The following is a 72,089-nucleotide window of genomic DNA, read 5'->3' as shown; positions in this document are numbered from 1 at the left end:
AGCAAATGGCCTAACCATCTTATAATTGGAATACTCTATTATTTCTAAACGATTTAAAAACTTCATGTTTTAATACTGTACAGTACATCATGATCAGTTCCTCCTTTGATACCTTATAAAACAAATCAATATATATACAAGACACATCTTTGGCTTAGAGCATCACCAAGTTAGACTTACTAAAATTTAGACGATAAAAAAAAACCTGATAGTCCCTTGAATGTATTACAACTTAAGCACCTTCAGAAAACCAAAACGACGTCAAGTGCCAACAAAACACTGATATTTCATAATTTGTAAAATACTTCTGTGAATGCTCCTAATAAAAGCACATTGTATTAGCTAAAAACCTAAAGCCTTTAGCCACAAAAATAAAACATGTATAAGCAAAACAATAATGCAGAGCAGCACATGCAGTGATACTTTTAATAACAAAATATATTAGAACAAACAAATCAAGATCTGACAGTGGAATAAGTTATATAGGCAGTAATACTAAGTTATCACTCTGTCAAAAGACTCAAAGTGTTTGGTTTAAGGTGATGTTATTTGACGTCATTTGCACGTTTGTTGGGCATAACATCTATGTCAGTATGTTGAGTTAAGGGATGAATATTCTATTGGGGATAACTTTTGAATGACTTCTTCGTTAACTGTTTTTAAATGATAGAATTAATATATTTCTTTAAAAAAAAAAAACTTTGAAAATGTCAAGCCGTCAAAATTACTTTATCAGTTCAAAGATACAGGAATCCAGTTAGCCTATAGAACATTACAGTGACTTGACTGTAAGTGTTGCTATCCACCAATTGCAATTCATTCAAAATTTTGACCAAATTGCAATTTGTTTTATTAAACCAAATTGTTCAACTGGTCAGAAATTTGAACCAACTGCTGTAGAAAACCACAGTCAAGACTGAAAGTGCAAGGTGATAAAATAAAACATACTTACAATCCTATAAGACTTTAACTCCACTTTATTGATGGTATTTTTAAATCAGTCTATCAATCTGTATAGTTATATTATAGCCATTACCATACAAAAGGTGAACTGTTTTATTTTTAATTGCTATAAAAATGTCCAAACTAAGCTTTTATATAGTTTTTCTTTCGAAAAGTATTCTATATTCATAAGAATCACACATTATGTGAATAAAAACATTTCATATTCAGTAAAATATTTGTGAAATTGCAATATGTTTGTAGGTTTGTATATAAAATCCTTTTCAAAAGAAAAACTATATAAAAGCTTAGTTTGGACATTTTTATAGCAATTAAAAATAAAAAGGATTTTATATTTATAAGAATCATATATCATTTAAAATAATACATCATATATTCAGTAAAATATGTGTGAAATAACAATATGCTATTGATAAGTTTCCTTGTGGAGATAACCTAAAATACTATTCTTTTGAATAAAGATTTTTTGAAACCAAAAAAGATTAACTCCCCTTCCTACAAACATATTGCAATTTCACAAATATTTTACTGAATATGAAATGTTTTTATTCACATAATGTGTGATTCTTATGAATATAGAATACTTTTCGAAAGAAAAACTATATAAAAGCTTAGTTTGGACAATTTAATAGCAATTAACAATAAAACAGTTCACCTTTAGTATGGTAATGGCTATAATATAACTATACAGATTGATAGACTGATTTAAAAATACCATCAATAAAGTGGAGTTAAAGTCTTATAGGATTGTAAGTATATTTTATTTTATCACCTTGCACTTTCACATTTTGACTGAACAATTTGTTCAATATTCTGACCAGTTGAACAATTTGATTTTATAAAACAAATTGCAATTTGGTCAAAATTTTGAATGAGTTGCAATTGGTGGATAGCAACACTAACAGTCAAGTCACTGTAAATCAGAAATCAGAGTATAGTAAATTCATAAATTATTGCGTGCTTTATTATTGCGATTTTGTCAGTTGAGACTTGAATGTTATTTTAATTTTTACAATTTTGGGAAAAAATCCTGCTTAATTCGTATAAAATATTTTTAAAATGCGAGTTTAAATTATTGCGTTTACAACTTTATCCCAATTTTCCCAATAATAAAAACTTCACAATAATTTCTGAATTTACTGTATAGTATTTTTTTAGATTGTTTCTGGTAATGAAAATGATTTAGATATGGATCAAACATATTCAGGCTCCTGACTTAGGACAGGAACATACATAACATATTATGGTTTATTATAAACAATGACAGTCATGATAGTGTCTTCAAAAGTGAGGTCTATAACTATAAGTTTTTATCAGTTTTATTAACTAACCAGTCAAAATTAAATATTGCCTCTCTCCCTTGTTTATTGTATCATAAAAGACAAATAGATATCATGTGTATAAAGAACTTGGAGAGCTTTATTACATGTATATCATTTCTGCAAAGTTTTGATTACATTTGGCAAAAAAGTTAAAGAGATGATGAAAGTGTAATCTTTGTACCTTATTCAATTGTCAATAATCAAGAAATGTGAACTACCAATATTTTGCCAATCTGTGCAACTGTAAACGTTGAGTTAGACTATAAACCACAGACTAGACTAAATTACATACATCATGTACATGTAATCAATGTAATAATTCAATTTAGTTTCTGGAGAAACATTTTAGAAAATTAAACAATCAGAATCAAAGATTGGCATTTGTAGGTCTGATTTTTATCAGTTTGGAACCTGAGTGAGGATCAATTTTAAAAGACATTATTGCTCTGAAGTTTAAACCAATTGGACAAGTGGTTTCAGGGAAGATAAACGGATGACAACAGACCTATACTCATTGTAATAGCTCTCATATAGTCCAAATGGCAAATTGAAATTAAAATGGCATTGCTAAGTCCAAGATGTGATAGGCTCATGAGTCATTAGCATTTGCCCTGAATATAATAAAACATCCTTTATATTACATTTGTACACTATCAAAATCAATTGATTACTTTTATCAGAGACAATCAAAGCAAGATTAAATTAAACTATTCAACATGTTCAATATCAAACATTTAAAAAAAGGTGCACGTGTCAACACACTAAGGTTCGAAACAAGGGAGCGAACATAATTTTGCAAACAAACCCAGATTCAAATAATTCTGATTTTTAACAGTATCCTAGTGTTATCGGTTCTCGATAGTGTAACAAACTTTTGCTCTGTAAGGCCAGTTCTTCAAATAAATGTGGTCAAAGCTGATTGTGTTAATTAAGTAGATACTTTTATTCATTTCCTATTATCCCCATGATTTTCTTTTGCGTAAATCTAAAAAATCAAAACATCTGTTGTTGTGCTCAATTTTGACATTGTGTGCAACATGTGCAATACATCATCATATGCAGTTCTAGATAGAAATGTGAAAAGTATAGTATGGTAAGCATGTTTGATGTTAATAGAAGATTTAAAATTACGCAAATTGAAGAAAAGTATCAATGAACTATCATTTGTCTCTAGAACCATATTTTTTTTTATGAATTTTAGCCTAGTCGATCATTTAAGGCATCTTTAACAGATATCCTAGGAATTATCACTCAACATTCTCAAGGACAAAAATATGCATTGAATATTTAATCTTTAATAAATTTTAGATAATTTTAAATTATTGAACCAATTCTTATACGTTATAAGATGTTGTCACAGCTGTTATAAATATTTTACTGTCACAGTAACAATATTTAAGGGCATTACTTTTCCGATAATTGAATTGAATTAAATTTCAAAGTTCATAAGATATGGCCCAAACTGCGTTCCATAGATTTTTTTCCATAGCCACGTCACACCACATCTTACAATTATGTATTACGTATGTTGACTTGACCTTCTTTTCGAGCTAAGTTTTGTATACATTTGAAAATGTGCTGAGGATGAAGTTTGGGTTGTTTTGGGAATAAGGAAAAGTAGGTTAAAATCCGAAAATATTATTTTTACTGTTGTAAAATGTCTGAAAACTTGAAATGTTGAAATTAAAGCATGCTTGAAGCTAGTTTTTATTCTGTCCTTGAAATACCGACTAATAGAAAAATTGTGCAATTTCGTGAACTACTTTTATTTTAACCACATGCATTGCTATAGAGAACTGATTACTATTAAAACAGATGACTACACGATACTAGTTGAAAGGCTATTTAAATTTTTGCTGTGACGGTTATTTGGATACTAAATAATTTAAATTATGTTAACTTGGAGCTAGGACGTATATAAGACGTATGTTAGTTATACGTCCTTGCTTGGAGTTGGAGTTTTATTAATATTGATATTGCAAATAATGAGCCAAATTACACTGTGACAGTCTGGTGCATTGCTAATAAAAAATGGTGCGAATGGATCAACTCAACCAACAATAAAATTTACCTCAGCGATCGCATACACTGTGTTTTTGTCGGAGTCTGTGTAAAATAGCTGCTAGTTTTTTGCATGCGGACGTTCTGCTTTCGATTCAGGATGGGTTTTCCCGGAAATTAGTAACTGAAAGATTATATTTTGAAGATATCGAATTGAATAACCTTAAGGCTTTGATGATGCTTTCACAATGTTCTCTATCGTATTAAATACACTCGATTTTTAAAATACCAAAAGAAATAAACTAAAGTGTACGGTACTTATGACAAAACAAGGTAATGCTACAATTTGCTGTCATCTTAACATGGGAAAATTTTATCTTACTTTTATCCATACAAAAAGGGGAATCCCAGGTCACACTATTTGTGGTTCACTTGTGGTCATGTGGGAAGTAAACACATGATTGACTTCTCCTATTTACCTCACCACCGACCAAAGAAAGGATGAATACTTTTGTCGTTTATATTTTGATGTCATGTTGTTTTGTGTCCGTTTATAGTGAGTATGCCTGCAAGATTTATTTGAAAGACTGCATCATCAGCTCTAGCTGTTATTACACAATCACAATTTTTTTTTTATATTTGTAAATATTTATAGGGGGTTTGGGTTGACAAGAGCACACTGAAAATTATAATTTGAATTCTGCACATTTCATCAAACCTATTATCGCAATCAATCAAACGACATAAGTGTCATAATATCATCAATGGGGTTTTAATTTTACAGACCAAATGAGATGAGGGGGGTGGGGGTGCAGGACCTTTTTCGGGATGTCAGTATCGGGTGATTTTACGCTGAGGATTTCAGCATTGATCCTTTTCAGATCGGTGAATTCTTTTTTCAATTACTGTAAATTCAGGATCTCATGATGTTATGTTTTTTATGCCCCGGATTTCGGGATCAGGACCATCCTCTCTAACTACCTCGGGTTTTATTATTTGGTCACCAAATATAGCTCACTCAGGAGAGCATGACTCACTTTTGTGCTCAAATCTGGGACATCTGTATTGCAAGCAGCACTTTAAATGACTGCATGAGCTGAAGAAGTACCTCCTTAGTTCAACTGTTTATGTAACGGTTTATTTTTTCCTCTGTGATATTTTATCCTGGGGATAATTTGTCACAGTAATTTTTTTCCAGACAAGGTACTTCACAGGTAGATTCTTTCCAGAGGAGTGAAAATCTATGTGTTATGCGGATTGTGAAACCTTGTCAAATAGAGTCCCATTAACTACTATGTAAGTTACTTGCAATCAATACCCGACTATAATTATAAAATGTTTCACAAAGGTAGAACAAATTTGCATAATTTATCAATCAAAGGGAGGTAATTATGAGCAATTTATATTTTAAAGATATTAATATAATATATTCCTGAATCTGTTTCATAGTGAAATTTTTCCTTGAATCTTATTTTTAATATATATGTAGGACTCAAATCTATGGTGGGTTCCAAATCTATGGCAGATTCCTAATCTATGGCAAATGTGACGTCATGCCATCCCAAATCTATGGCAGATTTTTTATAATCCTAATCTATGGCAAGTTTTGTAATTTCCTAATCTATGGCGGATTTATGTTCACGGTTTCCAAATCTATTGCAAATAACATGAATAATGAGCAAATGGAAAATAATGCAGTACCTATACGACCAATGATTTGTCTTAAATAAGTGGACATGTACGACAACGGAAGCATGTCTTTAAACATTTGTGAAATAAACATTCAATAATGGTCAACCAAATCGTGATGGTAAAAATAAAACGTAAATGATAAATTCATATACCTTAATACAGACTTCAAGATTGAAATGATGTGCCCCGTAAAAATAAACATTTTCTAATCTTTGCACGGTACCTGTTTAACCCATTCATTAAACCAACTAGTCTAGTAAGTCCCTTAAGAAGGTACTTTTTTTATAAAACAGAAATGATCAGTTTCAATTTTCAAGTAATATTTATTTCTTCGTTAATGCATCTTTTTTTATTATTGAATGACGATTTAAATCAAATTGATATCCGTTTTTTTTTTATCTTTCACTTTATAAACTTTGCCAGTTGTAGACAGTAAAATGTTTTCTATAACTCCTTTCTCTAAAAACTCGATGAAAAAATCGGTGCCGTTGTTCATCGCGGGCTTTGGCCGGAACAGCATATTTCGTCCGCCTTCCGAATACTAGTAATAGGTCACATCTTCCTTGAGACTATCTGCAAATTGTTGTTGAGGAAAATGCCTATATCTGGAATGGTGTTCAAATCTAAGGGTTCCGCCAACGTTTGCGGGGGCGACGATGTAATATGGCGTTATTTAATTGTGACGCAATTCAAAGATCTGCCATAGATTTGAGGAAAACAAAAATCTACCATAGATTTGAGTTGTTTGACGTTTGTAACGTCACATTTGCCATAGATTAGGAATCTGCCATAGATTTGGAACACGCCATAGATTTGAGTCCTACATATATATTCATTTATATAAAAAGATGACTTACAACATGATTTAATAAGAAAGATAACATTTCACAGATAAATACTATCCAGCTGTTGAAATTGCTTTTGTTCCAATATATTGTTATGCTATGATTTATCTGATTTCCATATAATCAACAACTACATCTTTGTCCCCAGACAAAACTATTTATATAGTTAAAAATATCAACATACTCAAATTCTTCCATTACTGTTAATAGTACTAATGCAACTATATTTCGGCGGTTACTTTTTAATTTATATTTGTATTGAGATCTGAAAACAACTCACTTTTACATGTATTTCACTTACCTTATTTAATCATAATATTATTTCACAATTACGATATTTGAAATTACTTCTGGTTTTCTTTTTGTCGAGCCTTCGACTTTAGTCGAAAAAGCGAGACTAAGCGATCCTACATTCCGTCGTCGTCGGCGGCGTCCACAAATATTCACTCTGTGGTTAAAGTTTTTGAAATTTTAATAACTTTCTTAAACTATACTGAATTTCTACCAAACTTGAACAGAAGCTTGTTTATGATCATAAAAAAGTATCCAGAAGTAAATTTTGTAAAAATAGAATTCCATTTTTTCCGTATTTTACTTATAAATGGACTTAGTTTTTCTGCGAGGAAACATTACATTCACTCTGTGGTTAAAGTTTTTAAAATTTTAATAACTTTCATAAACTATCCTTGATTTGTACCAAACTTGGACAGAAGCTTGTTTATGATCATAAGATAGTATCAAGAAGAAAATTTTGTAAAAATAAATTTCCACTTTTCCGTATTTTACTTATAAATGGACTTAGTTTTTTTTGCCAGATACAAGACATTCACTTTGTGGTTTAAGTTTTTAAAATTTTTATAATGTTCTTAAACTATCCTGGATTTCTACCAAACTTAGACAAAAGCTTGTTTCTGATCATAAGATATTATTCAGAAGTAAATTTTGTAAAAAAAAAATTCACTTTTTCCGTATTTTACTTATAAATGGACTTAGTTTTTCTTCCAGTTAACATTACATACAGTCTGCAGTTAAAGTTTATAAAACATTTATTAGATTCATAAACTATCCTGGATTTTTTACCAAACTTGGAAGCTTCTTTCAATCAAAAGACAGTATCGAGAGGGAAATTTTTATTGATGTTTTTCCTCATTTTTGTTGAGTCTGCGATTAACAGCAAACGTAGGCGAGACACTGGGTTCCGTGGAACCCTTATGAATTTTTTATGATTCATGATTATTTTCTTTTTAAAAGAATGATATTTACTGGAATATTTCAGGAAATTTTTTCAATGAAAATTTGTAAAATTATTTTCCAATTTTTTAACATTTTAGCTCTATAAATTCAAATACATTATTATTATTTCATAGTATTTGTATTGTAAAGGTTAAGTTTTTTTTTCTAATAACTTTTCAATAAGTTAACTACCCAGATAGAATTTCACAGCAAAGGAAAAATATCCCAGGGAAATAGTTTCCTCTGGATAAAAAAATAACAACAACTACTGTGACATTTTTTCCTCCGGATCAAATTTCACCCGGATATAATTTTGCTTTACATTTACAGCTGACTAAGTATCTAAGTATTATTATAAGAAGAGAAACTGGCATGTCAAACCCATGACAAAAACTATGAAAAACACTTAGTCCTTAATTGCTATGCATGATGGTACACATGTAGGGCAAGGACAAGTTTCATTTAATTCCATGCTAGAATCATCCCTGAAATCACTTAAAATTCATATATTAAAATTTGCATCTACATGTATGTACTTTTCTACGTTTCATTGCAGGTTCAAGTAACTTTTTTGACATAAAACAAGACTTTGGTTATGTTGATGTACGTGACAAGGCTCACATGTTCTGGTGGTTACAATACACTCAGTCTATGCAGGGATATCAACAAGTTCCTCTTATCATGTGGCTACAGGTATTCTCAAAATATAACAGTATCAGTCTTTTCCCCAGGATAATTAAGAAAAGCATTGATTTGATATTTTTTATTTTTTGTGATTTAACGCCACTTTTAAGCACAGGTTTTGGGCTATTTCATGGCAGCCAGTTTTTATCGGTGGTGGAAGCCGGAGTGCCAGGAGAAAACCACTGATCTTCGATAGGAAAACTGACAATCCTAGTCAATTTAAGATTGGGGTGGATTGGACCCTAAAAGACGGCAGTGTTGACTGGCTATAGTGATCACAGTAGTAACTATTTAGACTCATTGGCTACTGAGAAATGAATTTGCAAATAAAGGTTACATGTACCATAACCATTTAAATTTTCAACATACATAGTAAAGCCATGCATGAAATCAACTATCCATGAATATAAAAAATTTCCTCAATCTACAAAAAATTTAACCTATGAAAATAAATAAATCTGCATTTACATAAAATGCATTTATTGGGCATTTTTCAAATGTATTTGTTCAAATACTGACACAGATAACCAAAAAAAAAACATACTTTCGACAACTTTGAATAATGTTTTGAGTCCAGTTGAAGCCTGCCTCCAGGTGCAGAATTTTCTCGCTGTGTTGAAGACCAATAATGGTCTTGGGTTGTTAACTGCTCTAAATTATTTAGGACTGTTGTCTCTTTTACGCATTCCCTATTTCCATTTTCAATTTTATTCGATAATGTTTTAAAATATTGTTTAACTCTTGATTGTCCTAAGACTACAAAGCTATCAACAAATTAAACAGGCTATCTAAGATATGGCATAAAACAACTAATGACAAGGCTCCTGTGCTACTTATTAGATGACAAATTATCAAATATGTGACTTTTGTATTATCAAAGGGAGGACCTGGAGGATCCAGTACAGGGTTTGGTAACTTTATGGAGTTAGGACCTTTGGATGTGAACATGAACCCCAGAAATACAACTTGGGTAAGTGATGTCTTTATTACATGTATGTGGAGTAAAGGCATATTCATATTGACTGTTTTTAAAACATGTCCATCCACCTGACCATACAGGCATGTTTTACTAATTTAAACCTAGAAATACATTTTCTTAAGCAGTTATTCTTAAATCTGTTGAACTTGGTTCTAAACTTAAATTAGTGATAACAGACAATTTACAAGGACTTGATTATGACAAGCATGTAAAATGCGAAATTATGTTCAGGTAACAGATTTATTTAAAACTATATATAAAGCAATTTTTGAAGATTCTATTGCTTTTATTTTGATATAAGACAACTTAAATCTGGTTAAAATGGACTACAGTGTGATACATACTACACTTTTATATTTGAATTTAGGATTTTGTGACAATGTACTTTCAAGCAGCTTTAAACAAAGACTGATAAGAGCAGAAACATTGTATAAAAAGTGCATGTTATCAAGTCATCAGCTTCAACCCTGTTGTTAGTTAACATTTTTATGCTCTGTCTGGAAACTGTTATTTATTCCTTATGTTTTAGCTCTCTGCTGAAAGCCTGTTGTTTATTACCTATACTTGTTGTTTGTACACAGCTGAAGTTAGCCAGTCTGTTGTATGTTGACAATCCTGTTGGAGCAGGATACAGTTATGTCGATAGTGATGATGCCTTTACTACAGATGTCAATATGATTGCTGCTGACATGATGGTCCTTCTTACCACATTCTTCAACAGTCCTACAGGTAAAAACTTTCAGGTAAGCATCCATTCATCAACAAATATGTATTGATTAAGTTATTTAATTTCTAAACTCTCATTGTTTTTGCAGTGTATGAAGCTAGTACATTGAAAGTTTAATTTTATAATGTTGTAGTTTTGTGGTTTATAAAAAGCTATAGATGACCACTTCTTAATCTCTTAGCATTAGCTGAAAGGTGGAAGTTCAATAAATTCAGAAATTTTATTATTGACAAACAGACCATAATTGGGGCTATTGTAAAAATGGTCTAATGGGAGATAACTCAAAATTAAAAGCATAAAGTTTTAAATATTTTCATTTACCATGTCCACAATGAATACAGTATAAAAAAAATGTTTCGAGAAGTTTTTAAATAACATTATTTCTTTCAAAAGACATGCACTGATATTTGATATTTTTTTAATTTTGTATTTCACATTTGTTTTTCTAGAATGTTCCCTTTTACATATTTTGTGAGTCATATGGAGGCAAAATGACAGCTGCTATCAGTAGATCCTTATATCAGGTTAGTCAAAGATTTTTCTATACTTTAGTTAAGACTTTGACCACTTACCATGCCCCAGACTTTGACCACTTACCATGCCCCATGTGTAGATACATTATTACATTTTCAGTTGATATATCTGTGTTGTGTCAACCATTTATTTCTATGTTTTAGAAATGTATTTACATTATGCAAGGGTTTAAATATTTTATCACAGTGGTACTTGATTTTTAATCCCTCTAGTCATTCAAATACAATTCTGCATCTTCATGTTCCAATCTTGATATTAAATTCTTTGCCAATGAAACAGTTATTTCTTACTATGTTTTTAGTAGAAATGTTGTTAATTTCCTTATAATCATATTTTCAAATCTTTAGGGTGTGAATGAGAAAACAGGAAATAATAAAAGGCACATTTATATATAGGGAAATTTCATAATTACTACATTTTTTAATCTAAAAAGAGATTTCATCCCTTATACATATTTAGCATTAAAGAAAACATAACATTATTTTTTATTTATAACAAATAGAGTTATAGTAATAAAATTGAGAATGGAAATTGGGAATGTAGTAAGCTTATATGCAGAACATTTGTCCTTAATATTTTTAAAGTTTCAATACAATTTTTGAAATTTGACTGCATTAAATGTATATGTTTATATCATTTCTAAAATCTCATTTCGATAAGACTCAAATGTTTGCTCACTGATCTACAATGGCCTTATTAATAATTGACCCATAATAATTTATGAAATAATACTGTAGTTATACAAAACATTACTCATACTCTATTATTTTTAATTGTTCATAATTTATTTTTATTGCAGAATATGAATTCGGGAAAGATAAAGGTGAATTTTAAAGGTTTAGCTCTCGGTGATTCATGGATATCTCCAGTAGATTCAACTGTCAACTGGGCTCCTTATATATTAACTAATGTAAGTTTTGGTTGTAATGGGAATTATTTTAGATATAATTCATTTGCTGCTTGTAGATTCACTGTTGTAAAGTTGATAAGAATTAATTCAAAGGGAGATAACTCAACTTTTTTTTGAAACATTTTCTGCATTAGATTTAAGATCAGCTGAAAAGGCATAACTATAACAGTTTAATTTGTGAACTAATGTGTTGGTTAAATCTGTGGTTAAATAATGAATTTAAATTTAGACTTTTTTCCAATACACAGAAGTAGCTATTAGATTTGGGACCGTCTTGTTATTTGCAGAAAGGTGAGAGTTTTTGCTTGGACTTTAATCTGAAAAGAAAGGCTGCTAGACCAAAAAACTTATTTTCTCGTTATAAGAATTAATCAAATTTAAGCTACTTCAACTTTTTCAGGTATTACTATATTTTATATAATTAACCAAATTTAGGTAACCTCAACATTTTCTTATTCAGGTATTTTCATATTTTTATAACGCTAAGTATACCGTCATGCAATTATTGAAAATAGTATTACAATTATAACTACACACTTAATTGAGTATTTCTTACTACAGTCTATTATAGATGAGAAGGGGTTTTACAAAATAAATGAAGCAACAGTGAAGATGACAAAGATGATCGAGGGAGGAATGTGGAAAGAGGCCACAACACAATGGGGCGTCATACAGGATATCTTAGAGACAGAGAGTAATGGTGTCAACTTCTATAACATGTTAGCCTGGGGAGGATCAGAAGCCGGGCTTAAATCTTCAAATAATCTTAAAGGTGAGCTTTTAGTATTTTATCTTTGAGGGTTTTGACAACTGGGTCCATTTTATGTCTGTTCTGATTGCTCTTCAAATTTTGTAAATCTAGCAGAACTAGAAACAACTGTCATACAAAAAGATAAGCTAGCTATGAAACCAGGTTTAAACCACCACTTTTCTTTTTTGGAAAATGTCTGTTCCTAAGGATTATGCTAGAACTAAATGTTATAAAGTATTCTATAATAACAGTTTTGGGGATAAAGATTGCATAAGATGTTAACAATACCCTGTTTGTCATTGGCTTAAGATTTTGAGATTAAACCCCACTCATGGCAAGATGTGTGTGAATCTGATGTTTATTGATCATGATTACTTGTTTTCCTGCAAAAGTGTTCTTGTTCTTTTTGGGAACTCTGAATTCCTGCATTTATAAAAACTGTCAATGATTTGTTCAAATAGTTACTTCAGGTATGAATATGACACTTTGGAAAAAAAAATTACTGTGAATTTCAAGTCTTCAAAAGAAAGAGGTTGTTTTACTCGAACCCATATGAACAGATACATTAAATGCATTCCCTTTTAAAATAAGTTTTTTTTTATCTGACTTTTCCAGGATCACCCCTTGTATCATTTTATCTTTGGTCACACCAAATATTGCAATGATTTCAGTCTGTGTTTATATTAATATAATGTCTAGTTTTAACTTTTTCAGAAAGAATGATAAATAGAATGATTGGTGCTTTAAGAACAGACAAACTAACAGCACTAATGAATGGGAAAGTAAAAAAGATGTTAAATATACCAGAGAAGGTTGAATGGGGAGGTGAGTTCAATAATATACGTAGAACTGTTGACATTTAATCTGATGGTCTGTATACAGTAAAACCTGCTACAATATAGAAAACAAATTAAGGAGATATGGTATGATTGCCAATGAGACAACTAACCATGCCATATGGTTGGCTATAAAAGGCCCTATCATGAAAAACATGAAGAAATTGTTCAAAAAGTTCACCTATACCTAGCAAAAACCTGGTCTTGTCAGGTCACTCTAGACTTGCATTGATGTAGTAATGTCTATCCATTTTTAACTTCAATTCTAGGGTCTTCTCTTTTAATAAAAGGTCAATTTTCTCTGCCCTTAAGGATGACCTTTATGAACAGGCTTGACTGAAGATGTTTTAAAGGGTGGGTAGAACTATAACACAATTTGAAGTTAAATCTTCAAAAACAGTCATTATTTTGTGGGTTTATTATAGTGTGGTCATCTTTGGTCTGATGTCATAATGCTCAGAAATTTATATTTGAAATTCAGCCATGTAATACAAGTAAACCATAACATTGAGAATGGAAATGGTTAAAATTGGTTATTTAATCTCGTAAAACTTTGTTTTAGCCCAATCATCAAAAGTGTTTATGTACCAAGCAGAAGATTTTATGAAGCCAGTTGTTGATATAGGTAAGAAACTAATAAGGGCTAATTAAATGATTATTTTAATCTTAAAAAAAAATACTTTACATGTATACCTTTTGCAATATTCTTAAATATATACATGATACAGTAGATTTCAGTTATTTGCATAGCCTATTTGTCAGACAAAATTATGCAATTAAGTGGAGTATGCTTATACAATGTATATGCTGGTAGAAAAATGAATACAATAATTTTATGAACCATAAAAATGAAAACCCATTTTAATATTAACTTTCAACATTAAAGAATTGTTTTTCAGATTTATCTGAATTATCTCACAAACCTTTTAAAAAATGTAATGTTGTTATTAATTATGGTGCTAGAAATCAAAGAGTGGATGAGCACCACTAGTAAAAAGCCTGTGGTAGTCCCTATATACACAGCCTGCTGTTGTCCCTGTATTTGTTTACAACTTCAGTTTAAAATATCTTCAAAAAAATTATTATGCCTACCCATTTTAAATGAGCATGACATGAAGAAATTCTTTCTTAATTAGGCAAGACTATCAGTATCAAAATATTGCCTGTCACATTAAAACTATGATCTATAGGAAAGTGGTAAGGAATCAATTAACAATTTCTTATTAAAAGTGTGTATATTTGTGTTACAGTGGACTATTTGATACAGAATACCAGCCTGTCAGTTGTGGTATATACAGGACAATTAGATATAATAGTGGCTACACCAGGTTAGATCAAACGGTTAATGACTTTTGTTTTGTAATCAAAACAAATAAAGTACAGATATATAGAAGAATTGATTAGATGTTGTTCTTTGTGTTTTATTCTTAATATTTTGCATTCCTAACTATAGTTTCTAATTTTTTCATAAAAATATATTCCATAGACCTCTTATTTTGTCCACATGAGAATCAGCCTAGAAACATTTTTTGTTTGTATGAATAAACTTATATTTGAGGTTTGTTTTTCAATCAATGACCAATGTTACTTTTGTTCAGTTTAAAAAAATTATGTTGTGATTTTGATTAAAAAAAATGGTTTTTGATATTTAAAAAATAACATTTTACATATGTTAAAAGTAATGCAGATTCAACAGAAGTCCAAGAAATTGTTGGAAAGTCATTATGACATTGTCTTACCAAAAATATTTTGTAGAAACACTGCAATTTCTTTTTTTCAATCATTATTGAATTTTGTATATTGGTGTGACATAGAGATAATATATAAAAATTGCAATCACATCTATTCAATTATTTATTTATATATTGTGGTTTGTTATAGGTACAGAGAAGTGGATCACACAGCTTGGTATATACAAAGACTATTACAATGCTACAAGACAGCCTCTATATGATCCTTATACAAAACTAACAACAGCATTCTATAAATCTGTTAAAAATTTCTCCGTCTACTGGATACTGGATGCTGGTCACATGGTAAGGTTGCATACTTAGTGAATAGCCTTGTAAAATGTACACAAAGATTGAAATATATGGGTTTAATGGATGGAAATTTACAAAATAAACATTCAATTGCACAACTGAGTCACAAATTAACTACATATTTAATTTTTATAGGCAATTTGTGAATTGTTATAGTGTTGATGTCAGTAAGGTTATTATGATTGGATAGAGATGGGGGAGAAATATCAATGACACATCAACTAAGCAACACAAAAAAGTCCAAAAGACATCTAGGGGTTACTGGCAGGGTCAATATATTTCTATGATGTTCAACTATTGAAAAAGAGAGGCAATAGATGCCTTTACAAAATGTTAAGCACTAGATTTCCCTGAAAACATCCAAGAAAATAATTAAATAAATTAAGATCTGATTTGCTATTTACATTCTTTTTTTAAAGGATAAACAATAAGCATTTAGTAGCTAAAATTAAAGAAAATTCAGACAGGGTATCTCACTTTGGGTTTTAATATGAAAATCTGGTGGGTATAAAATTCTTATTTGATTATTCTACTCACCTCTTTTAAAATCTATTTTCTATTTTGTTTCAGGTACCCATGGATAATGGAAATGCAGCACTAGAAATGGTCAAAAGGATTATAAGCAAATAATGAGACTCTTGCAGAAATATTGCTGAATCTTTTAAACATTCCATTTACTTATTTTCATACGATATTTGTTTCTTGCCTGGTTTATAAATATTGTTAGTTTGCTATGGTTTGATGAATTCCTGTCAGTCCTTGATAAAGATGCATACTATTTCTGAAAATTTGTATCAAATGGAATGCCTAGTTCATAAGAAAAATAGAAATAAAAAATCATCAAGAAAACAAAATTTGAAAATTCATACACCCTTACCAGAGATTGAAACTTTACTCTCCAGCATTTTGAATCCTGATAGCAGGATGTCTAAGGCATTTTCTTTAGAAGACTTAACAAAAATTTGAGATTAGTTATTGTGGAATAAGGAAAAGCTGCATAGTAGACATATGTATCCGATATCAGAATGCAAGTTATTATGATACTTTCCAAGTGGCATTTTTTTTTTTGCATAATTAAAGACCTCACAATAATTTTCTAATTGACAGTATTAAAAGATTTGAACTTTACTTTAATTTCAGTCTTTATTGCTCATGTTGTAAATCAAAAATATGGTTACCGAGTTTCTGTTTGCCTCTTAACTGTTTGCACAATATATCTTCCCTTAAATTAATTGATGTTGAATTAGTCTGTCTATCTAGTTAGGTAAAATTTAAGAATTTGAAATGTATGTTGACTTATGTATTTAATTTTTTAAATTGTATTTATATATGAATAGTTTGTTTAATAAATTTATTGTTATTTTCACTGCTTGGTACTGTTAGAAATTCATGACTGGTACATTATTTGATTATCATACTATCTTGATGTCAAATTAGACATTTACCTCACCAAAGAGCAAAAAGCAGCCAAAGGCCTCCAATGGGTCTTCAACCATTTCTCATATTGGGTTCTTTTTCATACGAGAAAACTTAATTACTCTTAATCAAGAAATCTAAATTCTCATAAGAACAATACATTTTTTTAACATAACTGAATACAACCACTGCTGATGTAACAATGATCCCATTCAACAAATTTGATGGACATCATATTTTTCTGAATATAGACTTGTACTTTTGAAAGTTTCATCAGAAATATCACTACAGTACTTGGTAGCATCAGTAAATGGTTTTACAGCCATGAAAATCTGCTATGAAGCAGGCAGTAAATTAAATGACTTGTAAAATTCACAACTGACATGAGAACTTTTATTATACATTTTGTAGTCTCTGTGAATGGTAAACAGAGCAAGTCTTACACGGCTGAATTGTCCAGGATGTTGAGTTCTACCTTCTGTTCATTTACACAAAACTTCAGACATCTTCTATAGGAGTTACTGTCCTGTAGTCACGATTTTTATCCATTTATTGAATGTTTATAAAAATGAAAATATGTGGTTTGAATGGCAATGAGTCAATTTTCTACAAAAGACCATATGATACAGAAATAAACAACTTTAGGTCACAGAACGACCTTCAACAATGAGTAAAACATTCTGCATAGTCTGCTATAAAATGTCATGAATGACAAATGTAGAACAATGCAAACGAGAAAACTAGCAGCCTGATTTAGGCACAAAATAATGAATAAAAAACATATGATATACAACAACAAACAACAACCACATACCATAATACGTCCTGTAGACGTGCATATAAAATTCAGTTTAAAAGGGCCTAACCAATCAGATTGATATAAAGCAGATTGGTCTTTTTCCAATATTAATATTGACTATTATCTTGAAAACTATAATAGGTAGATAAAAACTATAATTGACAAAAAGTATCAGCAAGACAAGATCTTCAAACAAGTCACATGACCAACTTAATCTGGACTTATTGTTCTTTATTGAAGATTTTTACAGGTTTTTTTTCATTATTGCCTATCATTTTTAAAACTATGATAGATATTGAGAAACTTTGTGTTAATTTGAATATTACAATGAAAAAGCACAAATAATTAGCAAGACAAGTAGATGATTTTGTCAATTGTGTTCATTTTGAGTTATTGCGCTTGAAAGACGATTTTATTTATATTATTTGTGTTTGGGGCAATATATATAGATAAAAAGAATAGGAAAATGATTAGTTAAAAAAAATATAAGAGGTTTTAGTCATGCTGGTTGGATAATGTCCATTGTTGAAGATGCAAATAGAATTACATGTAGATGACGGTTAGGGACACAAACTATAGAGCCTCTTGTTTCTTAAATTTATAATTGAAACATGTTTTTTAATAGGAGTGTTTTACATTGATATATCATGTATTAATAAGAATGCAGATGTATTACTTATATGTTGGTAAAAGGGGGTAAATATTTCATACACTTCTCAACACATGCTGCATTCCTAAAACTCTTTCACTTTGAAATTAAACAACCACAAGTTTTAGAGAAGATTTGACACAGTGGTAAAAGTTGGAGAACCTGAATTGAAGTTTGTTTTATATTTTATTTCATGTTCCTATGGATAATGGAAATACAGCTAAAAAAATGGTAAAAACTTATAAGTCGAACTATACTGACAACACCATGGCTAAAACATAAAACAGACAAACAACAGTACAAAAAACACAACTAAGAAAACTAGAGACTGAGCAACATGAACCCCAAGGTAAGCTGATCCTGCTACACATGTGACATCCATCATGTTGCTCATATTAGTACACACTCGGTAATGGTTCTTACTCTGTAGGTCACGGGATTGCAGTTAGGGGACAACCAATTGATATTCTTCATTTTCACAACTATATTTATGTTATTCGAAAACATACAATTTTTAAATGATTTGTTTATTATAAATAATAAAGTAAAGTCATTATGTACCATTAAATCAGAATTAATTATCATCCTCTGCAGAAAGGAATCTCTTTATATTCCAAACTGCATATACACGTATTGCATACATACATATTATTAAAGTTTGGTTGTAACTAGCCTCTTTTAAAAATATTGGCAAACATAATTGTTTTTTAAAAGGTTTTGGAGCCACTGCAGGCACAAGAAGCCATAGAAAAAATGATGCAAAATCATGCTTTCTGGGTGTTCCGAAGACCCTTTTATAATCTGAAAATGCAAGTTTTGTTTTAATAATTTTTTTGACAATATTTTGGTCTCAAAGCAAAATGTATAAATTCAGTGTAAGACTTAAGTTTCTAGGGACAACATCAAAAGACCAATGTGCATGATAAAGCAAAAATGTAATTCACATAGTTAAGTCTGTGGCTGCTGTTTTTTTAAACTCATGATCAAGTTCATAACAAAATTACTAGATTACAAAAGGAATGCAACACTAACAGAATACAGAAGGGCAATCAATGAACATGAACAAAAGACAAATAAATAAGAAACATTGATCCCGAAAAATCAGGGCTACGTCTGAGGGAAAACAGAACTTGCTTCTTGCAAGGCACTTGCCGTGACAATTTGATATGGAGACAAGCGTTTGGTTTTGAAATTTCCTACATGAGGCATTTGCCTCAATGTAGTTACGACCCTGTAATAAAATAAAAGTGAGGTAAGGTTTCCTGAGACAAGATACCTCAAGATAAATGAAACCAATTTTCAGACATTTCAAGTATATTTAAATAATATTTATACTTTTATTTATATTAAAAAAATTGGGAAGAGTATCTCGATTTTTTTGGGGAAAAAGATGAATTTATGAAGAATCTGGTGCCATCTCATACTTTCCATTAGACCTGCTGAGTTATTTATTTTCAAGACATTGCAAGTCAGGTAATTTATTTTAAAACTACCACAGAACAAACCATTTATTTTTTTGATTATCAAGACCAAGTTATTTATTTTCAAAATCCTCCTCCTGTCACCTATTATCTAGAAGAGGGGAAAATGTGCTGTAGTGGCCTAAGCCCTCGATGAATAAGGACTGACCGTTGTTTTCAGTACCGGATTTTTAAGAAAAGGAGTTAGTAAAGTAAATAATTTACCGTCGTATACAAGGACATATATGCAAGTGTAGGTATACATTTTCTCTTTAACTTATAACATGTAGTTTGCCAGAATGAAGTTCATTCATACAAATTTACAAGGAAATTGTTATCATTGCTCTTGGTTTAAACATGAGACATACAAGAACATCGTTATAACTGATGTACAATTAATCATGAGATTTACAAGGTGGAATAGGATCCCAGTTACGGTAACCAGTCCAGTACCCACGAATGTAGTTCTTAAAAAAAAACTATAACTTTTCTCTAAAATGGTGTAGTGTCATTATTACACAAGTTCTGAAACTGAATGTAGATTTATTTGAAAGGGTAGGCTTTCTAGTTTGAATTTCTGTAAAAAAAATGATTGATTTAAATAAAATCTGGCGTCAGTGCATGGAGTAAATTGTCTAAATTCTAGCCTTTATTCTTCACCGGAAGTAGACTGAGTGACCCTGTTGTCAATCAAAACAAAATTTTGCAACGGAATGCCGGTCATGAGGCACTGAGATTGCACTCAGAAACTTGGAACCTAATGCCTAACATGAAACAGAAGTCCCAAGGTGGCTATCAAAATTATTTAACGAACAGCACCCCATTTATTTACTATGACTTTCAATGCGTTCCAATGGGGCAAATAACTGGGTCCCCGTTCCAGGTACTATCTAACGCTGATTTATGATCTCCAAGATCTCCAAGAATAAACATGTGATATACAAAGAAAGCAGTATCATCACCGTTCTGTGTTTTAACATGAGTTTCACAAGGAAATCCGGTTTATTGATCTATGATTAAAGAAAAGATATATAAGAAACGGATTTAAAATTATTGTTTGAAAATACAATTTCCCTTACCTTTCTCATTTATTTGCAATTACTGACCTATGCTAATCGAGAGGTTTTAAAGATAACTAGCTAATCAAACTTAAAACATGAGTTTAACTCAAAACATCATGTATCTCGGATTCACGTTTGAATATCACATCTAAAAAAGATGGAACATGAGTATCCTAATTGAAATTATTTAATATTTAAACTAAGGGACAACCTGTTGAAGTTGATCTTATATGGTTTGTGATATTTAAAGGTCTATTTTGTTTGGCTTGATTTTTTAAGTGTTCTCGATGTTTAGCAATTCGAAAACAACACATCTATAAAGTATTATTTTTCTTTACAATACAAAACCTTCTTTCAGATATAAGTGTAAGAAACATATTTGTTCTTCATTAGAATGCTTATTTGAGATCGAAATTTGATTGATATTTACAAATAACAATATCTTTAATATCCCTGAACTACGTTGTAAAAAGATGTTTTTTCAATACCAAGACCAGTACTGATCCAAGTTTGTACATGATATTCACACTATCATTCATACTAGGATTATTAATGAGATTTGTTTTAGACATTAAACAAAACAAATTGGCGTCCTCGTTCATCAACTGACAAATGTTAATATTCTTTGCTATTCTTTTTCCAAACGTAACCTTTTCAATTCCACCGGACAATCATCACTGCTTGAGGATTCGTTGATATATAGAGTGTCTTTGAGCATTTTTCTATTTTGATCATCGTATATTTGTTGCCTTCGTTGCTTTTTGTCTTCTTCAGAATTTAACAGTGCACTTTCAGATTTACGTATCCTAATCTGATTTATGTTTTGTATGTATTGTATCCAGTTTCTCAGTTCATCATACATACCGGACATGTCTGGTGGAACCTCTGTTATTGCTTTCAAGACAGTGTCCATTTCTAACATCTCTATATCCTGTATGTAGTGCCAAATCAAAGCTAAACAATGCTTTTTAACGCTCACAACTGAACATTTGTCAAAAGATCCGGATATCGTATCCAGTTCTGTGAGTTTACATTTTTCTGTACACTTACATAACTCAAACAAAGCGGATTTAATGTCTAGTTCTGCCTGCTCAATATTTTCTAAAATCCACTGAACTAGTTTGACATGTCCATGTCTACATGCTTGCTTCATAAGACTCTTCATGTCCATGTTTCTACAACATCCTTCCTCTAGAAAGTACAGTATAAGATCATACCTGTTCTCAGCTATTAAGTCATTAAATACAATGGGAACATTTGATAGTTTATGACGTAACCTTTTAAACAAATAGTCTACAAGCATTCCTTCATTTCTTTTTATTCTACAGATTATTGTCTTATTGTATTTCCTGAATAATAACCTTGTAAATATAGTTGCAAATGATTGATACTTTGAACATGAACTACATGCCTGGCGGAGTGCTTCTTCTATGTCAAGCTGTCCATTATTCTCCTTATGTATATTAAATATATACTTCACGTGATTAATTTTACCTTGTTTACAACAAGCAATCAACAGTTTGTTTGTTGAAACTTTATCATGCGGAAGATTTAGCAGAACCCATGTCATACAATTGTTACTGATACTTTTTGCCTTACACACTGTACTCACTATTATATTTATGTCATTGGAATCATGGTCAAATTGTTTCCAAAAAAGGTCCAAACATGCAATTTGATTATCATAATAAGTTTTGGAGCTCAAAGTATTTGAAGTGCATGCATGTATCATTGCTTGATGCATGTCCAAAGAACTAAAATAATTAGTAAGCAATTTAATTGTTTTAATTTCACTTCTCATACAAGCTGTGTTCAGAATGTTTTGTTTATCAAGTAGGCAAGATATATCGTGTTGAAGAAACCAATTAACACTTGAGATTTGCAAATCATTATTTTAATATCCTCTTTACTTGGACAAATGGGATAATTTTCCAATATATAAACAACTAGATTAAAGATTTCATCTGTTAGTTCCTGCATGAAATATTTATCATGATTCAACAACTTTAAAACACCTGATTTTAGATTCAGAGGGTTTATTTTAAAAGAATTAAGGATCCATTTTACCATGTCACAGCGTTTAAGATCTATAGCTAAATCATTAGCACATGCTAACATCAATAATTTTCCTTCATCAATGTCCGATGATGCTAGACTAAAATTACGAAATACCCACTTTGCTACATCTGTCCTGCAATTTTCACTCGCTGACATTAATAGTTTTATTGCATCTATAGAAACATAGGAACAGTATTTTTCATGAATCCTCATCAATAAGTCAAAGTCTTTTCTTTCATACGCTGTATCTACCATTTCCTCAAATTTTAACTCTTCCTTATTCTCTGTACCCTCCCAAATAATGCTTACTATTTCTAAGATTGTAGTAGAACATTCTACAGTATAATGTTCAGTAACACATTTGAAAACTTCCATTTTATCTAAACTTGCTATATCAGTCTTGGTCATTATATATTCTAATAGGTCTGACTGTTTCCCGATTAAAGCTGACTTTATTATGATGTACACATCCAACATAGTTATATCAATGTTCTGAACAAACCATTCTATAATTTCAAAATATCCAGCATTATATGCATGTTGACATACAGTTTTCAAATCAAACTTTCCATATCCAAATTTTCCAATAATGTTTTTAACTAATTCTAATTTCTCAAATTCCATATGTACGTACCGCATCAGACTGTATACTGAACACTTATTGCATTTCCCCTCTGTTTTCATACATGTTGCAATAAGAGCTGACTGAATGTCTACATTTTGACCCTTTTCCATTAGCAGTGTTGCAAAATACAAATGTGCATTCTTGCATGCCAAAGTCAATATATCTTCATTATTTAGACATAATTGAATGAATGCGTCAAATATATAGTCAGGGACGTGCATTCGCTGTAAAACTAAAATGACAACAGGAATCAAATCTGTCGACGAACTGTCAGTTTTAGAAAGAAGAAACTCAAACAAGTCTTTATCACATGTAAAGTAATCACAAAATTGCTGTTCATCATTTACACCTAGAGATATCTTTAGACAGAAAATTACATCAAAGTTAATACACAATGATGCAAGATACTCTACCGTATCAAGCATCTGTAACTGGCAAGCTGTTCTTAATAAGCATTCAGTATGAACTAATTCTATGTCTACAAATCTATCTATCATCCATTTAAGTTGTTTAAAAGATATCAGTGACCTATCAGATATAATACCATTAGGCTGTGTTCTTTTCTCGAGCCAATAATTTACATGTTCGTTCCTATAAATCATCTCAAAAAATGAATTAACATCAAACGGAGTCCGATTGTACTTTGAAAGTAAGAACTCCAACACAGGTACATTAAATGCTTCATATGCCTTCCATATGCATAATGAAAGAAAAATACATCTAGCATCACTTAAATCATACTGATATTCGTCAAAGATTATTTTAGTCAATCCGATATCAACAAGGTTTATAGTACCTTGATCAAGTAAGACAGGTATCTTGTTTTTTTCTACTAAATGAAATATGGCTTCTACGCTTCTTAGATCTTTTGTTGAACAGCTTTCATACATAGATGAAACCAAAGCAGCTTTCATAAAATCAATGGAGAAATGGTTTTTGCTTGTCTTGATTTCTTGGTCGAATTTCTGCAGTATGTATTTAGACTGTTTTAGGTTCAATAAGATTGCTATGAACATATTTGTTCTCTTCAAGTGTGAAAAACAACTAAACCATGCATTAGATTTGATCATATTTTCAGTATGTTTATTTTTGTAATCTTCTTTTTCTAAAGCATCTAGAAAATACATCAGTAGAATACAATCGTCTTGTAAGCATATTTCTGTATTAATGAAAAAATAAATAAAGAGTTTAGCATCAACTATATTGTTCCATAATTTTGCTTCATATATAGTTACTAATCTAGCAGCCAATAATTCAAAACTGTTAGTTGGAATTCTTAATACAACCTCTCCCTCCTTTTCTTTGTAATCATTGGATTTTACCATTTTCAGGAAAAATGACCAACTGAGTAAAGGTATGATCTTTTTTAAATTTTCGTCATCAATCTGAGCAAAAGATAGGATTACACTCTCTTGAAGTGTTGTATGGTGGAACCTGTATGATCTTTGATTTGGAATATTTACTAAATAACTTCCTAAAAGGTACTTAACTGAATCTGATATATTGCATTTTTTTAATTTAATGGATTTTCCATAGATTGCATCGATAATTTTCACAACTTCGAAAGTATTTGAGCCATCACCAGGGTTAATTCGGTTTTCATTAACCGCTGTGTAGACCATAACTGCATACTGTATCATACATTTCTTGTCAATTTCCCCATTTCGTCTAAGTTCATTAATTTCTTCTAGTATGGCTTCGGTTGGCATAACAAAAAATTTGCTTCCAAGCTGGAAATATTTGTTATTATGTACAAACTGATACACTACAAGTGGAAATCCTTTGACGGGAGTTTCGGTTATAATTTGCCGAACCTCAGCGCAACGTAAGATTGTAACGCCATTACAGTCTGTAAATCCTTCAGCTTCGAGATAATCTGATTTTTTAACTGTTTTCATGTATATAGTTAGAATATCTTGTTTTTCTTCATTGCTAAGTTTATACTTGTCTGAGCTAAGATCAATAAAGTCAAACTTGAATAACCTATGATTTTCAAACACCTCCCGACATTGACGTGTGACTGTATCTCTGATCGTTATAATGAGTTTAATGTTACCTTTACGTACATATGCATGCAATTTGTCCAGAATTGGTGTGTCAGTCTCTCTATCATAAATACAATTTGTTTCACCAAAAATGTCATCAAGTAAAACTATGACTTTATTTTGTCTACTGACCATATTTTCCCATTCCTTTAAGGTGTTTAACTTGATACATTTGTACGAGTTATCCTCCTTACAAAATAGATGAAGAATATGACGACCGATCCGACTTTTCCCCGTACCTGCATGACCAGTCATCAATAAGACTCCGTTCTGTTTTAGCATTAATAATCCATCGCTAACTGCTTTTATGGTTACAAATGTGCCCTCTCTTATATCGTCATCAATAAGGGCGTGTGTGTCATCTGAAACATATTTAACATTTTATATGAATAGAAGTAACAGAGTATTACACAATATATTTTAAGTAACAGAGTATTACACAATATATTTTTAACCATACAATATTCAAAAGTAAAATAATGAAAATACCTAGCTCAAACGAAAATGCAAAACGGAAAGTCTTTTATTCATTGACAAAATTAAAAGCTCAAACACAGTACACGAATAGGAAACAACTGTAATATACCTAATAATTTAGATCAGACATTTCCTTGTGTAGAAAATGGTGTATCAAACTTGGTTGTATACTTAGCAAAACCTCTCACTTGTATGATAGTTATATAAATTCCATTATAGTGATGACAGTGTGCAAACAAAATAAACAGACATAATGTCAAATAGAGTTCCAGCAGTCAACATTGTGTTATATTCTTAATCACTATACAAGCTTACAAAATGTAAACAAAGAATAACAAAATGGCATTTAGCATAAAGCAAAATGAACGACAAAAATATAGCAATGACCCCAGCAATTGCAGAATGCATAAGTACCGAGCTGTAACTGATTTCAGAAAAAAACAAAAGAATTATAACAAGAACCTTCATTCAACAGGATCATATGTATATATTTATCTACGAGGAAGTTGATTCAATTTGTGCAAACTGTATAACTCAAGTTGGAAACATTTGTGTCACTTTAACTTCATATTATCCGTTACTTATAAATATCATGGAGCGATTGTTAGAAGTTGCGCAAGTTTGTCATTTTCTGGTATATCACTGAAATAATTGAGGTTATCGACTTGAAATTTTGGTACAAGGCATTGTTTTTTGTATATTATATTGTGGAAACTGCTAAATTTAGAAGATAATTTCGATTGACGACGGGTGATTTTTTGTTTGAAATTGATAAAATTCGGTTCTAAAAAAATAAGTTCTGGTCACAAGATCTGTACCAGTAAAACAAAGATTTCTTTTCGAAATCCACTTTCGAGTTCATCCATCACCGGAAAAAAACTCGTCAATTATACGCGTCTTTATGACGTCATTTCCCAGATAGAGGGGGTCGCCTGTATCCCTTCACTATTAACGTTCATCAAGCGTCTTTGTGATTGTCATTGTGCAGGATAAACTAGAAATAATGGTTGTTTTGTAGGTTCTTAATGACAATTCCCTAATGACAGTAGTGCTGATTGTCAATTTTGAGAATTCAATTTGCCGAATAATTCGTACAAAATAGAATTATAGTTTTCCAACCACTCGCTCAACATTAAAATTGAAGTGACGACGCCCCTAAACGCACAAATGACGTTCACTAAAACCAAATCTTTTGACGGAAATGCATCGAACTCGAAAGTTGTCTATTGAAACTAAATTGATAACATAAAAGTCATTTATAAGTTCAATGAGTCCTATGACTAACAAATAACTGAGAATATGAGGTCTGTATCCTCACTAATAATTTGAAACTAAAATTGAATAATTACCTTCGATTAATTTCTGTTTACTTTCACCTGGAAATATATACATTAAGTAATACCATGAGCTTTTAATTTAATTTACGACATGTTGTAAAAGTAAGGTTTGTCAATATATATTTTTATAAAGCGATTGCAAAACACTTTTTTAGCAACAACTTCTGTTTCTCTTCCAGGTTATTCTGATTTTCTAAAACGTACCACTAAAAATGTGAGGACCTGAATCACTTGTGCACCATGTCAACTTCCATTTTTGGTTAGATGTTTAACTGGTGATTAAAATACCACGCACATATATGTATTTATTGATATAAAATTGAGAATGGAAATGGGGAATGTGTCAAAGAGACAACAGCCCGACCAAATAAAAAACAACAGCAGAGGGTCACCAACAGGTCTTCAATGTAGCGAGAAATTCCCGCACCCGGAGGCGTCCTTCAGCTGGCCCCTAAACAAATATATACTAGTCCAGTGATAATGAACGCCATACTAATTTCCAAATTGTACACAAGAAACTAAAATTAAAATAATACAAGACTAACAAAGGCCAGAGGCTCCTGACTTGGGACAGGCGCAAAAATGCGGAGAGGTTAAACATGTTTGTGAGATCTCAACCCTCCCCCTATACTTCTAACCAATGTAGAAAAGTAAACGCATAACAATACGCACATTACAATTCAGTTCAAGAGAAGTCCGAGTCTGATGTCAGAAGATGTAACCAGAGAAAATAAACAAAATGACAATAATACATAAATAACAACAGACTACAAGCAGTTAACTGACATGCCAGCTCCAGACTTCAATTAAACTGACTGAAAGATTATGATTTCATCATATGAACATCAGGCACAATCCTTCCCGTTAAATATTTATTCGTCTATAAAATTGATTTAGTGCAGGATGAGATAAGCTTCAAAAGAATCTGTTATTTTCCAAATGTGTCCTTAATAAAGGCACCAGTAGTATACGAACATGTTTTAAGATAGAATCATCATAGATACCTAAATTAAATTTTGTATTTACGACAGACGCGCGTTTTGTCTACAAAAATAATAAAATCTCAAAAATACTGAACTTAGAGGATAATCAATTCGGAAAGTCCATAATCACATGGCAAAATCAAATAACAAAACGCATCAAACACGAATGGACAAGAACTGTCATATTCCTGACTTGGTACAGGCATTTTCAAATGTAGAAATGGTGGAATAACCTGGTTTTATAGCGCTAACCCTCTCAAACGACTCATCACTGAAGCTCTTATCCAAAAAAGTTTAAAAGGCCGATTAAAGTACGAAGTTGAAGAGCATCATTCTAAATACAATGTCGGATAAAAGCTCTACAGAGCTTATGTTGTATTGTTATATGTATAACCGACTTTAAATAAATCTTTTATGCTTATGCTTTATCGAGGACCAAAATTCTTAAAAGTTTTGCCAAATACAGCTAAAGTATTCTATTCATGCTATTCCTGAGGTAGAAAATCTGAGTATTTGAAAAAATCAAAAGTTTTTGTAGACAGTTTATTTATAAATATGACAATATCAATGATAATTCATGCCGGATATAATCTTCAAAAGAATCTGATATTTTCATCATAGATACAAAGATTAAATTTTGTATTTACGACAGACGCGCGTTTCTTCTACAAAAGACTCATCAGTGACGCTCGAATCCAAAAAAGCTAAAAAGGTCAATTAAAGTACGAAGTTGAAGAGCATTGAGGACCAAAATTCCTACACGTTTTGCCAAATACCGATAAGATAATCTATTCATGCTATTCCTGAGGTAGAAAATCTGAGTATTTAAAAAAATCAAAAATTTTGTAAACATTAATTATAAATTTGACCATAATATGAGGCAGGCATTACCTGTAAATGGGGACGAAGTTTGTTTAAATTAATTTCTGTAACTTAAATATTTGTTAAAAAAAGAAACGGACATACCGTAACGTTTCCGATTTTGGTTCTGTTGTTAGGGATTTTACTTGTGACGTTATTTAAGTTATGACGTCATGTTCAATGTAAACAAAGAAACGCAATGCATCATCAGGTAACGTTTATTCATACCAAAGACAAAGAATGATTAAAAATGAAATATATTGGTATTGTGTTCCTTGAGTTCCTATATTTTACTAGACTAATCAAAGTCTCACGACAACAAGACCGGAAGAAGGAAATAGAGTTATGTGTTCTGCGCAGATCCGGAAATTAAAAAACGCGACAAAAAAAAAATGAACGATTTTGAGTTCATTAGTACAATGAAAAATTCGGGAAATTTTCCCGATTTTTTTTTTTATTGAATTTTCTACTGTAATAGGGGACTTCGTCCCCATATCAATGATAATTCATGTCAGCATAGAAGTGCTGATTACTGGGCTGGTGATACCCTTATAATAGTAAACAACGCAAGAACGGTAAAAAAACGTCATCAAAAGGCAATAGCTCTTATAAAGAGGCGACTGACAGTTTCGGCCTTGCAAACTTATTCCCAGATCTTGTCTAAATTAAAATGTTTACAACTTAAAGTTTCTTTCGATATGATATAGGTTCAAGATAATTAATAGCAAAAATATAATAATATTGTAAATGTTTTTTTTTTCATTTTAGGGCAAAAACTTCTATACACATGGAAAAAAGTATTGCAATACCAAATTCAAATTCAAAATAAAAAAACTCTTTTCATTTTTTTGTTAAATAATTTGTTGAAATAGAACTAGTTAAACATTATTTAAATTTCACCTGAGTTTAATCAATAAATATCGACTCTATCAGTTCTTATTTGCACATGCAGCTACTGTACTCGTAAACAATAAAACAGATGTTTTATCCTCATTGTTTTCAATACTTAAAATAACCAAGTTTAAAAATGTATGTTATTGACACCTTGTAATTGGTCATCCACAACCCATACTTGCAGCAAGATGGCAGATATCCTGCATGAGGGAAGCAGGTTTGTCGCTGTGATAATTGCACGTATTGTTGGTCATCACCATTCCACTATAAGTCGTTTTGAGAATAAAAATCAGGCAAGAAACGATGTTAAAGACCTTCCGAGGTCAAGAAGACCCCCTATAACATCTGCTAGGGTCAATAAAGCATAATGAAGGTTGGTCAGAAGGAAACCCATTGCAAACAATACAATCCTAGAAAGAGAATGATGACCATACAGGAGCCTTTAAACAAGAACTGTTCGAGATCGGCTCATCGCTACTGGTTATCGTGCGATAATACCATTTCAGGGACCTTTGCCTACGAAAAGACACACAGATACCCGTATCCAATATAGTGCAGAGCTCACCAAGGTTGGAAATTAGCGTCGTCCAATGGAATTCGGTTTATCTTCCTTGGCCCAATCGTAGCCCGAATTTGAACCATATCGACCATATATGGGACACGCGTAAACTGCACAAAAGAACACCCCAGTTCAAACACGTCATGAAATAAACAATACCCTTCGTCAAGAATGGTTGCTGCTAGCTTAGCAACAAATTAGTCGACTTACGGCAGGAATCAGAAGACGTTAAGATGCGGTTATTTGTTTGAATGGAGGCTGCGCACAAAGTGCTAATTCTTTGGCGTATAACGATCAACCATGATGTGTACAACCATCTAAAGATTAATTTTGGAATTGCTGACATTGTAAAGTTCGACTACAGTAAAAGTTGTAAAATGCCCTTTTTTGTACAAAAAACACTTCATTTTGTTATAAAAATTTTGGTTAGATAAATCTTTTTTTTTCATACATTTTTTTTTTCGTACTACGTTTCAATATTATTTTACAAATATTTTATTTTTTGGTTTTTGTATTTGTTTTGCTTTTTAACTATTTTGATCTGAGCGTCACTGATGAGTCTTATTTAGACGAAACGCGCGTCTGGCGTATAAAATTATAATCCTGGTACTTTTGATAACTATTATCATATTCCATCCAAAATAAGAGACTGATTTTTCAAGTTTTAAATAAATCAAGGTGTTGCAATACTTTTTTTCATGTGTATATATATAAAGTCGTCTGACAGTTTTGATGTCAATTAACAATTCGAAGAGCTCAACATATTTTCTATATTTATGATGTTTTCAAAGTTATAAGACAAAACTTGCATTGTTCCCCTGTGTTCTATTTGTAGCAATGTCATTTTGGTTGGATGTCGGCGTCATCGGACACATACATATCCCAATGATGATTGCGACCGAGTTAAGTTAAAGCTCATTTGGCCCTCTGGGCATGGCAAATAGATATCCTATAAACAATTAAAAACCAATTATTCAGAAAATAATTGAAGGTCTTTCCACCTCGATAATAAGAATGAAATTTAAAAAACGATGTTAGAAAATGTCACTCAGTGTTAATGTAATGTGGTAAATCAAACTGATTTGAAAATAATAAGATTAATAGATTTATACATGTTATACAGTAAACTTAATTGCTTTATAATGAACCAGAAAGAATTTTTAGCAAGGTCAAAATATAGAACGTCAAATTGACCTTTGACCTTGACCTCAATTTTGAAGTAATAGGTCAGTTATCTCAAATCAAAAGACCTCAGGTCAATCACTTGTATGGTTGTGGAGAAATACTGATTTCTAATACATAAGGATAGAAAACTCCTATAAGGGTTAACCAAAACTCTTCAACTTAATAGGTTGAAGTTGCGCCTTATTGTAAACAGTTATTTGGCAAACACATCATATCATTAACTGTAACAGCTTCAAATGGACCAAGGACTTCATATGAAAAGACTATAGGCCTCTACTAGTTATACCGTATGAATTCATCCAACATATCGCCTATCTTAAATTTTCAAAGGAAAATAACTCCAAAAAGATGTCTTCCGATCACACCAGTCAAAATTAACCGAATCATTCATAAGAGTAGACGAACAATTTGGTGAAAACAGTTTGTTAAAAAATCTTTTACCGTTTTCGAGATATAGCGATAACACGAAAAGAGGAACACGGGGAGATAACTCCTATAAGAATATAAGTGTTTGGTCAAACAGGGTGAGTTTTGAAACCTCCATTACTGTACAACATCATTAGCCAAACATCCACTCGATATGTTGTAAAACAAAAAAGCATCTCAGACGATAGAAAAAAAAATAATTAAAAACCAATTGTTCAGAGAACAATTGAAGGTCTTTCCACCAAAAACAATGTATTTTAATATGAAAGTTGTAAAAATTAAGTTTAAAATGTCATTTCAATCGTCAAATGATAGCTTATTGTACGCTGATTCCAAAAACATATGGTTTCTATACAATATGTTTTGAATAAGGGAGATAATTTATTACTTCCGGTTTGAAAAATGTAACTTCCGAAAATATTTGAATATTTACTTGACACTGATTCCAAAAATATCTGCTTCTATATACTTTTATATCAATAAAGTATATAAAATAGCTATTTCTGGTTTACATAAGGTCACTTCCGGTTGTTTTTTTTAAGGTTTAATGGTTTGATATCTTTTGCCAAATTTCTCATGGCTTTATCATGTATACATATGAGGTAAAAGCAAAGGTCAAAATCTAGAACGTCAAATTAAGATATGACCTTGAGATCAATTTCAAGGTCATAAACCAGGAACCTGAAATCAAAAGGCCATATGTCTTTATTATATTTGGTTAATGAGTTATATCACCATACACAAATTTTTAAATACAAGAGGGGAAAAAACTCCCTTTTTTATGCCAAATTCAAAAATCAGAATATGACCTTGACCTTTTACCTTGACCAAATTTTCATTTTTTTGGACCAAGGACCTCAAATCAAAAGATTCTAGGTCTCTAACGCTTATGGTTTATAAGATAGAAATGCATATCACTTATATCAAATACATAAGGGGAAATAACTCACATATGGAGCATTCATATTGCTTTGGTCGAAATTGGACAAATCATGCGAAGGATATAATGAGCAATTTTATAAAATAAATTTGTCCTAATCTTCTTCTGTTGCGAAGGAGTAGTGGACACAAGGAAAACAGTGTTTGGGGAGATAACTCCTACAAAGAAAAGTATTCGGTTACGCAGGTTAAATTTCAAAAGCCCATAAACTGTTTGATATCATACCAAATATCTTAGCGACATATTGCAAAACAAATATTTATCTCAAAAACAAAATTAGGCGAAAAAATAAATAAAATAAAAACCAATTGTTCAGAGAACAATTGAAGGTCTTTCCACCAAAAACCATGAATTTTACAATAAAAAAGTAGTAAAATTAGGTTTAAAATGTCATATCCATGGTCAAATGATAGTTTATTGTACACTGATTCTAAAAATATATGGTTTCTATACAATATTTTTTCAATAAAGGGGATAATTGGTTACTTCCTGTTTGAAAAATGTTACTTCCAATACTATCTGAATTGCTTCGGTCAAAATAGGACAAATCATGTGAAGGATATAACGAGCAATTTTATAAAATAAATTTGTTGTTATCTTTTACAGTTGCGAAGGAGTACTGGACACAAGGAAAACAGTATTTGGGGAGATAACTCCTAAAAAGAAAAGTTTTCGGTTACACACGTTAAATTTCAAAAGCTAACAAACTGTTAGATATCATATACCAAATATCTAAGCGACATATTGCGAAACAAACATATATCGCAAGAACAAAATTAGGCAGAAGAAAAAAAAATAATCAGAAGAAAAACAATAGGCCTTTCCACGTCTTTCCCCAGAAAAGTGGAAAGACTTAATTAAAAACCAATTGTTCAGAGATCAATTGAAAGTCTTTCCACATCAAAGAAACTATAAAAAGAAGCAAGTTTCCTCATACTGATTTTATAAATGAATGGTTTTGAGTTAATAAAATTAACGGTATCAATTTTCTTGCACCAGATGTGCATTTCGACAATACATGTCTCTTCAGTGATGCTCGTGGCCAAAATATTTGAAATCCAAAGCTTATAAAAAAGATGAAGAGCTATAATCCAAAAGGTCCAAAAAAGAGTTAAATAAGGGAGATAATGCGCTACATCAGGTATAGTTAATGACCCTTCCAGTCTCATGTGATAGCTTCTTTAACAGTAATTCCAAAAATATCTAAAATTTCTATGTACTTTTATTTTTTAACCAGAAGATAATTGGCCACTTCCGGTTTATCAAAAGTCACTTTTAGTCTACAGTAGTATAAATGTATTTAGATTACAAAATATATGAATTCCGAGTACTTTTTCATGAAATATGTGCAAAAATAGCTACTTCCAGTTTTCTCAAGGTCACTTCCGGTTGGCATTTTTCAAGGTCATATGCCACCAAACATTTTGGTAAAGGTCATATGGCTATATAATGAACAAAGTTGAAGTAATAATCAATAAACCTGATAATTACACATTTCAGGGGCACTTACTCATATAAGATGCCATTAGATTGTTTCAGACCAAATGTAATATCTATTTTACACAATTAAGCCAACATTTTGCACTTGACTAAAGATATGTATAAAAGAACAAGTTGTTCTTTTATACATATCTTTAAAGATGTTTGAGAAAACAAGGAAAAGTCAACATAAAGAACTTGACCTTAACCTTTGACCTTGACCTAAATTTCTAAGTAAGAACCCAGGGGCCTCAAATAAAAACAGTCCAGGGTTATACAGTTAATGGTTTATGAGTTAAAAAAAACATACCAACAAATTTATTTGGAAAAGGCAGATAACTCCTATAAAGTTTCATCGAATCGCTTTGATCCAAATTAGCCAAAAATTTCTGAGGATATTACGAACAATTTGTAAAAACAACTTTGTCGGTATCTTTTTTTGTTACAAAGGAGATGCACTCTGATGATAAACAGTGAATAGAGAGATAACTCTTACAGAGAAAATTGTTCGTCTTAGCAGGGTGAAATTTAAAAGCGCAAACACTGTATGATACAACATAAAAATATCTAAGCGACATATAGCGAAATAAATGTTTATCGCAATAACAAAATTTGGCGGAAGAAAAAAAATTAATTATAAACCAATTGTTCAGAGAACAATTGAAAGTCTTTCCACATCAAAGAAATTTTGATAAGATAGTTTCTTCATACTGATGCGATAAATAATGGTTTAATTATATTAATGAGTGATATAAGGAAGATAATATGCTACTTCCGGTGAAATGAATGTCCCTTCCTGATTCCAAAAATATATAGTTTCTATATACTTTTGTATATAGAATGGGAGATAATTGGCCACTTCCGGTTTGTTGGAAGTAATTTTTAGTCTATAGTAATCAGTTAATTGAGAACTTGACCTTGACCTTTGACCTGACCTCAATTTCTAAGTTAGGACCTATGGGCCTCAAATAAAAATATCACAGGCTTATACGGTTTAAGGTTGATGAGTTGACAACACATACCGACAAATTTATTGTGTAAGGATAGATAACTCCTATAAAATTTCATCGAATCACTCCGATCCAAATTAGCTAAAAACTCCTGAGGATGTAACGAACAATTTGTAGAAAGAAATTTGTCACTATCTTTTTTTGTTACGAAGGAGATGCACAGATAGTAAACAGTGAATAGGGAGATAACTCTTACAAAGAAGATGGTGTGCCTTAGCAGGGTGAAATTTGGCGGAAGAAAAAATAATAATAATAAGGGCAAATACAGAAAAGTGGAAAGACTTAATAATCAGAAGAAAAACAATAGGTCTTTCCACAGAAAAGTTGAAAGACCTAATAATAATAATCAGAACAAATACAATAAGTCTTTCAACAGAAAAGTAGAAAGACTTAATAACCAGAACAAAATCAATTCTTCAGAGAACAATTGAAGGTATTCTCACCTCGATAACAAGAATGAAATTTAAAAAACGATGTTAGAAAATGTCACGCCTTGTTGATGTAGTTTGGTACTTCAAACTGATATAAAAAAAATAAGATTAATAGGTATATGCAGAAGACTTAATTGTTTTATAATGAACAAGACAGAATTTTAATCAAAGGTCAAAATCTAGAACGTCAAATTGACTTTTGACCTCAATTTCAAAGAAATAGGTCAGTGATCTCAAATCAAAAGACCCCAGGTCAATCACTTGTATGGTTGTGGAGAAATACCGATTTCAAATACAAAAGAGGAGAAAACTCCTATAAGGGTTGACCAAAACACTTCAACTTAAATGAGTTGAAGTTGTGCCTTATCATAAACAGTTATTTGGAAAACACATCATAACATTAACTGTTACGGTTTCTTTTGAATAGAAATAACAAGCAAAATTCAAAATTTAAAACATGACCTTGACTTTTTACCTTGACCTCAATTTCCGCCAAATGGACCAAGGACTCCATATCAAAACACTTTAGGCCTCTACGACTTTATAATGTGTGAATTTATTCAACATATCGCCTATCTTAAATTTTCAAAAGGAAATAACTCCCATAAGATGTCATCCGATCACTCCAGTCAAATAAACCAAATCATTCTTAAGATTAGACAAACAAGTTGGGGAAAACAGTTTGTTAAAATCTTTTACGGTTTTAGAAATATAGCGATAACAAGAAAAAGGGGACGTGGGGAGATAACTCCAATAAGAATAAGTGTTCGGTCACACAGGGTGAGTTTTGAAAATTGTTAAAAATTGACTATTAAGGGCAATAACCCCTTAAATGTTCAACTGACCATTTTGGTAGTGGTGACTTATTTGTAGATCTTGCTTTGCTGAACATTATTGCTGTTTACAGTTTATCTCTATCTATATATAATAGTATTCAAGATAATAACCAAAAACGGCTAAATTTCTTTAAAAACTACTAATTAGGAGGCAGCAACCCCACAACCAGTTGTCCAATTCATCTCAATATTTCAGGGAAGATAGATATGGAGTTGATAAACAATTTAACTTCATGCCAAATTTGCTCTAAATGCTTTGGTTTCAGAGTTATAAGCCAAAATCTACATTTTACCCCTATGTTCTATTTTTAGCCATGGCTGCCATCTTCGTTGGTTGGATGGGTCATCGATGGATGGGGTTTGTTACCCCGATTTTGTTTTTTGTCCATGGATTTATGAGTTTTGAACAGCGGTATACTACTGTTGCCTTTATTCATCGGACACATTTTTTATACTAGATACCCTAATAATGATTGTGGCTAAGTTTGGTTAAATTTGGCCCAGTAGTTTCAGAGGAGAAGGTTTTTGTAAAAGTAAACGACGACGGACGACGACGGACGACGACAGAAGACGACGGACGACGGACAACGGACGCCAAGTGATGAGAAAAGCTCACTTGACCTTTTGGGCCAGGTGAGCTAAAAATACAATAATAAGTAATAAAGGGCAACCGATACAGTTACAAGGTATGTAACATAAACCATCACGACGTCAAAGTGCGAATAGTCGGTATAAGATACACTTTTCGAGTGATTTCAATCGTTATCTTGAAAACGAGTACATGGACTGTTGTTTTTTAAATTACATTTTACTCGATACTGAACGAAAATTTCTTTTTTGCCTAAGACTTTGGAAATTTAATCATAAGTTATAAAGATTTTTTACACAAATTAAGGGGATATGTTCCGTATGTTTACAAAAATCTGCATGTATATATGACTTTGAAACAAAAAGAATAGAAATGTCCAAGAAATCGATTTTGAGGTAAATGTATTTCGATCGAACCCCATTTTACGCTAAAATTAGCATCTGAAAGTATGTTTTTTGAATGACATATTTGAATTGACCAAGTGAAAATATAAAATTTTCATAAAAAAACAAATCGTGGCATCTAAACTGTATCGATTGCTCATAAGATGACAAATGACGTCATTACCTAGAACTTATACTTAAGACTATATAATGTGTTATTTGTGAAGCTGATATGGAATATTTATCAACAAGGTCTTGGTATCTTCCAATGACATTTTTTTTAAAGGACGAGACTTTCTTTGACATAACTTTGATTCGTCAACTTTCACTGCAGATACTGGTGACATTTTTTAAAGTTTTAGTAGTTTCTTCAAACTCTTGAATGACAGATGAATAATTCCTTTGCAGAACATGCAGATGATCCGTCGTTGTACTTATATGGAGTTTTTGAATCTTATGTTTCGAACACCAACAAAAGTTCTTAGTGTTATTGTTCAATGTAATATTCATTTGAGCCATAAAGTACTTAAAAGAGGGATGAAAGATATAAGAGGGAAAGTCAAACTCATAAATTTATCGAAAATAAAATGACAACGCCATGGCTAAAAATCAAAAGGACAAACATACAAACAATAGTACACATGACACAACATAGGAAACTAAAGAAGAAGTATCACGAACCCCACAAAAAACAAGGGGTGATCTCAGGTGCTCCGGAAGGGTAAGCAGATCCTGCTCCACATGTGGCAACCGTCGTGTTGCTCCTATTATAACAAATCCGGTAAATAGTCTAATTCGATAGTTCTTAAATAAAAGATTAAGAAGAAGACTTAAGATTCGTCCAAATATCTTGTGTGTGGGTTTACCAGAGGGCTCAGTTATTTTTAATTCTTTTATAAGAGACCTGATTGTTTTTGCTAATTCTGACAAGGCTCAAATTTTTCTCGTTTAACCCATGCTCTGGTGTAGTCATCACCACGGATGTGCTGAGACCAATTAAAGGCATGTAAACGTATACCAGATTGCTTATATATCTTTTTGATTGCATTCACTTGCAATTTATTGAATGGGTAATTTTCTTATGTTGTGATAATATTGTGGGCATGCATTTTCACGTTTCCGATAAATTTCTAATCTTTTTTTCGACTTTTAGACACTTAAATTTTCGAGAAAAAAAATGCTCGTCCGATCTATCAAATCGAAGATAATGAATGAAAACAAAATTCACCAGTTACGGATATTTTTTCTAAATGTTTATCACAGTTACCATGGTTACAGATATCAGTCTTTTCATTTACCCATATTATCGATTTTTTTTCGAACGACTTATTTCTTCATTTAGCGGTTGAAGTATGAAAACAACCGCTAGAATTTCAGTTTAAAATTTAGTATTACGCAAGAAAAGACACAAATAACAAAGTATAATACATTATTACGAAATCGAAAAAATCGTCCACCATCTTTTGATATACGTGACTGCAGTTACGGCAATCACATTTTCCCCAGAAAAAGAAAATTTTAACAAATATTATTTATTCTAACAATTGTAATATGTCCTTTGCTATATTTTGCAGCAATAATACTAAAACATTACTGAATAATAAACCAATATTACCTGATGTGACATCCTCATTATGATGTTTCTTCTTAATATCATCAATCTCTTTTCTACAAGTTGCCAACTGTTCATCAATTTCTTTAAACTTATTTCCAAAGTTAAACTCTAATCTGAATAACTGATGTGTATAATCACCAATCAGGTTCTGTTTGTCCATAGATTTTTCTTGTATCCCTTTAATTAAAAGTTCCGCTTTGTCTATTTCTTTCTTACAGTGTTCAATCTCCTCTGTGCATTTTTGTATGGATCCTTTGTATGCGGACAATTCAGAAGTAACAGTTTGTGTCTGGGACTCTCCTTTTTGAATGGAATCATTCAGCTCCTGAATTTTATTTTCATGCTGTTCCTTAATGGTCTTTTGATTGTCAATTGTAGTCTGAAGATCATTGATCATGATGGTGTGTTTCTCTTGTGATACATGTAGGTCCTGAATATCTTTTTCATTATTTCTTATCATATTCAACATTTCTTTAAGGGATTTGTCCAAAACAACATGTTGTGCAGACTGTGATTCCTTCAGCATTGATGGTCCACCTAATCGTCCAATGGCCTATATAATAATAATAAATGTATAGGTTTAGTATTCAAGTTAAATTATGTTCTTATACTTAATTTGTTTTTTTTTCTATATAAATGGACAAAATAACTGGAATACTGTAGATTCGTGATCATCCGCAGTGTACTAGTTTTTTTTTGTGGATTTATTGTATTAAGATGAACGATAAGTATAAGTGTTCAAGCTACTTGTGAAGATTGGTGAAGGTGATGAATATTTTCAATGTATCTGCTCGTGAAAAAATGGCAATCTGCGTTATTCATGACCTTATCTTCATTGTGATTTTATTTTTTTATAAACAAGTATGCATATCATCTGCATTGCTTCTTTTGAAACTTTGCACAAATTATGTTTTAAATCCAGTATTAAACATCAACATCTAATTAATACAAACTAACAGCTATCAAAACAGCCGGTTGGCATTGAAATAATGTATGCCCCACCTACGATAGTAGAGGGGGATAATGTTTTCTGGTGTGTGTCCGTTCGTTTTTCCGTCCCTTTGTCCCGCTTCAGGTTAAGTTTTTGGTCTAGGTAGTTTGAAACTTGAAACTTCAACACATGTTCCCAATGATATGATCTTTCTAATTGTAATGTCAAATTATATACCATATAGGAGGGAAGTTTTGCTAGCGATGAAGCCAGGTTCAACCCACCATTTTTTTCTTAAAATGTCCAGTTCCAAGTCAGAAATATGGCAGTGGTTATTAAATAATCTGTTTCTAATTATTATGTTTGAGTTTGTTTTTGTTGCAGTTCAGTGTTTCTAATGTTCCGCTTACCCGAGTTATGACTTTTGAACAGCGGTATACTACTGTTGCCTTTGTTTACCTTATATATATTTTTTCTCAACTAGGAAAACATGTTGCATGTTCTCAATATTGATGACTTCAAGTCTAAACCTCCTAATAAGACATGTGCAAGTTACCTATGCAAATATAGTTGGGCAACCACCTATACATCGTGTACATTGTCAACAATATCGAGGTAAAGGAACGAAAATAGTATTGTAGGTAATAATCTGTTATCTGTAAACATAACTTTAAAGTATTGGCCAACAAAATCATCAAGATGAAAATGGGAGAATAAAGATGGAGATGTTCTTTTCAAATTGGCAAAGGCTTTCAAATCGTCATTACAAATGAGCATTAAAAACTGAATGGGTGATGCTTAACATGTCATGTCTTGATTACCTTCATGACGAAAATGTCGTTATCCCCGCAGACAAAGTACGAAAATAATATTATTATTTTGTGCTTATAACCACTTGGTTCTACTCGATTACCGATAAATATGTCGGTTTTTTTTATGGAACTTTTATTCACATGTCTGAACTATTGGTCGTATGTTTCATTTCTGATTCATTGTCAAGTGCATGTTCTCTAATTAGAGATACGCATTTATTTCGGATAAATGTTTCCCAATAAAGTTTTTATTGGAAGTAATTATTTTAAGTGTGATTAAGATCTGTAAACTTACACCTTCTAAATCTCCCCAATACTGATTGTATTCCGTATGAGACAATTTTCCATCCTCATGGTGTGCTAACTTGTTTCTGTACCATTTAAATCTAGCAAGGTCTGCACCTATACTTTTATCACCTGAGTGTGGTAAGTCATCCCAGCCGGTAACAGGGGCAGATTCAAGTGGTGGCAAATTCCTTAATAGGCAAACTATCAACGTAGTATCAAAGTGTTCCGACTTTACATTACTTGCTGTAACAAATATTATATAAATACATTCTAAACATACCGGTAATTAAGTGTATTGCGATATACAATATATAAAAAAGAAGATGTGGTATGATTGCCAATGAGACAACTATCCACAAAAGACCAAAATGACACAGACATTAACAATTATAGGTCACCTTACGGCCTTCAACAATGAGCAAAGCCCATACCGTATAGTCAGCTATAAAAGGCCCCGATAAGACAATGTAAAACAATTCAAACGAGAAAATTAACGGCCTTATTTATGTAAAAAAAATCAAAGAAAAAAACAAATATGTAACACATACACAAACAACAACCACTGAATTACAGGCTCCTGACATGGGACAGGCATATACATAAATAATGGTGCGGGGTTAAACATATTAGCGGGATCCCAACCCTCCCCTAACCTGGGACAGTGGTATAACAGTACAACATAAGAACAAACTCTAAAAATCAGTTGAAAAAGGCTTAACTCATCAGATGTACAAAAATGCAAGTGGACGTGGCCGGGTACTTATACATCCCGACACAAAAAGACACAATGAACAGATCTGAGAGTACTCGCAGTTATCTGACAGCTAGTTCAAAGCCACTAACCACTAATAAAAAAATCATGCATCTAAGACTAAACAATCAATCTGTACACATCCATCATCCAATGGATTTAGTCTAAAGACGTCATAAACAGCCAGAGAAAAACATGACCTTGTGCAATGCCAAGTTACAGGTATCGACGGATTGTAGATCCATGAATATGCATATAACATACTAGTTATATTAAGTTATGTTTTAATTTAATCTCCAAGCGACAAGTTTACATGGATCATTTCTAAATTTCCGGGCACGGTTAACAACAATACCGTAAAAATGAGGATGTGCTATCCCGTTTGAAATAAGTTTTCTACAGGTACAACCAAACTTCAAAACCAAATCTTTATATCTATGGAAAAATTTAGTAAAAATTTAGTAAAGGTTTTAAGTAATTTATGGTAACGATATCCCTGGTTTAATAATTTACCAGTAATACATAAGTTGCGTCGTTAAATCAAAAACATCACAACAGACACGGGCATAGCTAACAAGTTGTGAAATATAAACACCGTAAGATGGTGCCAAAGGAACATCACCATCTAAAGATGAAAAATTAACAATAGGGAACGAAAAATTGTCTCTATTGTCGTAAATTTTAGTGTGGAGTTTAAATTCCCATTTAAAACCGAAATATATAAATCCAGGAAAGGACAGTTATTACCGAATAAATTTGATTTATTTAAAGTAAGTTCCTTGGGGTAAATGTCAGCAGTATATTGAGAAAAATGTTGATTATTTAACGAAACAATATCATCAAGGTAACGGTAAGTGTTGTTGAATTTATCAATAAAATGCAATTTCGACGGGTCTTTACTGAGTTTAGTCATAAACTGATTCGTAACAGTACAAAAACAAGTCTGCTATCAAAGAGGCACAATTAGTGCCCATGGGGATTCGTATGATTATGTTTTATGCATATTGAAGACGGTAAGTCCTAGATTTCTACAAACATTGAAGACAGGTCTAAAGGTGTGCATAGCCAGGACAAAAGAGAACAAGTTTAATCTGTTTAGTCCTCCAGTTAATAAAGTTAAATTAAAACACCTAAACTATCTATTTTTTTTATCATAATATGTATAGAATTGCATAGGAATTTACAATGCTGATTTATAATATTAACGGTGTATGTTTTTAGGTAAAGAGTATTTATCTCATTACTTTGCCGTCCTGAAAACAGATTTACACATAGGTACTCATAGATATGCTCTGTATCCAAATGGTGATGCATAAAAAGGCAGAACTTATTTGAATTAATGATGGAACATTTATATACTAACTGGGTTTTTATTTCTTCGTGGATACAATGTTTTTTAACGTTTGGGTTTCGGGTGTATTTGATTGTGAGATTCTCTGGTTTGCCTCCATTAATATGTATCATAAAAATGAATATTTCGTTTGGTTCTTTATTTCGTCACGTGACTTCTTCTCTTCTCTCACCCATAATATCTGAAATCCATTTGTCATTAATGATACTACAGTAATTCACAAAATGGAATAACATATAGAAACTTTTAACTTATATATTATTTCAATATAATGGTACCAGAAGACATGGAGCAACTAAGGAATCATAAATTTTGTTTGGATCAATTTTGGGACGCATGTTCTTATAACTCAACAAAAGTTTTGGGATAAAATACCCGGTTCAGCTAAAGTGTAAAAATATAACACTCTTCAATTTCCCTAAAGCAAGTCATATCCAGACTGAAAGTGGTCACTAGATCCACGGCTAAAGAATCCAGAGCAAATAAGCTTTTACTGGATAACATTTTTGTTCGCTTTGGAGATTCCGTATATCGTCATGTTATTGGAATTCCAATGGAGACTTACTGTGCAACACTCATTGCGGACTGTTTTTGTATTGCTATGAGTTACAATTTATGACAAAAATCAGAAAAGACCCATCGAAACAACATCTGATACAAAAATTTAATAATACTTTTAGATATTTGGACGATAGTTTGGCTCTCAATTATGACGACTTCAGTATGTATACTAAAAACATTATCCTGTTGAACTTACTTTAAATAAAGCTAATACTAACAATGACCACTGCCCTTTCCTCGATCTTGATATCTATATCATTAACGGAAAGCTTAATACTAAAATTTATGATAAAAGAGATGATTTTTAATTTCCTATCATTAATTATTCATTTTTAGATGGTGACGTTCCCTTGTCACCATCTTACGGTGTTTATACATCTCAACTTGTATGATTCGCTCGTGTATGTAACAATGTTTTAGATTTAAACAAGAAAAAATTATGAATTACTGAAAAATTATTACAACAGGGTTTTCGATATCACAAACTTGTCAAAACATTTACTGAATTGTATCATCGGTATAAGGAATAGATCACCATGCAGATTTCTTATACGTTCAGGTATTTCACATCCAATTTTTTATGGAAATATTCTTTTTAAAGCACAAAAATGTTAGTTTTCACCCCAGAAGATACCAAAGCCTTTAAATAGACTTATTTAAGACGTTATATAGTTACAATACTGTTGTCATGTCATTAAAGATTGCATATTTTGGCGTTAAGGTAGATGGGGTGTCTAAATTATAATCCATAGAATCTTTTAATGATTTGCCACAATGTATTTCATATCCTGTTTGTTTAATAACATTAATAAAAAGAATGGGTCACCGGACTTATTTTCACATTACTGGTTGTGCAAAATTGTAAAGATTTTGTATAGATTATGCATGAAAAACCCCTTTTTCCGCCATAAAACGCAAACCACACCATAGAATTTTGAGATAAAATATGAGAAGATAGCTCCAATATTATGCTTTCAGATAAGAAAAGGAAAAAATGGGGTCACCGGACTCGTTTTCTTGCTACGTGTAAAAATGGGTAAATTTCTAACACATTCTATTGTAAAAGTAACACTATCTGAATTATCTGCCCTTGTATTTGAGTTGCTTCCCCTTATTTGACAAAGTTGGAAAAAAATTAATCAAACAAAAGAATTCTTATTTTTGTAAAATACAATCATAAATATGATCAAACATGGCATTTTCTATATTGTAATGAAAATTATTACACATGAATTACCTACTACTATAAAAATTTGTACATTTCATCAAAGATCTAGACCTTGTTTTCTAGTATTTCAAAATCCAAAATGGAGGAAGACACCCTATCTACCTTAATATTAATTCACTTATAGGGTCTTTGCTTCGGAACTTAACACATTTATTTAAAAACCTGTTGTTGGCATGACACGGGTTATTTCCTTCTCATATATGTTATGATGGTATGATACTAAACCCCTAACGGGACGGATTGTGTCTAATATGCATATGATGAAGACATAATCTTTCAATCAGTTTAATTGAAGTCTGGAGCTGGCATGCCAGTTAACTGTTAGTATTCTGTTGTTATTTATGTATTATTGTCATTTTGTTTATTTTCTTTGGCTACATCTTCTGATATCAGACTCGGACTTCTCTTGAACTGAATTTTAATGTGCGTATTGTTATGTGTTTACTTTTCTACATTGGCTAGAGGTATTAGTGTGGTGAGATCTCATAAACATGTTTAAACTTGCCGCATTTTTGCGCCTGTCCCAAGTCAGGAGCCTCTGGCCTTCGTTAGTCTTGTATTATTTTTAATTTTAGTTTCTTGTGTGAAATTTGTAGTTTAAAATTGAGAATGGAAATGGGGAATGTGCCAAAGAGACAACAACCCGACCATAGAAAAAAACAACAGCAGAAGGTCACCAACAGGTCTTCAATGAAGCGAGAAATTCCATCACACGGAGGCGTCCTTCAGCTGGCCCCTAAACAAATATATACTAGTTCAGTGATAATGAACGACATACTAATTTCCAAATTGTACACAAGAAACTAAAATTAAAATAACACAAGACTAACAAAGGCCAGAGGCTCCTGACTTGGGATAGGCGCGAAAATGCGGCGGGGTTAAACATGTTTGTAAGATCTCAACCCTCCCCCTATACCTCTAACCAATGTAGAAAAGTAAACGCATAACAATACGCAAATTAAAATTCAGGTCAAGAGAAGTCCGAGTCTGATGTCAGAAGATGTAACCAAAGAAAATAAACAAAATGGCAATAATACATAAATAACAACAGACTACGTTCATCATCACTGAACTAGTATATATATATTTATTTAGGGGCCAGCTGAAGGACACCTCCGGGTGCGGGAATTTCTCGCTGCGTTGAAGACCTGTTGGTGACCTGCTGTTGTCTGTTCTATAGTCGGGTTGTTGTCTCTTTGACACATTCCCCATTTCCATTTTCAATTTTATTTAATGAAGCAAATAAGAGAATAGCTTTGAACTCAGTTTTACCGGGACCTCAGAAATTGAATCGCCTATTGTAAGGTCGTAAAGACCTTGATAAATGCTTTTATACAATTTGCTAACAATAAAAGTCATGACACAGTACATTTAGACATTGTTATGCTCTGTAAAACCTCCAATGATTTGATTTTATGAGCATCCACCATATATTTCCATTTCACATTTCACTTTTGTCTCTTCCAAGTGTGTCTCATTAAAGTTAACATTTTACATTATATCCTTTTTGTTTTCATTTCTTTTTTTACCGCCAACAAATAAATAATATAACTAATAACTTACCAGGACTTGGGTATAATGTATTGAGTTGTTGTTTCGTTATAAATCGCAATCTTTTTAATGTTGTTGAAATAGAACTAAGTTCTCCTGCAAGTCCAGCTGGTGGATGGACAGAATCAAAATATACCCTTACTGCCTTTGAAGAAACCTTCAAATTTAGGAAGTAAAATCTCAGGAAGTTTGACTCTTCTACTGGCAGACTCATGTTGGTTCTTAGTGTATGTGTATATCCTTAATTTGTATCTTTAAACAGTGAATACTTGTTTCGGATCCATCCTACAGTGGTCTTATCTAACAGTACTGTACCCACACTAATTCCAAGTCTCAAACTACATGTTTTCGATACGAATTCACCTACAAGCATAATTATTTCTAGAATTATGTAGTTTAACTATTGCTGGTTTATCAGAGTCTCTGTGATCTTGTTATAATATTCACACTTTGTGTATTAGACAAGTTTTCACAGCAAATACCTCTCAAAAAAGTGTTTAATCCTACACGGTAGAATGCCTTAAGTTCGGAAATTAACAATCTATCTCAATACAGTTCACTGTAAACTTTTATTTGCATCTAGTGGTTGACTTTTTTCTTCAAAATTTGAAATTGTTACTGGTAGTTAAAAGAGAATATCGTGTGAAATCTTATCTGACTTGTAGAAATAAGTAAAGTTAAAGCAACTTAAAGATATAACTCCGGTCTAGTAACGGCAAATATTCAGTCTTAAAAAAAATTGCCTATACTCAAAGTAAAATTTGTGTAACATATACAAATTGAGAAAATGTCACGAGACTGGACAAACATCTCCTGATTTGCATGCATCACCAGCCATGATAATTGACACTCAGTCACAATCGGGAATGGACCGGTGCACACTCGTATCTAAAGATCTAAGACCGCACAAACATGTCAATAGTGAGTTGAGACACTGACACGTCCTATCGGTATTAGAATATTATAAACTTATGTATTGTCGATTTCAGTCGTTCTTCTTCATAACTCAATTGGAGCATTTATGTGATGTAATAAACAGTGTCATATTTATCAATGCATGATATTCATTATCTCATATATCTGTGAAGCCAAAGAACTCATTGAGACATATCGAATCTCAAAATAAGAAGGATGAAGATAGCATTAGTGAGAAGGAAACAGATACTTGGAAGAGAAAATTAGTGCTGTACAGCAGTTCATCAGAGTCCAAGTCTGACTATGATTGACTGTTGTAAGGCATGATACAAGAGAAATAGTCGGATAATGCAGACTGAGATGAAAATTCATACAGTGATAAAGTAGAAGGGATGAGTTCCCGAATGGTAAGAGACCGGGAACATATGGTGACAGGTAATGGTGACAGGTAAATAAGATGAACAAAATATTGTTTGTAATACAGAATTGTATAATCTGACAAAAGACTACACTGAAATATGCATGAAAAGGGTGAGAAATTCAGATTAAATATATCAATAGGTTGATAGTATTACTTGTTGGATTATATCATAAGTATCTGAAACTAGTCAGATGTCTGTATTTATTTTTGATGCGGTTAAACATCAGTCGTAAATGCATCAGCTATTTGTCAAACCAATTAAACTTTATTATTCCAATGTGGCTTTTCTCAATGTTATATTTAACTTTGCCATTAAAGTGCGAGGTTTGGCATGCCACAAAACCAGGTTCAACCCACCACTTTTATTCCCCTTTAAAAGTGTCCTGTACCAAGTCAGGAAGATGGCCATTGTTATATTATTGTTCGTTTCTGTGTGTGTTGCATTTTAACGTTGAGTCGTTTGTGTTTTCTCTTATTTTTGAGATATTGAGATCAGACGTGGCACGGTACTTGTCTATCCCAAATTCATGTATTTGGTTTTCATGTTATATTTGTTATTCTCGTGGTGTTTTGTCTGATGCTTGGTCCGTTTCTGTGTGTGTTACGTTTCGGTGTTATGTCGTTGTTCTCCTCTTATATTTAATGCGTTTCCCTCGGTTTTAGTTTGTTACCCCGATTTTGTTTTTTGTCCCTGGATTTATGAGTTTTGAACAGCGGTATACTACTGTTGCCTTTATTTCTCATCACTTGACGTCCGTCGTCCGTCGTCGTTAACTTTTACAAAAATCTTCTCCTCTGAAACTACTATGCCAAATTTGACCAAACTTGGCCACAATTATCATTGGGGTATCTAGTTTTAAAATTTTGTCCAGTGATCCGCCAAACCAACCAAGATGGCCGCCATGGCTAAAAATAGAACATAGGGGTAACATGTATATTTTGGCTAATAACTCTGAAACCAAAGCATTTAGAGCAAATCTGACAGGGGGGGGGGGGTCAAATTGTTTATCAAGTCAACATTTATTTGCCCTGAAATTTTCAAATGAATCGGACAATGTGTTGTTGGGTTGCTGCCCCTGAATTGGTAATTTTAAGGAAATTTTGTCCGTTTTCGGTTATTATCTTGAAAATTGTTATAGATAGAAATAAACTGTAAACAGCAATGATGTTCAGAAAAGTAAGATCTACATATAAGTCAAATGACCAAAATGGTCAGTTGACCCCTTAAGGAGTTATTGCCCTTAATAGTCATTTTTTACCAATTTTTCTTAAATTTTTGTAATCTTTTACAAAAATTTTTTCCTCTGAAACTACTGGACCAAATTTAACCAAACTTAGCCACAATCATTATTAGGGTATCTAGTTTAAAAAATGTGTCCGATGACCTGGCCAACCAACCAAGATGGCCGCCATGGCTAAAATTAGAACGTAGGGGTAAAATGTAGATTTTGGCTCATCACTCTGAAACCAAAGCATTTAAAGCAAATCTTACATGGAAGTTCACTTGTTTATCTAGTAATTATCTATCTGCCCTGAAATTTTCAGATGAATTGGACAACTGGTTGTTGGGTTGCTGCCCCCCAATTGGTAATTTTTAAAGAAATTTAGCCGTTTCTGGTTAGTATCTTGAATACTATTATAGATAGAGATAAACTGTAAACAGCAATAATGTTCAACAAATTAAGATCTACAAATAAATTACATGACCAAAATGGTCAGTTGACCCCTTAAGGAGTTATTGCCTTTTATAGTAATTTTTTAACAATTTTCATTAATTTGGTAAATTTTGGTAAGTTTTTACAAAATATTTTCCTCTGAACTAAAGGGCCAAGTTCATTACAGATAGAGAAAACTGTAAGTAGCAAGAATGATAAGTAAAGTATGATCTACAAACACATCATCATCACCAAAACACAATTTTGTCATGAATCCATCTGTTTCCTTTGTTTAATATGCACATAGACCAAGATGAGCGACACAGGCTCTTAAGAGCCTCTAGTTTTATATAAATAAGGCCGTTAGCTTTCTCGTTTAAATTGTTTTGCATTGTCATATCGGGACCTTTTATAGCTGACTATGCGGTATCAGCTTTGCTCATTGTTGAAGGCCATACGGTGACCTATGATAGTTAATGTCTGTGTCATTTTTGGTCTCTTGTGTACAGTTATCCATTAATTGGCAATCATACCACATTTCTTTTTTATAATTAGTGTATCAGAAGATTAAAACATTTAAATATATCTATATGAGTGTCTGTTTTTTGTTAATTGATATATATGACAAGGAATATATAGTATATTTTTTAATAAACAAAATATATGAATAGGGTGGGGTATTTGATGTCTCAGCTGCTCACCCCTACCAAAAAACAGTTTGAAGTATTCGACCAGGGCTATATATATATATAATAGATTAAATTCTGTAAAAGAGTGACGAAAGATACCAAAGGGACAGTCAAACTCATAAATCTAAAACAAACTGACAACGCCATGGCTAAAAATGAAAAGAACAAACAAACAAGAGCACACATGACACAACATAGAATACTAAAGAATAAACGAGAGTAAATGTTCTTACCGATCGTTCGAGTGTATTTTAGATCGTTGTTAATTCCGTCCAGTTTGAACATGTTGAATCCAAGTATTTACATTTTACGATATTTATAAACATAAACGACTCACTGGTTACATGTTAACATTTATATATTTTCCACAATAAGTGTTGCACTACTGAATGGAAAATAGATTACCTTAAAGTTTGAAACTACACAATAAAAAAAATCTTGATTTCAAAAAATAAATCTGTGTTTTCCTATTCGTCTAACAGTGCAGACGAATACTTCATGTTTGTTGTTTGTTGTGGAATCACCAAGGAATATGGGAAATTCCGATGTCTTACTTTCCTTTTACGTATGTAGCTGTACAGGTTTAAACCTCCCATTGTTTTGGAGCACTCCCGTGCACTTGCCGAATATGGCCTGGGTTTTTTTCGTCACAAAGCCTAATCTCAGTACAGGCAAATCGGTGCATTAAGGAAAGTTCTGGATGTAAATTTTAAAGTAAATAAAAAAAAGTAAAATCATAATCAAATGGAAAAAATCAAAAGCTCAAACACATCAAACGAATGGATAACAACTGTCGTACTCCTGACCTTGTACATGCATTTTCTTATGTAGAAAACGGTGGATTGAACCTGGTTTTCTAGCTAGCTAAGCCACTCACGTGTATGACAGTCGCATCAAATTCCATTAATATCGACAACGACAAATGAACGATGCATGAACAAAACAAAAAGACATAATACGTAAAAGTGTTAAAAAAATAGGGGTACAGCAGTCAACATTGTGTTATAATCTTAATGACAATAAAAACAAACAAGCACAAAAAGGCATACATAAAATTTAACAACCTAGTTCGTTGCTTACTTAATTAGTTTTGTATTTTATTTATGTATGTTAAATCCACCCATAAAAGATTGAAAGATTTTAAGTACTGGGTCCGAATGGTTAGATTAACAAATTAACTCTGACCCAGAATCGCGCGTTTGACGTCAGAATATAAACGTCACACAGGTAGACGGATAAAAATTAGTTTGTCGTTCAAAGTATACAAAAATTATAACAGAACAATAACACAATGGCGGGATGTTTAAGTACAGAGCCACGTCATATGTATCAGAGAAACACAGAAAGTAACACGGACAAAGCACATATTTAAAGCAAAAATGGAAGATAATACAAACAACACAATGACGGGATGCATAAGTACAGAGCCACGTCGAATTGATATCACCAAAAACAGACCAAACAAAAAAAAAAATATTACAGAACTAAGGATTTTCTTATCCCAGGAATAGATTACCTTAGCCGTATTTGGCACAATTTTTTGGAATTTTGGGTCCTCAATGCTCTTCAACTTTGTACTTGTTTGGCTTTACAACTATTTTGATCTGAGCGTCACTGATGAGTCTTAAGTAGACGAAACGCGCGTCTGGCGTATTAAATTATAATCCTGGTACCTTTGATAACTATTTACACCACTGGGTCGATGCCACTGCTGGTGGACGTTTCGTCCCCGAGGGTATCACCAGCCCAGTAGTCAGCACTTCGGTGTTGGCATGAATATCAATTATGTGGTCATTTTTATAAATTTCCTGATACAAAACTTTGAATTTTTCCAAAAACTAAGGATTTTCTTATCCCAGGAATAGATTACCTTAGCCGTATATTTGGCACAATTTTTTGGAATTTTGGGTCCTCAATGCTCTTCAACTTTGTACTTGTTTGGCTTTACAACTATTTTGATCTGAGCGTCACTGATGAGTCTTATGTAGACGAAACGCGCGTCTGGCGTATTAAATTATAATCCTGGTACCTTTGATAACTATTAATAAAGGAATCTGATGTTCAAAAGTTGTCTTTTGTTAATGTAGTTCATAAGCGATTCTCGTTTCTCGCTTCACGTTTTTTTATGTAGATTATACCGTTGGTTTTCCCGTTTGAATGGTTTTACACTAGAATTTTTTTGGGGGCCCTTTACAGCTTGCTGGTCGGTGTTAGCCAAGTCTCCGTGTTAAAGACCTTGACCTATAATGGTTTACTTTTATAGATTATGACTTGGATGGAGAGTTGTCTCATTGACACTCATACCACATCTTCCTATATCTAAATGAAAGAACAATATAGCAAGTTATTAAGATGATAAACAACGTCAGTATACACAGAATCTATACTTCAAGACTGTAACGTGTAACCAGGCGTTTATATCTTAAACGAACGTTCCAGTAAATACTTGGATCCAAGTTGTCCACAAACAATACGTCAATACCAAAAACTATAGCTATCTATATTATTCACAATGAACCAAAATATATATAGTAGCTCCTTGCCGATACAAAGTAACAATGAACCATTATTATATATAGATATAGGAAGATGTATATATATATACACAAATATAATTATAACACAGCCTGTCCTCCTAATAGAACAATCTGTCCTATACGACAGTGCGGACTGGTACAGTATGTTACTACCAGACAGTTCGGACTGGTCCAACTTGTCCTCCTAGTAGGACAGTCTGTCACTACCAGACAGTGCGGGCCGGAACAACTTGTCCTGTGAGTGGGACAGTCTGTCACTAACAACTAATGTGGACTATTGCAGTCTGTCCTCCGAGTGAGACAGTCTGCTCTACCAACTTTCAATGTTAGACCAACTTGTACCCAGTACAAGTTGTCCTCCTATCAAACTTGCAGCTATGTAGCGTACTCACTATTGTAAGCCAGTCTTCTGTAAGAACATCGACAGAAACCAATTTACAATCCTCACCCACTTATATACTCAGGGATAATTCACTATTTACTGGATAGGGGTGTTCTCTAAATGTTCCCGATACCGAACACAAGAGTTCCTCTCAAACACCCCCATACCAATGGACCTAACCACTGACTCTCCCGCCAAACGTCTAAATCTACACAAAGCTTCCTTCTACATGAAATATGCATATATACAACAAGATTCTTCGTGTTTGTTAACTTAATAACCAATTACATTAAAAGACCATCGTGTATTATTTGTGTAAAATTGAGAATGGAAATGGGGAATGTGTCAAAGAGACAACAATCCGACCATAGACTAGAGCAGACAATTAACAGCCGAAAGTCACCGAATGGGTCTTCAATGCAACGAGAAACCCCCGCACCCGGAGGCGTCCTGCAGCTGCCCCCTAAACAAATATGTATACTAGTTCAGTGATAATGGATAAATGTGTGCATTTAATGTTTCAGAAAATTAAAAGCTGAGCATATATCTGGATTGATCAATTTTTTTCCGCTTTGCAAAGACTGCAAATAGACAAACACCCGAGTTTCAATCGATACTGTCCACACAATTACAATCAACTAATGCTATTATTGTCCAAATTTCTAAAACCTTTTTCTAAACTTAGTTTATTTGTTTATTTTGCAGGAATTAATCAAAATAAATAGCAAAATCCACTTGATTTTTTAAAAATTTACTAGTATTTATTATTATTTTATTTTTTTCACTGATATTCCGAACCTCAAAATGGATTTAGATGTTATGTATCTAGCATGTCTTGGTCTAGTCATGCTTTAAAATTTGTTTTTATAGTATGTGCATCATTGGCGGATCCAGGGGGGTCTAGGGGTTGGAACCCCCCTTTTTATGGCCGATCAATGTATTTGATGGAGCCATATAGCTGACCCCCCTGTTTTTAACCTGGGTTGGGACCCCCCTTTTTTAAGTGGCTGGATCCGCTCCTGCATATATATGTTTGTCTACACTCGGATTGAACGATTGATCTGTTTGAAACTGATATTTATAAAGATAAGACGTATGGTGTCACTAATGGCAACATTCTGAATTGGATATTTCTTTTCAAAGTATATAATCTTCTTTTTTTATCTTTTTTTTTGTGTGGTGAGCACGACAAGCACTAGTCCAAATAATAATTATGACGTCTTGGAAGGCAATTTTAATTTTTACTTTGACGCCTTCCTGCAATATCATAGCTTTTCAAGAAGTCATAATTATTTGGATTAGACAGGCACTAGACGGTTGTTATCCATTCGTTTGATGTGTTTGAGCTTTTGATTTTTCAGATGTCTGTCGTCACTGAACGCTTTATCATCGGGAAACGAGACGTTTCGGTCATGGAACCGGTTCGGCCTGGCTTGATTCTGCCTAAGTCGATTCGACCATATACATTAATGATTTGAGAATGAATGCATGATATAATGTAATTTTATTCTTTTATTCACAATATATATATGGTTTTTGGCTCTGATTCTGACCAATGCTAATATACTAAATATATATTTACATGTGCTCTGTGACCTTTATTGTTGTAGTTACCAATTATGCGGCCAATCAGTTGTATCTGATTTTATGCCCTTTTTGGGCCCTGTAATTAGGGAAATAAAATTTCTATTCTATTCTATACCTTTTATAACTGATTGACTGGGCAGGCATATTTTATGCTATATATAAGAGCATTAATTTTAATAGTCTGAAGCAGCTATACGTATATCGGGTGATGCATCCAATATAACAGGGGACACTTACCATGTTGGCCTGGGCAGAGACATATATATATGTGTATATATGTCTCTGGCCTGGGGCACCTTTATCATATTTATTTGTTTATTTGTCTCATCATGGTCAATTTTCAAGATTTTACATTGGTTGCTAATGATGCATTAAAGATGTTAAATCGTCCGATTGAATAGATCCAAGAGAATTTTTTGTGCAGTAAAGAGGATAATTTAAATTTCACATATACTTTTGGATCATAACTGGACACGAATATGTATGGCGAAACAATAATTCAAAGCAAAATTTTTGTGTCAATAGCCGCTACCAATAAATCAAGGGCAGATAACAAAGAAACGCCATACACAGTTATCTGCCTTTAAAAACATACGCCATATTGAAAAACAAGCAAAATGGGACGAAAGAAAAAGAAGCAACTAAAACCTTGGTGTTGGTATCCTTTTTAGTCAGTACCATGTTTTCTGAGTATTTTTAAAGTTTCTCAATTAACTAATAATTCGTTTTTGGTGGTTTCTTCACTACATCTACTACAGATAAATTGAGCTTACAATTTGGCTCTTAGTCTTACGACTAAACATTCATTTTTTTGGTTTTTGTTTCCTTGTTCTGTAAATACCAAAAGGTAAATCCTTGGAAAACTGTTTTAGTCCTGACTAAGACTAGACACAGTAGTCTCAGGTCCTGAGCTACTTTAAAATTTAGGCTTTGGAATGTCAATACACATAATTTATACGAAGCAGGTTAACTCGTACCAAAAAAGTAAAGTCATACCACTTGGAATTCGTACCAATCAGAAGTTGTATCACATTAAAAATTATTCAAAAATATGAATGTTTTATGGTGTTTTTTTTTTTTACATTCATGAATGTTATTGAAATTTGGTAGATAAATCAAAATGAAACGTATTCTTTGTTATTCTGCCAACACTACCATTACGCCTACAGTACAGGTCATTCACAATACCATTAGACACATCATTAAAAAGAATTATAGTTAACCCGTACCAATGTAAACTCGTACCAACGTCAACTCGTACCACTAAAAAATAACTCGTACCAATGTAAACTCGTACCACTGCTAACTCGTACCAACTTATTTAAATGCATTTGATTGGTGTTTAATTATGAATATATACTGTTATTTTTCTCAATACCTCTTAAGTCTGTAAAATGTATATAATTTGAAAGTAAAATGACCAATCTGTAGCTAATGTTCCATGTGTATTAGATATAGACAATACCTTGGCAGATTTGATTTGTTGTCTCCCTTGAATCATTCTTTTTTAAACTTATACTGATAACCATTGGATTTAATTTTTAATAATTCCAAATCACTTACATTGAATAGATTTGGGTACTTTTCTTTTGTTTCTCGAAGGAATTTTATTCACTGAAAGAATTAATTTAGTGTGTTTTAAAGGTTGTAAATTGTTTATGACCAACATGTTAAAAGTATTAATTTTTTTTATATATAATAATTTGCAAAACGTATTATTACCGACCGAGCAAGGGTTGCAAGTTGTTTATTAGTAGTAATGATAAACGAACGAGGTAAAGGCAAAATAGCCAGTCACGATCGTTAAGTACTTCTAAGTATTGTTATCAAAATATGACTTCTTTTAAGATTTTAAGTAATGTCATGTTCATTTAATGTGTGAGATATGCATTGCTTTGAAAAAGAGAAGTGACACCTTCACAGGAAAGTAAATGAAACCTGAAATCTGAAAACCTGAAAACAAGTTGATTCGTTAATAATCAACCAATGATCACACAATCAAAGGAAAGTATTAATTTGATCACACAATCAAAGGAATATCATATATTAATTAGCAGGTAATTAAGACCATTTATATTAGTATCTTAATTAAAAAAAAACGTATTTTTGTCCAAGTTTTCATTAAAATCTAGTATAAAATTACAGTAATTCAACTTTTTTTTATTAATTTTAGAAAGAACACCACAAAACATTCGTATTTTTTAATATATTTTTAATGGTACGACTTCCCAGTGGTACGACTTTAAGTTGGTACGAGTTAACTTTTTTGGTACGAGTTAACATGGTACGAGTTTCCGTTGGTACGAGTTAACTTGCTTCCATTAAAAAAGAGGGGCGAAAGATATCAAATAGACAGTCAAACTCGTAAATAGAAATAAACTGACAACCCCATGGCTAATAAATAAAGAAACAAACAGACAGATAACAGTACACAAGACACAAATAGAAAACGAAAGACTAAGCAACACGAAGCAACATAGAGTTGAATTTTTACAACCACATTCACTTTTATAAGCTTTAGTTTGCAGATGTATCCTTTAGGTAAATCATTGAAAAATCAATTAAACACCATTTAAATGCATTTAAAACAGTTTGTACGAGTTTGCATTCGTACAAGTTTTTTTTAGTGGTACGAGTTTACAAGGGTACACGATAACTATAATTCATTTACAAAAAAATGTATACACCTTATTGTTATTTGTCCTCAATTTCTGGACATCACACAAGTTTGGGTAACACAAATGACCAAATAACACTTGTAATTTTAATTTTAGCACATATTGGTGACTTTTAAACATTGATTATTCGAGGAATGACTGTAATATTTTTTCTGTCTTTAGTGTCTATGAAGAAATAACATAAAAAATGTGGTGCACACTGAATAACCCACGTAGCAGGTTATTTTAAAGTGTGCACCACACTTTTTATGTTATTTCAAATCTATAGACAGAAAAAATATTACAATCATTTCTTATAATTTAATTCTAAATTCCATTTTAAACAGTTGTACTATGAAAAAACATTGATGAAGTCACAGTCAGATGACAAAATTATGTATATGAGCTGATAAACAAAACATCGTCAGCCAATCAGAAGACCTGTTACATCCAAAATTAAATTATTAATTAATATTTAAATATATTATAAGTGTATTTGATAACTTAAAAATGATTTACAGCAAGCAGGTAAGTTCATAAAGATGGTTATAAATATAGTGTCATGAATAAGCTAAGTGTGTACATCCAACATTGCGACCATGTCACATGGTATACTATATATCGCGTTATCCTTCGTTGCCATGTTGGAGTTGAACACTACATGTATCTTTATAACGATCTTTATGAACTTACTGGTTTTTTATGCCCCACCTACGATAGTAGAGGGGCATTATGTTTTCTGGTCTGTGCCTCCATTCGTCCATCCGTCTGTGCGTTCGCTTCAGGTTAAAGTTTTTGGTCATGGTAGTTTTTGAAGAAGTTGAAGTCTAATCAACTTGAAACTTAGTACACATGTTCCCTATGATATGATCTTTCTAATTTTAATTCCAAATTAAAGTTTTGACCCTAATTTCTCGGTCCACTGAACATAGAAAATGATAGTGCGAGTGGGGCATCCGTGTACCTGGGACACATTCTTGTTATATATCATTTTTAAGTTATAAAACCTTTATAATATACAATTATTTGATAATCAATGTTTAAAAGTCAAGCATATGTGCTTTTCAAGTGTTTCATTTTTGTTCATGAAAGAAATTAAAAAAAAACATGTTAAAATTAGGGTTTTCTTAACCCTTTCACCGATTGCTGCCCAGACTGAAGCTACTCTGAGACGATGGCTTCCCTGGCTACTATTACTTAAGTGGTAGATCTACATAATTAATGTCAATAAAAACTTGTTTGTAGTTATTTGTGTATTTAATTCATTCACTAACACTATGTTCACAGTTTTGTTCACGTTTGGATAATTTTTTCTTCATAAAATATTCAAATTTTCGGCATTATCTAGGTGAAATTCTCAAAATTCTACTCTTTGACTCCAAATCGTAATTTTTTAACCCAAAACAGCAAAATTTTAAAAAAATTTACGAGGCTATATAAATTCCTCACACTGAACGATGTCCATTCCAAGTGTTTTGTACATAAAACAACATTTTTTGTCAAAAAATTATACTAGTTTGGCTTCAATTCTTCCATATTCTTTCAAAAAAAATGTTCCCTCATTTCAAATTCTCGCAAATTCCGTAAATTTCCTCTGATTTTGACACGGTTTTCAACAAACGAAAGCGCCATGTTTACACTTTCATCCAGGTATTCATCAAAGAAAGATAACTTATGTTTGCACTGTTTTGAGCAGGAAATATAAAAGAAGTATTCCGATCCCGGTAAAACAGGACTCATTGTCAGCTGTCTGAAGCGTGAATCCTGGTAAACTGGGACTCTTTGGCGAAAGGGTTAAGCTTGTTCAAAGAAAAATAATCACAAAACTGAATTTTGACTTTTTGTCATACATTCAATACCTTGAAATGTAATTATGAATTATAGTCCTATGAACATGGCTGGTACAAGATGTCTGCCCTAAGGGGCTTGGTTTATATTTATCAATGATGTCCATGTGAAATTTGCATATGATATAATGGTTTCAATATCACAAATCATTTCACCATGTATCAACCCTCAACAAAAATAAGAATCTAGCTCCTTGTTTCTCAAGTTAAAATGTAAGTGTTGATCATACAGACAATGACAGGTGTAAGATAGAAAAAAAACCCACATAATGTCTTATTTGATCTAATAAATATTTAAAATTACATAATTTTCATTGATATTGATCATTTCACTTATGTAGATGTGATACTATTTAAGCAATACATGTATAGTGTATTGTTTTTTTTTAATTGAAATTGATTGTTTCACTTATAAATGTAGATGTAGATATGATTTAATATATTGCATTACGATTCCTTGACAATGTATAAGGTATTGTAACAGAGAGTTTGATGATGAGAAGATACTTATACAGCACCAGAAAGCAAAGCATTTCAAGTGTCATATTTGTCATAAAAAGTTATACACAGGACCTGGTCTTTCCATTCATTGTATGCAGGTAAGCAACAAAAAACTTTGTACCTAAGAGTTTGTCAGACATTGTGACTGGTTCAATATAATATTTTTCTCAGTCAAGTTAATTATCAAATACTGTAGATATTGCACATTCTGATCAGATCTGATCATTATACATGTAGGTTGCATGATTTGCAGCATATCTGCTAAGATAACGGACAGATCTTTTCTTCAGCTATTATGTACGTTAATTTGTCTATCAAGTATCATGATCATGAATATTAGAAATAAGTCTCAATAGTTCCACAGTTGTATCCCAACATATTTCATTTCACAATTTCAATTTTTGCCTCTAAATATGAAAGCACCACATCCATACCTCAATCTGAAATAAAGGTACAGTGTAATACAATGTATATATGAAATTGAGAATGGAAATGGTGAATGTGTCAAAAAGACAACAACCCGACCATAGAACAGACAACAGCAAAAGGTCCAAATAGGGCTTCAATGCAGCGAGAAATTCCCTCACCCGGAGGCGTCCTTCACATATATATACATAAATGTACATTGTAAACAAGCATTTATAGAAAGAAGATGAAACTTGTAACTATGTATGTTTTACATGTAAAGATGACTACATGCATGTACACTACAGCTTTATCATGTTTATTTAGGTACACAAAGAAAAAATAGATAAAGTTCCCAATGCATTACCAGGAAGACAGAATACAGAGATAGAAATATATGGTATGGAAGGAATACCAGAGGAAGATCTTCAACAACATGAGAAGCAAAAATTAGGTAACAGTATATGAAAATTAAGAGATTAAGTAATTGATTTAGATGAATGATAACCTATTTTATTTTTGTGGTAATGTAGGATAAAAATACCTTTGAAATTTTTTGTAGAGTAACATGTTGGATTTCAATCACTAGAATTGATGTAGACCAATTTTCGATTAATCTTTCAAATTTTTCAAGGTGTCAAAAGTTATTCTTCATATGAACTTAATAAGAATTAAAGAAATTTGGTATGATTGTCAATGAGACAACTATGCACCAGAGTTCAAATTAAAAGGATGTAAACTATTAAGGGCCAATGTAAGAGCTTCAACAACTAGAAATTCCCATGCTGTATAGTTATCTAAAACGGCTATACATGTAAATTTGAAACAATTCTAAGTGTAAAACAACTGCTTAATTTTTAAGAAAACAATTTACAAAACAAAAATTTGACAAGACACAAACCAACCAAAAACCAAGGAACATGCCCTGAATTGGGACATGTACCTTAAGAATATGGAGGGGTTAAACATGTTTGTGAGTGCTCATTTGTATTTCTTTCTTCAGACCATCCAGCTAAAAGGTTAAAAGATGACAGTGATGATGATGACAGCAATAGTGGCTTTCCTACAACTAGTACTAGTAATAACATGCCACCGATGCCACCTGTACCTATGCCACCATTTGGTATGCCAGGGCCAGGAATGCCTCCTATGCCACCTGGACCTATGGGTCCTGGACCAATGATGGGGCATATGGGTCCAATGGGACACCACATGGGTGGACCAATGCCTCCAATGGGTAGGTTGAAACTAACAAATTGTTAATATTATTTGTTTCAATACCAGAAGCTAAAATTAGAAAAAAAGTTTTGTCAGAGGAAGATATTTGATGCTTCACAAAAGAATCTATGTAAAATTGATGGAAATCTGTCAACCAAATATCAAGAAAATAAGAATAAACAATCTGATTTAAGATAAAATGGCCATATCCATGTTTAAGTATGGGAAACCACAATATTTAGTAAGATTTAAATTTAGAAACGCAAATATTTGCAAGTTGGGTTTAATTCCTACACCTTTTCAAGATCACTAACAGTAAAAAAAAAGATGAATTTTCTGGTTAGGTATATTCCAGTAATTAAACCCAGAGGGGAGTATTAGGGAACCATTACTGAACGTGCAAGGGCTGTATAGACAGTCAAGGTCGTTAAAAACTTCAATTTGTTGTTGGGAACCATTACCTTAATTTGCAACTATTTTTTAGTGACCCTAACTAAAGTAAGGAAAATAACAAGGTTTTCAATCCCATTTGATTATTTTTCCTGGACAACTCACTGAATATTACATTCAGAGATAAGTGGCTAAATCTCAGATAGTTATTTTCCTAATGTTTTTTTGTTATTACTTTGATAAATATAAGATAAAATATATGTGCTTTATTTATTTCAGGCATGGGACCAATGGGGTAAGTTTTATTATTTATCAATAAACTGATTAAAATATCCTTGCTTTTTGCATTAACTTTTGTTATGAAATAAATTTATTGATCAATTTGATTGTTCCATTCCATTTAATGGAATCCATTAAGTACTGAAATTATTCTAAGGAGGAAAATATTGCTATACAAATAAGAAGATGTGGTAGGATTGCCAATGAAATATTTATCAACCTGATATTTAAAGAAGTAGAAGTAAAGCAACTTAAGATCACCATAAGTGCAATTAGTCAGCAGTAAAAGGCCTTGACAAGACAAAAATCAAAACGTAAAATAGTTCACGCAGAAAAAATATACAACTTGAACAATGTACAAAAAGAAAAAGAAAAACTAGATATGATAGTCAGTAACAAAAGACAACAATTACAGTCAGGGGTACTACTTATACAAGTTATTACTTGAAGAAGTAAATAAAAATATACACATATAAGTAAATAAATAATGTTTGAATAATCTCCACTTAATTTTCTCAAAAATTTAATTGTATAATTAAATTTTTCTTACAATCCCACAAAAATCCTCAAGTTTTGCGATGTTAAATCGTGCCTTTAATGGTTTTTCCCAGGTTTGCTCATTTTTTTTTTTTTTTTTATTAAAGTTCAAAATTTCCTCCCATTAATTCAGCAAAGAAACTGATTGAGCAAAGATCTTGTATATTTGCGCAAGGCCTTCAAAAATTGCTCCTTTGGGGCTTGTAAATGAGCAGTGTTATAAAGATAACAGACAAATGGGATTTTCACTGTCCATGAAATTACACTTAAATGATTAGTAAAGACATCTGCAAAGGGTATACAATTTAAAATTCTATTAGAGCAAAGAAATCTTAAGAATTCAAGGAAAGAAGAAAGGATGACTTTTACTTATACAAGTAAAAAAATCTGAATGTCTAAGGGACATAACTAAGCCAATTTTTTTTTTACCTATACATGTACAAGAAAATAAAATTCACTTGTATAAGTATCCTACAAATTTACTTATATGTGTATATATTTTTTTTTACTTCTTTAAGTATTACTTGAATAAAAAAGTAGTACCCCTGACTGCATTACAGGATCATCTCTTGAAACTTCAGAAAAAACTAAAAATAGTAACAAAAGGATTAACTCATATCCTCAAAATTAACTACAAAAAAAGACCAAAGAGACAAAGTACCGATTTAAGAAAAACCTGTTACTTTCAGTTACTGAAAGCTAGTTTCCAATTACAACTGATAGATAAATTATATTTCCAAAACTATATGTAAGTTATCAATGAGTACACATAAGCAAAGCTATGGACAGGATTTAGGGTGCAGGTGTTCTGAACTGTATAGCAATATATGCATTAGTTATGGTTTAATTTCCTTTTTCAGCTTCAATTATTTTTAAAAGACAAAAAAGTTGATTTATCAATGTTATTTTTAGTATGCCACCCAGACACCACCCAGGGATGCCAATGCCACCAAGGCCACCACCATTCATGCATGGAGGTCCACCACCAGGTCCCATGATGGGAGGACCAAGCATGCCAATGTCAGCTCCATCTAAACCATTATTCCCATCAGCTGTTCAGGTATAAAATAGGTTAAGGAAAACAACTTGTATTTGAGTTGGTGCTGATCAATTTTAGGTTTGATCTTTTTTTTAAAGGAATTAATGTATTACATTGCTTGATGAGAATAAAAAAAATCCCTTTTTAAAATCTCACAGTTATTAATGATTAGTATAAAAATGTCAATCATACAGTTTTTTTAGGGTGAAAAAAAAAGAATGTTAGATTTAAAAAAATGATTTTACATATTCACTTTATTGAGATGAAAACATTAATACATTCTTGATACTTATTCTTAAAGAAAGATATTCAACTGTATAAAAGACGGGCGAAAGATACCAGGGGGACAGTCAAACTCATAGATCGAAAACAAACTGACAATGCCATGGCTAAAGAAGAAAAAGACAAACAGACAAATAATCGTACACAAGACACAACATAGAAAACTAAAAACTAAGCAACACTATAAAATCATTCAACTATTTTTCAATAACAAAATATAAACAAAATGTTTTCTCTCATTATATTTTCAGCATCAGTATTATTCTTTTTTTTATTTACAGACATCAACTGCTCCATCATCAGTCTCATTATCACATTCATCCAATCCTGTAACATCATCTGGTCCCCTATTCAAGACAGCACCAGCTACAAGCAGTGCTCCACCCAAGCCTACATTCCCATCAGCGGCAGCAGTTTCAGCCTCTCCACCCTCAAGTGCAACCATCACTGGAGCACCACAGATTAAAAAACCAGAATCTAGTTCAGGTTTGACCTCAAAACTAATGCATCCAGACGAAGATATATCTTTGGTGAGTTAACGATCTATTTTAAGGTTTTTACCATACTGCAGGTAGGAGAAATCATTCAATTTTCATGTATTTGTTTTGTCATTTCACTATTAATACATGGCATTTTAGTATGTTAATCAGTTTGTAATGATCAATGCAGATCTAGAAACAGAAAACGAAAACAATCAGTAGAAGAATATGAATTAAACATCCATTAAGCTGTGTAGACCATGACGAAGTTCATGCAGTTAGAACTCGCATATAAATCTGTAGTAATTAATGCATTATAAAAGATTGTTTTTGTCGAGCCTTCGACTTTAGTCGAAAAAGCGAGACTAAGCGATCCTACATTCCGTCGGCGTCGGCGTCGTCGTCGTCGGCGGCGTCCACAAATATTCACTCTGTGGTTAAAGTTTTTGAAATTTTAATAACTTTCTTAAACTATACTGAATTTCTACCAAACTTGGACAGAAGCTTGTTTATGATCATAAGAAAGTATCCAGAAGTAAATTTTACAAAAATAGAATTCTATTTTTTACATATTTTACTTATAAATGGACTTAGTTTTTCTGCGAGGAAACATTACATTCACTCTGTGGTTAAAGTTTTTGAAATTTTAATAACTTTCATAAACTATCCTTGATTTGTACCAAACTTGGACAGAAGCTTGTTTATGATCATAAGATAGTATCAAGAAGAAAATTTTGTAAAAATAAATTTCTACTTTTCCGTATTTTACTTATAAATGGACTTAGTTTTTCTGCGAGGAAACATTACATTCACTCTGTGATTTAAGTTTTTTAAATTTTTATAAGGTTCTTAAACTATCCTGGATTTCTACCAAACTTAGACAAAAGCTTGTTTCTGATCATAAGATATTATTCAGAAGTAAATTTTGTAAAAAAAAAATTCACTTTTTCCGTATTTTACTTATAAATGGACTTAGTTTTTCTTCCAGTTAACATTACATACAGTCTGCAGTTAAAGTTTATAAAACATTTATTAGATTCATAAACTATCCTGGATTTTTTACCAAACTTGGAAGCGTCTTTCAATCAAAAGACAATATCGAGAGGGAAATTTTTATTGATGTTTTTCCTCATTTTTGTTGAGTCTGCGATTAACAGCAAAAGTAGGCGAGACACTGGGTTCCGTGGAACCCTTACGAATTTTTTAGTTACTGATATCTTTTATTTAACTGGCTTGACAGGGAAAATGATAGTTAACCAAATAAGAATAATTTCCCCCTTTAACCTCATAGTAACCCATATTTAATTAGATTATATACAAACACAGTGATTGTAAAAATTAATTTAAACTTGCAACTAGTTGGATTAGTTTTCATGTCACAATTAGCAGGTTGAACTTTTGGTAGATACTGTAAATTCAGAAATTATTGCGAGGTTTTTATTATTGCGAAATATGCGACTGAGTTGTAAACGCAATAATTTAAACTCGCACTTTGAAATGTTTTATATGAATTAAACAGGATTTTTCTCAAAATCGTAATAATTAAAATCGCATTTTAGTCTGAAATGACAAAATCGCAATAATAAATGCACGCAATAATTTCTGAATTTACAGTATTAAAATCAGTATTACTCAGGTGGCTCAGATCTACTTTAGACTTACTCAAGTTCCACAGGAGTAGTTTTGATTTGAAAAATTGATTTGTATAGAACAGCTTTTAGAAATTACAGAAAAAAATTATTTATTCATGCATCTTTTATGCTCTTAATCCGTAGTTTGAAAAAGTTCAATTAGTTTTGTATAAAAGTAATGATTTTGCAGTCTTCGAACATTTAATTTGATTAACATGGACATTAATGTTGATTGTGTAAATAGCAATGAACTATTGTGCTTAGTATACGTAGTACATGCTTGATAACATGGATAATGTCTGTTGCTGATTAAGGAATTTTAAAATGATCTACTACCGTAAAGCGGTTTAATTTCGCGGGATGAACGTTTTTGCGGATAGAACAAAATTGCCAAAATATATTCCAACAATTTACATGATTTAATAGTGCACATGAGAAGGTGTTGATACAAGTTTTGAAAAGGCTAAAATATTTCGTATACCTTATCTAGTGAAAATTTCAAAATTTTACAACCGTGAAAATAACCCGCTTTACAGTATTTATTGATACACCAGTAATTAATTTGTGGGATGTGTTTTCTATCTTGTTATTTATAGGAAGAGAAAAGAGCAAGCATGCCCAGATATCAGAGTATGATGAATCCTGGGAAACAGCAACAGCCACAAGGTATTGATTGGTCAATCTTCAGAACTAAGTGTGTTCGAAGGAATCAAATTTTCAATTATTTGCATTTTGAATTTATCCTTCAAATGATGTTGGGTCTTAAAAACACTTACAGCAGAAACTTTTCATACAAAATTTTGTAAAAGTATTAAATTCTTGAAGGTTGTGTCATAAGCTTTTTAGATGATTATGAAAAGTTATCAGTTCCTCCAAAGTAATTTAAAATAACATCCTTGCACAGCTTTCTTTAAAAAAAAATATGAAACTGAGTTTTCTGATAGGAAAAAAAAACATAAGAGAAAACTGCTTTTGAAATCAAAATTGTAACATGCAGAATTTGCATAAATCTTCACTGGTAAATAAAGTTGTATTTCATAAATCGGTAATAGTAAAAGGAGGTGAGATTTAAAAAAAATCTCTTATGGTAAAATCACCTAAGTGAACATTTGATTGCAAGGAGTTCAGTATCACATTCATGAAATATGTTCTGGCTAGATCTAAAATTATTGATTCCTGATGTGAAATACTCAATTAATTGAATATTTAAGTTTTATATGCTTTTAACCTTATATTTTAAGTTAGGAATATAGAATAATTTGTGTTGATTGTGTTGTAGGAATGATGGGGATGTCTTCTAACAATATGTACAATCAAGGTGGCTACGGACCTCCACCTGGTGGCAATAGACGATACTAAAATCATGGATAATCAACAGAAACTAGTGCATCATCTTTTTATTGGTTTTAAATGTTGTTCTTTTATTTATATTTTATAGAAATGTAATTTTGTGTTGAATAATGGGACAAAAGCTGGAAATGTGATTCGATACATACCTGTTTAAATACAGGTAAGCAAAGTCACATGTTGTTATAAAACTCACATTGTTCCACAGACTCCTATGATAATTATAACTGGTAAGTGAAATCAAATAAAAGAGGTCAATTATCTCTAGGGACATGTAAGGTTTGTAATTTTATTGTATTTGTACATTATGGAAAATTGTCAAATATTTCCTTTTAATAAAGATCTTGCATTGTTATGACATTAAAAAAGATTTTAGTATTTATTGAACTTACGTGGTGTTTATGCATTTGCAGTATAACTTTATAGTTTATATTGATATAAACTTGTAACCAAAGCGTGAGTTGTCTCCCATTTGTTTAAGAGTTACTGTTCTTGATTATTCATCCAAGTTATAAATTTTGAAAAAATGCAGCTGAGGATAGGTAAAAAAAATCATCTGGATTATAAATATCTCAAGACTCTAACGGAAGATAGAAATATAAAATGTAAGGAAATACTAAAAAATAAACAGTAAGGAAATTCTAATCCAACATGATCAATAATGCTTTCAAAACTTGCTAAATAATTAAAAATAATGGATATAATACTATTATACATATTTTTTTTAAAAGAAGATACATTGTATATGAATAAGATTATGTCATTCCATGTCAATAAAGAATTTAGTATCTGTCCAAAGCTGATAAAGTTGAAAGCATTTTATATTATTTTATTAAATAGGCATCATATAGGATAAAAATTATGTTTTTTAAACAGTTTTGTGAGAAAGTTGAGGACAAAATAAAAAATTTGAAAATATTTAAATGAATAATTTTGAGAAAATCAATGAAACTTAATATGTTAAAAACACCACTATATAGCTAGATAACAGTAACATCTGTGATCAGGACGTAACCACAGTCAAAATGCTTGTTCAGGCTGTTTATTTGCATAAATTTTAGTTACAAAATTTTTTTGATAGTATCCAGTTTTTGTGAGAGCATGTTACTTTAATTGAAACAGGAAATGCTTCTTTCAAAATTATTTAGACGGCCTGAACAAGGCACTCACAAAAGGCAAGTGGTGTCACAGTATATTCTACTGTTGGGCTGTTCTTGCCCCCAACATTATGTTGGTGACTTTTTATATTATTCTGAGGGTAACATGTAAGGCAAGGCAGTAATTTTTACAAGGCAAGTGCTTGTCACAGTGATTTCTATCACTGTTGGGCCATTTAAGGGTCCCCAACATTTGTTTGCTGATGTTGGTGACATTTTTATTAAACAATTTTGGCAGTAATGTTTCGAAGATAACAAGAGAAGACAAATAAGGCAAGTAAATTACTTGTCACAGTAAAATTAGTTTACTGTTGGGTCAAAAGACCCCCAACAATATGTTGGCGACAAAATTGTTTTTTTTCTGTTTCAAAAAATGCAATTGAAGTTTTTTTTAAAGATAATTATGGTCACAGTGTATTTGCGCTGTTGGGTAATTTTGCCCCTAACAAATTGTTGGTGATCACATTTTTTTCTTTCAAATTTTAAGTGAAATTTCAGGTCACAGTGTATTTCACTGTTGGGTTGATTTTGCCCCCAACTTTAAGTTGGTGACCATTTTGAACAAGTATTTTTGTGCATGAACTAATAGAATAGTATGAAACAAAAGATATGATAAATTTTATGAATGGTCACAGTGGCACTCACTGTTGGGTAATATTTTACCCCCAACCAATTGTTGGTGACCACTTTTTTGTTGTTTTTTATACCAGATCACTCTTTAAACTTGCTTTAAAAAACATTTGATTTCATAGTCATTTATTATAGCCAAGTAAAAACTGCTTTGTATTTTAATGTGGTAGAATAGTCTGTCTTTTCAAAAATCCCATCTGATCATTTTCCTGGACTTGCCAAATTATAAAAGAATGACGTTGGTAATTTTTTGAGAAATTCAATCTTTGATATGTAAAATGTCAAACCTGGGTGGGTATCAACAAGTTCCTTTAAAAGCTACACTGACAAAAAATAAGTGCTTTAACAGAATCACAACAAATTATATGGTAGATATGATTTTCAACTGTTATGAAGAATTGAAAGCAGTCTTAAAATAAGAAAAAAGAAAAAAGTATGCTGATATCAGAGGACATCAATATAATTGTGTGTGATCTTTTTGAAAAGGAAATAAGAAAACATGTTCTTTGGAAAATCATTGAAAATAAAGAAAAAACTTGCAAAATTAAAATGCAGAGTGATTTGTAGGTTTTTATACGTATGGTCACAGGACATATTATGGTATACTGTTGTCCATCCCTCGTCAACATGTCATACAATAACTCAAAACTCTTCAACCAATTTGCATGAAACTTGGGGGAATTGTTTATATCTATCGACGTGGGCTCCCTTTTGGTTTTTTGTGATAACAAGCAGTTTTTTTTACATCTTAATATTTTATGATGTATTTAAATGAGTAGTTATTGTTGCAAACTCCATTAGAAATTTTAATTGAGATTAGTTTTGGAATAAGGGAAAGGGGGATGTGATTAAAAAAATTGGGTTCAATTTTTCTCATTTGAAATTTCATAAATAAAAAAGAAAATTTCTTCAAACATTTTTTTGAGAGGATTAATATTCAACAGCATAGTGAATTGCTCTAAGAGAAAACAAAAATTTTAAGTTCATTAGAACACATTCATTCTGTGTCAGAAACCTATGCTGTGTCAACTATTTAATCACAATCCAAATATAGAGCTGAATCCAGCTTGAATGTTGTGTCCATACTTGCCCCAACCGTTCAGGGTTCAACCTCTGCGGTCGTATAAAGCTACGCCCTGCGGAGCATCTGGTTGAGTTTTGGTCTTTTTATTTAATACTATATGCCGTAGGTCATCTATATTTGGTGTATGGAAATATTTTATGATCTTTATGTCAGTCGCGCAGGTTTTATTTGACCGTGACCTCATTTTCACGGTTCATTGCGCAGTGTTAAGTTTCTGTGTTTTGGTCTATTTTTCTTAAACTATAAGTAATAGGTCAACTATATATGTTGTATAGAAGCATTGTTAGCTGTACATGTCTGCCTGGCATGGTTCATCTGACCTTGACCTCATTTTCAAGGTTCATTGGTCTTTGTTTAGTTATCTTGGTTAATGTTAAGTTTATGTGACAGTTGTATTAAAGCTTAGCTTTATACTTAGGACTATCAACATAATATCAATGATTAGTATAGAAGGCGAGACATTTCAGCGTGTGCACTCTTGTTTTTTATTAATATAAAGTTTTGAGTTTTTGGGGTTTTTTTTCATTAAAAAGGGGATTTTTCCAGTTTTCAGACAATAACTGAAAAACCCTCACCAATTTGCAAGAAACCTTGGTGACTTGTTTATACCTATTGACATAATTAAGTAATCTTGATTTTATAAATTTAAGAATTTATGTTTTTGTGATTTTATTCATAAAAAAGGGTGGATTTTCCAGTTTTCAGACAATGCTTCGAGCAGTTATCATGAAACTTTGACTGGTTTATATCAATAAAGATAACCTGCCTTTAGTGATTTGACATTAAAAGGTAATTGAACTCCTTGAAAAAGCAACGGGCGTATCATGTGCTCATGGCGCAGCTTTTTATTAACAATCTAATTATATATGTTTGTATTGGTGTCAGAACTGATTTTCCTTATCCAGTAATTTTGTTACCTTTTATAACCATTGCAAAGGATGTGTTTGTCTCATCTTTCGGATGGAAAACGATAGAAATATCAACAAGCTGTAGTCCGCTTCTGTTCTAGAAAGAGTTCCTGGATATGATTTTTCTAGAACAATTAATTGGACTAGCAGGACCATAATCAAGAATTTCCTTGCAGTTATCTATGATGTTGTTGTCTTTGTGTATCATTATAAGTTAACAGGTTAAATTAGGTATAAAGGTAAGTTTTTACAAAAGAAAAGGTATTGATCAAATCTGTGTGCAGTAGTAACCATTTTTTTAAAGGATTTTATGTAGAACCAGCTTCAAAATTCCAGTCACAATATGTTTTATAGAACGATTAATTTTGGATTAAATATATTAACATCATGTTACAAGGCTGG

At 31.8% G+C, this 72,089-nt stretch overlaps 4 protein-coding genes across 5 annotated transcripts in view; 2 read left to right on the top strand and 2 right to left on the bottom strand.

Moving 5' to 3' along the window:
* LOC143044476 (uncharacterized) overlaps window positions 1–4,481 on the bottom strand; it is a 22,191-nt gene extending 17,710 nt beyond the window's left edge. The window contains exon 1 of the mRNA XM_076216519.1: window positions 4,357–4,481. The gene's annotated coding sequence lies outside the window, so the exon portion shown is untranslated. The remainder of the gene's footprint in view (window positions 1–4,356) is intronic.
* A 110-nt stretch (window positions 4,482–4,591) lies between these two features.
* LOC143044477 (retinoid-inducible serine carboxypeptidase-like) lies at window positions 4,592–16,885 on the top strand. 2 transcript variants are annotated; one of them, XM_076216521.1, is made up of 12 exons: window positions 4,592–4,619; window positions 8,613–8,749; window positions 9,621–9,710; window positions 10,301–10,462; window positions 10,896–10,970; window positions 11,780–11,890; window positions 12,452–12,662; window positions 13,356–13,466; window positions 14,040–14,102; window positions 14,728–14,805; window positions 15,359–15,513; window positions 16,090–16,885. In XM_076216521.1, the coding sequence occupies exons 1-12, from the start codon at window positions 4,607–4,609 to the stop codon at window positions 16,147–16,149; spliced, it is 1,266 nt and encodes a 421-aa protein (XP_076072636.1). In that variant the 5' UTR covers window positions 4,592–4,606; the 3' UTR covers window positions 16,150–16,885. The 2 variants fall into 2 exon arrangements, with proteins under 2 accessions (XP_076072636.1, XP_076072635.1); XM_076216520.1 differs by lacking the exon at window positions 4,592–4,619 and adding an exon at window positions 4,687–4,842.
* A 17,684-nt stretch (window positions 16,886–34,569) lies between these two features.
* LOC143046492 (uncharacterized) lies at window positions 34,570–47,468 on the bottom strand. The gene is made up of 4 exons (XM_076219648.1): window positions 47,123–47,468; window positions 41,676–41,911; window positions 39,638–40,190; window positions 34,570–34,574 (listed from the first exon to the last, which is right to left on the bottom strand). Exons 1-4 carry the CDS (start codon window positions 47,322–47,324, stop codon window positions 34,570–34,572), a joined length of 996 nt encoding a protein of 331 aa, XP_076075763.1. The 5' UTR covers window positions 47,325–47,468.
* Window positions 47,469–55,850: 8,382 nt separating this feature from the next.
* On the top strand, window positions 55,851–68,290 carry LOC143044481 (BUB3-interacting and GLEBS motif-containing protein ZNF207-like). Its single transcript, XM_076216525.1, has 9 exons — window positions 55,851–55,954; window positions 60,273–60,399; window positions 61,034–61,160; window positions 61,710–61,943; window positions 62,594–62,609; window positions 64,043–64,190; window positions 64,733–64,981; window positions 67,158–67,227; window positions 67,841–68,290. The coding sequence occupies exons 1-9, from the start codon at window positions 55,914–55,916 to the stop codon at window positions 67,918–67,920; spliced, it is 1,092 nt and encodes a 363-aa protein (XP_076072640.1). The 5' UTR covers window positions 55,851–55,913; the 3' UTR covers window positions 67,921–68,290.
* Window positions 68,291–72,089: the final 3,799 nt, after the last annotated feature.

The sequence above is a fragment of the Mytilus galloprovincialis genome, chromosome 9 (assembly GCF_965363235.1).
Source record: "Mytilus galloprovincialis chromosome 9, xbMytGall1.hap1.1, whole genome shotgun sequence".
Taxonomy (NCBI): Eukaryota; Metazoa; Mollusca; class Bivalvia; order Mytilida; family Mytilidae; genus Mytilus; species Mytilus galloprovincialis.
The sequence above is the reverse complement of the archived record's forward strand: the minus strand, read 5'-3'. Positions and strand labels throughout refer to the sequence as shown.

Coding starts and splice junctions, on each gene's coding strand:
- LOC143044477 (XM_076216520.1), top strand. CDS start 4,788: ATGAATACTTTTGTCGTTTATATTTTGATGTCATGTTGTTTTGTGTCC. Junction 11,891..12,451: donor CTCCTTATATATTAACTAAT/GTAAGTTTTGGT, acceptor TTCTTACTACAG/TCTATTATAGATGAGAAGGG. Junction 14,806..15,358: donor TATAATAGTGGCTACACCAG/GTTAGATCAAAC, acceptor GGTTTGTTATAG/GTACAGAGAAGTGGATCACA.
- LOC143046492 (XM_076219648.1), bottom strand. CDS start 47,324: ATGAGTCTGCCAGTAGAAGAGTCAAACTTCCTGAGATTTTACTTCCTA. Junction 41,912..47,122: donor TACATTATACCCAAGTCCTG/GTAAGTTATTAG, acceptor TATTTGTTACAG/CAAGTAATGTAAAGTCGGAA. Junction 40,191..41,675: donor ATTGGGGAGATTTAGAAGGT/GTAAGTTTACAG, acceptor ATTATTATATAG/GCCATTGGACGATTAGGTGG.
- LOC143044481 (XM_076216525.1), top strand. CDS start 55,914: ATGGGACGAAAGAAAAAGAAGCAACTAAAACCTTGGTGTTG. Junction 61,161..61,709: donor ACATGAGAAGCAAAAATTAG/GTAACAGTATAT, acceptor TTCTTTCTTCAG/ACCATCCAGCTAAAAGGTTA. Junction 64,982..67,157: donor CAGACGAAGATATATCTTTG/GTGAGTTAACGA, acceptor TGTTATTTATAG/GAAGAGAAAAGAGCAAGCAT.